General features: G+C 40.3%; 2 protein-coding genes across 2 annotated transcripts; both read right to left on the bottom strand.

Annotated features, from left to right (window-relative positions):
* Nucleotides 1-12883: 12883 nt before the first annotated feature.
* On the bottom strand, nucleotides 12884-16280 carry sf3b5 (splicing factor 3b, subunit 5). The gene is made up of 2 exons (XM_074646197.1): nucleotides 16124-16280; nucleotides 12884-13532 (listed from the first exon to the last, which is right to left on the bottom strand). The coding sequence occupies exon 2, from the start codon at nucleotides 13502-13504 to the stop codon at nucleotides 13244-13246; it is 261 nt and encodes an 86-aa protein (XP_074502298.1). The 5' UTR covers nucleotides 13505-13532; nucleotides 16124-16280; the 3' UTR covers nucleotides 12884-13243.
* A 17040-nt stretch (nucleotides 16281-33320) lies between these two features.
* Nucleotides 33321-69655, bottom strand: oprm1 (opioid receptor, mu 1). Its single transcript, XM_074646196.1, has 6 exons — nucleotides 68437-69655; nucleotides 39934-40283; nucleotides 37946-38118; nucleotides 37073-37251; nucleotides 36578-36761; nucleotides 33321-35027 (listed from the first exon to the last, which is right to left on the bottom strand). The coding sequence occupies exons 1-6, from the start codon at nucleotides 68691-68693 to the stop codon at nucleotides 35022-35024; spliced, it is 1149 nt and encodes a 382-aa protein (XP_074502297.1). The 5' UTR covers nucleotides 68694-69655; the 3' UTR covers nucleotides 33321-35021.
* Nucleotides 69656-72089: the final 2434 nt, after the last annotated feature.

Here is a 72089-nt window from a genome sequence, read left to right as displayed (position 1 = left end):
CTTAAAATTTGATCATATGCAGCCCGGTCACACGAAAAGGCGTGTAAATGACACGATAACGCACAAGGTAAAGCGTGTAATAAGAACGTCGTTCTTGCTTTTGGTGTGTCATTTTCATGCTATGTAGTCTATACTGACTGTAATGTAAATGCATCCACGTCAATATGCTACGCACAGAGACATAGAATAAATAATTAAAAAAGACTGCTTATGGCAGACGGGAGGGGAGGTGGATGGGTCCGACAAACACAGGACTTTCAATCAGGTGACCGATGTTTTGTTTTGCAAGTTACGTTAGTGATGTTTGTGTTTCCGTACGTATTGTACTTAGTTTACGTTCTTATTTTTAGGCCAACCATGACGTTTTTCCTTAACCTAATTAAGTGGTTTTGTTGCCTGAACCTAAGTGAGTGGTAAAACGTGACACTGACACGCTATCCACACTATCCACACTTTGGCGTGAAAGCGGGTTGTAATATGTCACTTCTGTATTCACAGCTTGTTATTGCTTCCCAATAAGTGGCCAAAAAATTATTGCAGGTTTAAGTGTTTAATAATGTATTTGTTAAAGTTAACTCCTTATCCTTAAGCATCCACGACTGTTGAATACACATGAAAATACTTTGTAAAATAGCATATGCATAACTGTATATAATGATGTCTACACAAGTTTTGAACACATTTATAAATGTGTTTTATACCTGTCTGTGAAGGATTTGTACCTGTGTCTGAATAGTTGTTAAATGCTTTGTTGTTAATGCTTCCTGATACAAGAAGAATTAGTAACAACAGTTATGTTATATACTGCGCTATCAATCGTTCATTAGCTGTTTACACACCAATTGTGGATGCTTAACCGGAGAAGTTATAATTGGTGACAAAGTACATTAATAAACATGTCTTTATATTTGCTTACGACATTATAGTATAAAGTGTTTATATACTATATATTGCTTATAAATGCTAAATGGAGAGGTTCAAATTAAGTGTTATCTAATAAGAAGCTTTAGAAATCTTGTTAGTTAAAATCCAGGTTTAAGGTTTGATGTTATCTATTTTAATACTCATGTGACTTTCTTATTCTGTAACTACTCACAGAGGAGTCCTCGTCTGGACTGTCACCACAAGTTTATTCCTGCGACACTGATTCATAAATCCACATTTTAGTGCAGAATGGTATCTAGACAAAGCAGTTGAGAGTGTGGAAGAGGCTTGACAGTTGGTGTTCAGTCCTAACCAGTCAGTATTAATCACATGGAGCAAGTCCTGTAAAAACTTTTATGGCTGCAGTCTGTTTCATCTCACCTTGTGTGGAACTATAAAGTAAAGACCCAAAGAAAAGTTCTAATAACATGCCCAACATGTCTTTGCATCGCTGATAACGTGGATCATGTGAAATCAAAGTATCAAACATCCAATTTCTGCCATTAGATTTAAAAAAAACAACCAAACATTTCTCTAAAACTCCTGTTGAGTTGGTTTAAAACATTCACAGACACTTTGACTCTTGCTTTTCCCGTCTGCTGCTGTGAATTTGCAGTACTGGAGAATGAAAATGTTTACATTAGAGGATGTCTGCTGTTGTAGTGGTGCTAGAGGCTTCCTTTACCCTTTATCACTTCCACAAGTCCCCCCTCCAAATCAAATCAGAGAGCCATAATCGGACTGCTGCTGTTGTTGACCCGAAAGCCTTTAATCTTCAACATCTTTTGTTGATCATGTGAAATTCACAGTATATCATGATTTGCTGGGGATTCAATGCTTTAAATGCATTGACAGTCATTGAAATGCATTTTCTTTTTTTTTATTGATCTTTGAAGTCATAGGATGATGTCATATATCCCCCAAACAGCTACTGTTACGTCCAAACTGTGTATATTGTTTTTGTATATAAAGAATCATGGAAAAACATCTATTTTGTCACCTTGGTTTTTCTTTTCATATGATCAGTATTACTTTAATCACTGCAGTGATAACAGACTTGATCGTATTGTATGAATATAAATGTGTGAGTAATATAGACGGGTCTCTTGTATACTGGGTGGGTGGTGCGCAATCAGGGGGCAAAACCACTTTGGCAGTAATCAATGTAGATTGTGCATTATTTGTACATTCTTGTTGACTATACTAAACCGCTGAAGAGTCCGACCACCAAATACCATTATGATGTAGTATGAGATTTGTTTATAATTATCACCTGTTATGAAATGGGTAGATCAGACATAAGTGTGATTTGACTTCGGGGACCAGATGTCTGATTGATTGACACTCGGGTCGGAGTTCAAGTTACGTGAGTCCCTCTTGATGGCTGCCGCCAGACACTTTTTCCTTAGCGATTCCTAAACAGTTATAACATTAGTAAAAAAAACTTGAGACTTGGATTTTGGTCTTGTTCTTAGTACAACCAGTCACACAGCAGCTCTTTGTATGTCGGGCAGGCAAATATTAACATCCCGACAACTTTCTATTAAATAACACGTTGCAAGATAACATTAGCGGTTAGCCCTCAGTCGTAAACGGAACGCCAAAAGTCGATACACTATTGCAGACATGTCCAATTAAAATTTAAACGAAGGTTAGCTAACGTTAGCGGTTAGTCCTCATTCAGAACGTAACACCAAAAGTCAATACAATATTACGTCCGATTCAAACGAACGTTAGCTAACTTTGGCGGTTAGCTCTCAGTCGGAACGTAACACCAAAAGTCAATATAGTATTACAGATATGTCCGATTCAAATGAACGTTAGCTAACGTTAGTGGTTAGCTCTCCGTCAGAACGCAACACCGAAAGTCAATATGATATTGCTGATATGTCCGATTCAAATTTAAACAATAAACATTAGCTAACGTTAGTTTCACAGCCGCTTGTTGTTGTGACCGCGGTGGAGGAGGATGCCTCGGTAGACTACCAGACGTCTTCCCTCCAAAATGTAACATTACGGCATAATGTTACGTGAGCTTCTCCCGCTGTATTCGCGTAATGTTACACCAATTTAGAGCCGTAATGAAATCTTGCATCACTTTTAGGTTTTAAGACATAGTCACTGAATAATACATATAAATATTTCCTTAGAGTGGGAGTCGATCACTCAGTTGTTGATCAGTTAACTTTCATCGATCTGTGGCGCATGACAGCTCGCCATGACCACCCGCTGCTTTGCTAGCGCTGTGTGACTAGAATGCTTTTACCCATCAGGCCTGGATCCATAATCTCCTTCTGTTTTTAGCAAAAGCATGTGATCCCCTCGGAATATTAAACATATTCAATCAATCTTTTCTGCAGTCGGTGCAGTTTATTGCATAACATCTCCTCGTCATCTCTGCTTTGGAGCTTGGCTCTGCTAGACATGCTGTGCTTTCTGCCCCCTAGCTGCACAAGCATCTCTGTGATGAAGTTGCACAGAAACCTGTCTATGCGTGCAAACCGCTGAAGCAGAAGTGCAACAGGTATAGAGGCATGAGTATTGTAATTTGTTTTTACAGATCCAGATAATACATTTGCACATGCCAAAGAAGCATGTAAAAAAAAGTGAAATTTCATTGATCCCCTTCTCTCTTTTCTATTATCATTGTAATATTACCGGCAGCACTCCTCAGAGCTGGTTTTAGGAGGCACATTTCAGAGTCCTGGAAGGCCCACGTTTCCTTTCACTTAGTCTCAGTAGGGTTTTATTTTTAAATATGTTACATCATTCCTTGCAGATTTCCTGAAATAATTAAAAACCATGCCAATTCTTTTTTAATTTCCTAAGATGTCACAAGGACGGCTATGAGAGAAATTTACAGCCTTCGTAGCAATTAGGGCCAATTAAGCGTTTCTACTATAGGATATTCGATTTTTTTTTCTTTAATGAAGAAAGCCTTTAACTGAGCTTTTCTCATCACCTTCCGTGTGCCCTGAATGTGAATAATTGTCGAGGATGACAGCGTAATTACTTTGAGAAATCTGCATTGAACGTTGCGGTGCCTCAAACGATTCTGCTTAAAGGGAGATAACACATAATGTGTTTTTATTGGCCACATTATAGCAGTGTGGCTCAGAGGAACATGGGTCTGTCAGTCGGCCCATCACTTTGGTCCAGACTGAAATATCTGAACAACCGTTGGATGGATTGCCATGAAATGTTGTATAGGCATTCATTGTGCTCAGAGGATGAATCTTAATGACACAGCTGTTGTTGCCTGTTGGGCTTAAGTTTGCCATGTTATGATTTGAGCATATTTTTTTATGCTAAATGCAGTACCTGTGAGGGTTTATGGACAATATTTGTCATTGTTTTGTGTTAATTGATTTCTAATGATAAACATATACATACATTTGCAGCATATTTCCCCATTCCATGTTGATAAGAGTATTTAATAATTGACAAAGTTCCCTTTAAGGTACATTTTGAACAGATAAACAATGTGTGATTTTGTGATTAATCACAATTAACGATGGCCAAATATGTGATTAATCGCGATTAAATATTTGAATTGATTGACAGCCTTACGTGAAACATTTCCCATTATAACAATATACTAAGTTATCACAGAGCTGGCTGTAGACACTTGTGTTAATGATGTGTAGTCTTTCTCTCTTTTTGGCGAGTCCAAATCAACGTGACAAAAAGTAATGTATCACTGTATACTGAAGTTAAAATAAGAGCATCAACACTGATTCATTTGGTAGTCTGCTCGTTTCTCCTCTCGTCTTTTAACACTTGTGCCTAAGTTTCCTATAAACAAAACCAAGTGCAAGGAATAAAATAAAAATCCTTTGCATGTTGTGATACAATCATTTGACAAATGCAAAATAAGAGGATTCCAGTAACTCGTAGCTGCTTCCCAAACACATCTTCAGCCACCAAATTATGACAAATCGCTCATCTATGCAGTGCCATTAAAACTACATTTTACGAAATAGATTTTGTGGTCTCAGAGTGCATGGCATTTTAATGCATTTGTGTGTTTTGTCTATATGGGAGGATCTCTATGTGAATGACCATTAAAGTATCAAAATACTGGCCCTATCTATATTCAGCCTCATCCAGAACTTCACTTCCAGAGACTGCCCGCTTTTAAAGAGGATGTGGTCGTTATAGAGTTGTTTCTGCAGAAGCTGGACACGGAAATGAAAGCTAGAGATTGAAGGAGACGACGTGGAGATTTGGAAAGAGATTGCAGAGCCAAGAGAGGTGGTAGGAAATGAGAGACAGCCAAAGGCATGAATCACCAGTGGGGCTTCGGCATTAAAGGCCTCCTCTGATAACCTGCTGGCTTTGGGAATGATTTAACAGAACATATGTGCCACAGCTTGACCTCAGTAACACGGAAGGTTAAAGTTTTTGATTTGCTTGCGATGTACACCCACTTGTCGACTTTGCTGCTCCCTCGCAGGATAGATAATCGGTTTTATAGAGCAAAGGAGGACAGTTAGGACAGCTAGATAACTGTAGCAGCTGGTGCTTATAGCTGAAAGATGCCCTCCTGGACCACAGTGATCATAAACCTCCTGCTCTCTCACACACACACACACACATACACACACACTTCCCTACCCTGACCACCCCTTCAATCCTCACCTTTATCTTAAACTTAACTCTAAAATTCACCTTGGCCATATGACCTGAACTTTGAACCCGAACCTTAAATCTAAACGTCTAAATCTAAAGTGTTAAACAACCAATCTTCTCTAAAAAAGTTTCCACTTTTTAGCCCCCAGTGTCACACTAGCTGTAAAACACACACACACACACACACACACACACACACTCCCCACGTTAATGAAGTTTCCCAGGCAGGATGGGAAGGCAGTTTTGTCCCTGGCACACTGCCTGGATGTCTCGGCTGTAATGCAGGTCTTCTACTCAACTGGAAAAGGGTGGATATTAATCATCAATATATCCCCCGCAAGGTTTCAAAAAGTGTGATTATTAAAGGGTTCATTCCACCCAATCTTACTATTCATATTAGAGTCATTCCACTTCTCAAATTACTTGCACTCTTTGCAAGAAAAAAAAAAGGTTATTAAAGATTAACAATGCAGGGAAAGAAAAAAAAAGTCAGCTTTTAATTTTCTCGCCTCAGAAATGCCATGAAAAGGTAATTGTTCTGTGAGAACGGAGGGTGACAACCTATATTTCAAAACCAGATTCGTCATCGCACAAAACTGCCTGCGAAACTGCTCAGCAAGACTCACATTAAAGGGACCCAATGGAAGAATCAGAAATTGCTTGTTAACAGTGACACCTGTGGCCGTTAAGTCAACGACAGTCAGCGTCCTTTTGTGCTCGCACTACGTAGAAGTGTGCGGGCGTCGGTCAAAACAGTGAGGCGACACATGAGACTGAACGTGATTGACAGGCATCATGTTGATTAACAACATTTGCCACCTAAAAGCACAATATCGCTATATTTTACATGCTTGGCAGTAATGTTAGCTTACCAAACCAGCCGATTAAACTGTTGTCTGGCTATTAAACCGCCGTTATCTAAGCCCCATAGATGTGAGTCAATAGGGGCCTACCACACCCACTGGTAGGTTTTATCATCTATTCACACGGTAGATCACCGAAAGAAGGTATAAAAAAAATGACAGTGACCTAGCGACCGTAGTAATTATGACAGGAGAAAAAGCAGAAGTCAGGTGCTGTAGTAAACACAGTATGAAGCTCCATAAGGAGTGGAGGTCAGGGACAATGGATGGGACACAAAACACAGGGTTTTCACCCAAGAGACCAGAGTTTGCATCATGTGTGAAACCAGCAATGTGTCTTTGTGTTCGTAGTTATTTTAACCCAAAACACAATGTTTTTCCCTAAACTTAACCAAGTGTTTTTAAACCTGACGTTTCATTCAGATGTTAGAATGTGTTGCTTTTTGTTTTGGTCTCCTGGGCCGAAGTCGATAACGTTACTGGCTCCGGAGTTAACCCCGGGAAACCTCTGTTGGTCTTGAGGAGCTGCAGCATTTATTTCTGCAAAACTTCAACTTCCTCTGTACATTCACTTGATATTCTCAAAGCTACACTAACTCTCTTCTGCTTTGCTACTCGCTCGTTTTTTTACACACTCGCCGCCGCCGCCGCTCTCTCTCTCTCTTGCTTCACCACTCACTTCCCACATGCACACACACTCCATTCACAAGATATAACTTTGTTTTTTTTGTGATTCCGTGGAGTTTGTGTTGGAGTCTGAGTTGTGGTGGGAGCTGGTTGTGTGTCGGCGTTAGCGGACTCCATTTCTAACCAAACAGTAGCTATGGTTGCACACTGGAGCCGAAAACGATGTCACATCTGTTGGATTTTCCCGGAAAAAAAAGGCCCAGGCTCTTCCCTTTAAAAGGAGTCTACAGGCTGATAGAGGAAATCCAGAAAGTCATGGAAGGTCTATTTTTTTCGGTTAGGTGACAACCTGTTCACACATTGGCAATAAAAAAAATGATTAAATTTTTTTTATATGTGTAAAAAGTTACATACAGTCCCTTTTAAGTATTTTACCATAAAGACCCAGCATTCACCCTCTTTCCTATTCCGAGTGCCATTACCCCATTTCGGTTCGCATTTAGTCAGAGAAAATGATGGCATGCCTGCACTCCTGCATTCGTCACAGAAAATATTCATGTTTTTCTTTTCCTCTGCTGAAGAGTCATTACTTGTGTGTTTTATCTTGGATGTTTCCACTCCACTGGTGAGCCTATCTGAGCAGTGGAGATGGAGAAAGAAAGAGGGAACAGAAAGTGGGAGAAAAGGAGGAAGTGATGAAGGTATGTAGGAGGGTGTGTAAGCAGGAAAGAAGATGACAGAGGAGGATTTAGTGGAGGAGAAAGAAGGAAGGCAGATAGTTGGATAAAACAGGTGGGTGGCAGAGAAGGGCAAAGATAATTGGATTGTTGGAGCATTCATATTTGACGAGGGTGAATGTGCTTCCTGGACCTTTTCGCCGTTTTGGCTGAGGTCCTGTGTAATCAGAGGAAAGCCAAATGAAACGCTCAGCATGAACACAGAAAGGCCAAGCGGTTATTGGAAGACACCATGCACTGTATTAGGTACCATTTGAAAATGCAAACAAGCACCTACGTCAATGATTTCCATTCTAACTACATAGCCGAGGTGATAATGAGCTGCCATGTTAGATTAGATCGATTGAATGGGTGTTCGGCTGTGAGGTGTTCAAGCAGGACTGGTGAGGAAAGTTGAGTAAAACGTTCTGCATATCCAAGATGATTATTAATTGAATGTCTGTACCAAATTTGATGACAATCCATCCAATAGTTGTTGAGACATTTCACGCATAACCACAACTGTCAACCTCATGGTGGCGCTAGAGGAAAAGTCAGGGGGGCGACCATTAGGATTCATCCTCTGGGGACCATGAATGCCTGTACAAGATTTCATGGCAATCCATATAAAAAATATATATATACAAAATAGAAAATATACAAGGACGACAATTTTGTTTTTGTGTGTTGTGCTTTGAGTGTTATTCCTTTTTTTGTTTTTGTGGATTTAGAGCAACACCTTGAAAAACCAGCGTGGTATGAAATTGAAGTATAACATATTTGTAGTATACACTTAGAGAAAATAAAAGACATTTTATTCCACAAATATCAGGGTCCATCCACCAGCTAGAGGGGCAAGTGGGTATTCAGTATCTTCATTCGCCTCACTTTATATGTGATCGTTAAGTTCCAGTTTTTATTGCAAATATAGGATGTGTATGTGTATAGTCCCTGGTCTGTAAAAGTCTTTATAGTGTTTATGTGTACAATGGGAAGGCAGGACATAGTATTTATGGCCACTGTGAAGGTCTCTTGAAGGAATAACCTGAACAAGCTGTTTCACCTACACTGCTCTTTCCCTTTGCTGTAAGAAAACACTTCATACAACATTGTGCCATCAGGCAATAAAAGGTGTTTTGAGAATGTGTGAGTCACTGCAACCACGTGAGGTCCTTGAGCATGCAGCTATAAATGAGCACCCACAATATTAAAGCAGCAGTGGGTAGAATAGGAGCAAATATGATTTTAAAAAAGTTGAAGTAAAAAAAGTCAAAAAAAGTCAAAAGAAAATTATAAAACGGTCACTATATTCTGACAGTAGTGCATGAGACAGGTAATCTGAAAAAAAAATCATGTGCCTCTGTGTCCTCCGGTGCTCCTAATGGCATCTGCAACATTTCACAGACCGGAGGAAAACAACCAATCAGAGCCGAGCTGGAGCCTTGCCGTCTCTGAGCAGCTGTCAATCACTCGCGAGCTCCGAACAAACGGTCAAACTAGGCAGGGCTGATCAAATATGAATCAATATTTGGTTACTATTACCTCAAATGTTTTCAGAAACATCTTGTAGTGTACTGTTTAGCTGTAAAATGAGAACGTTTGTGACCCAGCAGCCATGTTGAGATCAGTTGAGGAAATACCAAGCAGCTAAACAGTACACTGCAAGATGTTTCTGGAAACATTTGAGATGAGAAATAGGCATTACAGTAACAGAATATTGATTCATATTTGATCAGCGCTGCCTAGTTTGACCGTTTGATCGGAGTTTGTGAGTGATTGACAGCTGCCTCTGTTGAATGAACAGCCAATAGGAACGCTCTCTCTCTCTGAAATGACCTGTGATTGGCCAAAGTCTCCCGTCACGGTCTAGCTTTTTTTAAAGCCTGAAAACAGAGCCATGAGGAGGTGCAGAAGTCTAGTTTTCTCTCAGAACACTTGAATTACAATATGCTGAAAGATTATTATGAAATTTTTGTCCAATGATGCCAAAAACATTCTGCCTAACCCTGCTTTAAACGGTTCAGTGCATGCGAGATTAATAGTGGACAGACACAGTGATGCACACATGCACACACACATAACTGATCTCATTATCTCCTGGCTGCAGATAATGCAAAAAGCAGTGCAGAAAAGGTCTCTCGCAGAGTGCTTCACCTACAAAGTGGCTGTATTTGAGAGCCTATAATCAAAGTACACCCACCTGCACACCTTATTCCCATTAAAAAAGGAGAGTCCACTAATGTCCCTGGATACTGAGGGGCAGACGTCTATTTATGTGCTCAGAGAGAACAAGTCAAGCAGTTTATGTGAGTGTTTTCTGTGTGTGTGTGTGTGTGTGACGGCACACCGACAGACCTCACGCCGCCTTCACGCCCGACTTGGCAGCGCCGTCTTCACGACTCTCACAGCGAGGACAGATGGCAAGGACTTACCCCACTAAGTAACCCTCAAACACAGACGTGATGCGCAACACAAGAACTTCCTTGGCACCCACTGACTTGTCTCTCAATCCAACAATGAGTCATGCACAGCATCCTCTCCCAGCTCTGGGCCGTGTATTTGTGTGTGTGAATCTGGCTGGCTGTGTGCTTTGATAAACCACCTGAAGTCAGCTAGTCAAACCTCAGCGCCATGCTGCTCTTTTCTAGTCGCACGTCTCACTTTGTCCGCTGCCCACTTCAGTCTAAACAAGCTTTGCAGCTTCAAATATCCATTCTACTTCAACCACCCTGAGGTGATTTGCATTATAAAATCATTTCTTCATGGCTGGTGGCATATTAAAATGGCACTCCTCATCAAAGGCCCTATTTCAAATTCAACTCTGGAATAATTTTCTTAATGTTTCCACGAGCTGTGTTTCATAGCAGTTTCTAAACCGGTGCCACTGCTTGAGAAGTTAATTTGCACTTTGGAATCTAATTGCTTTTCATGTATGTAAATGAAAGGTACCAGACCAGGCAATTAGTAGCTCTATCTACCGTGAACATCGTATATGAGAATCAGCCGCCTCTTCAAATTACGTTCTTTGAATTTCTTTCCTATACTGTTCCCTATAAATTAAAAAGTGCATGTTAAACATGTAGCAATGTATTCACTTACTTGACAATCAGACATAATGAGACACAGCAGGGTCAGGATGTGTGTTTAAGTCATGCACAGCTGATCTGAGTGCACTCAAATGTGTGGGTGGATGATTGGGTACAAATGTGTGTGTGTGTGTGTGTGTGTGTGTGTGTGTGTGTGTGTGTGTGTGTGTGTGTGTGTGTGTGTGTGTGTGTGTGTGCCTGAATATGGTGCATGGGTGAGAGACTGTGTAGGTGGACAACAGTTTGTTGAATCTGCAAGGCCAAGCATGAAACTCACTGCTGAAAAACACATTACTGTGCACTATAAATACATGCAGCAGATAAACTTTATGCCTGCATTGGAGGTTGTTATTGTTCTAGCCTAGTTTTCATTTTCCAAACTGACATATAAAACATAAATGTCAATGCAAAAATTGAACTTCATATACTCGGATGTATCCTATGACCTTTTATCGAAACAATTTTGCACTGCTCTTAAGCTACAAAACAAGAAATAGTTTCCTACAGTCCAAGACTATGAGACCTTTAAGCTCTATTTTGAATTTACTTTGACTACTCTCCACATAGCGGCTGTCTTTTTTTTTTTCATGTACATTATATATTTAATATATCGTTTATCATATCTCAATTGTTAATGGTGACCAAATGTTTTCTTTCCTAATTTTTTATTCAGTTAATATTTTTTTCTGAGCTTATGCTTGTGTTGAAGCGGGTTCTCATATATATTTATTTATTTCGTTAATTTTTTAAGTCATTTTCTTTCCTTTTTTCTCTTCTGTGAGATAGAATAAATCCAATACAATATATCATATGCATATAATATAATTTTCCTAATTTGTTCTTTTAATGTCACTGGTGAAATTTACAGACAGATGATGAATAATAACTGAAAAAAAAAACAAATTAGGACTGTCAATTAAAATTTGTAATCACAATTTATCACAAATTAAATGCATATTTTGTATCTGTTCAAAATGTACCTTAAAGGGAGATTGGTCAAATATGGGAGTGGACAAATATGCTTGCTTTATGCAAATGTATGTATATATATCTATTTATTACTGGAAATCAATTAACAACACAAAACAAGGACAAGTATTGTCCAGAAACCCTCACAGGTACTGCATTTAGCATAACAATACGCCACTTAATGTGATTATCATAAAGTGGGCATGTCTGTAAAGGGGAGACTCGTGGGTACCCATAGAACCCATTTTCATTCACACATCTTGAGGTCAGAGGTCAAGGGACCCCTTTGAAAATGACCATGCCAGTTTTTCCTCACCAGAATGTTGCTTAAGTTTGGAGCGTTGTTTAGCCTCCTTCGCAACAAGCTAGTATGACATGGTTGATACCAATGGATTGCCTTAAGTTTTCTAGTTTCATATGATGCCAGTATCTTCACTCTAGCTTTAAGAGCCCGCTACAACTGAAAAATTGCAAGTTGCGTTAATGCATTAAAGAAATTAGTGTTGTTAAAACAAATTTGCATTAATGTGTTATCGCGTTACCTTTGACAGCCCTAATATTTATTTGCTTTGTTAAGTTTTTCATTTCATTTTCTGTCTTTTATCTTTTCTTCTCTTCTGTGAAATAGAATAATTCCAATACAATATATCGTATGCATTTGATAGAATTTGTCTAATTTATGCTCTTAATAGCACCGATGAAATTTACAGATGATTATATAATGAATGAATAAAATAATGATTTAATCAGCATGAATATGATGTGAATCGCATGCTATGGCCATCGCAGTGACCATTTCAACCTAACTGAACACCTATGGAAGATTTGAGTGCTACGCCACCATCATAAAAACACCAAATGAAAGAATATCTTTCAGAAGAATAGTGTTTATCCCTTCTATTGCAGCACAGAGACTTGGAGAATCTGAACCATGGAGCTTTGAAGCCGTTTGCTGGTGGTGGTCCAACACTGCACTAAGTAACTGTTTGTGTTATATTGTTTGTATGTTGCCTAGGTACCGACTTTGTGATGAGAAATTACTACATTTTAAATGGTAAAACATGAATTTGAATGAAATCAAAACAGAAATTTTAATCAAGAATACAGAACCATCAGTTAATACAAATACTTGGCAGATGATATTACACCAATTTGCTTTCTATTATCTTCTCTAATAAATGTATAGATCTTGAAGCCCTCTCTACTGTCCTTTCTTTCACCTTTGTAGAAAATTTCCCTGACAGCTACAGAGCAGTACGAGGCAAGAAACATGTTTTTCAGTGGTCCAGATGCAACAATGTAAAGACCTGTGTCCAGGTATCTTCTGTTTTGTAACTGGAAAAATCAATTCAGTGTTGGCAGGGTCAGGGCCAAATCCTACACAAACATCCAGTAAAAAAACATCCACAGTTCAATCCAGTGTAATCTAAGCGTCATCAGGTTTGTCTAACGGTGGTCCACACGGTTGAAGCATCTTCTCCATCAGGTTGAAGCGGACACGCGCTTTGCTCTCGTTCTCAGAGACGGAGAAGTAGTTGAGCAGGTCAAAATGTCCCATGTAGGAGCAGTAAGAGTCTCTGTGCTGGTTGACCAGCCATTCCCACTTGCTGGTGTCGGCGTGTCCTGTACCGATGTACTTGGACTGAAGATGCTCCAGTTGACTGTGGATGTTGTATCTGTCGGTCATTCTCGCTGAGATGAGAGTCCCAGAGGCTCTAGAAAAAGATGTCAGATGTAATATAAGTAAATAAGTTCATGCAGAGGCAAATAGATTGAATGTTGTAGTATTACTAGGGATGTCACGAGAACCGATACATCGGTACCAACTCGGTACCAAAATTCGAAATATGTGACGGTACTCGTTTTCTTCGGTACCGAACGATGCCTGTAATGGTCATTTGGTACCGGAGCAGAGGTACTGGAGATGCGATTCTTCCGGATCTAATGGGGGCAGTATACGCTTACAAGTGTTCTCATCTGCCGTGAAATGAAGGAAGACGAAGAAAGCAGTGACAACATGGAAAAAAACAACAACACAAGACTTGAAAGATGGCAGATGGCAGCTGCCGCAGCGCTACCTCCGCCTCAACTCGTTGAGAAAACAAAAAGCAAGAGTCGGGTATGGAAGTACTTTGCGTTTGAGGCGGATTTACAAGGATAATAGATTCGCAAAAATCAGTATGCGGTGCAGTAACGGTGCCGTCCTACTTTTCTTTCCGGAGGAGGAAATACTTCCAATTTAGCAAAGCACCTCAAAGACAGGCATCCAGACAATATTGTTTGTTTTTAATACTTGAAGGCTACAAGCCACTGTTCTGTTTTGCAATGTTAATAGACGTTTCTTTTTATTTATTACTTAAGGCTACATGCCTGTTTTTTTATAATGTTAAAATGTTTTAATAAAAGGAGTGCGTGTTGAATTACATGGGATTTATTGTTTTTTTTACCGTGGTATTGAGAATCGTGTAAATTCACTGGTATTGGTATCGACTACTAGATTTCTGGTACCGTGACATCCCTAATATAATAATACGACTTTTTCTCTCGTAATGTTACGACTTTTTTCTCGTAATATGACTTATAAGTCTTACTGTATTGTAATTCTATTTAGTTAAAAAACAAACAGCTAACATTACTTATCTGGCTTAGTCATTGTTAATTAACGACTTTCTCTGTGCTTGAGCCAATTATGTGCTCAATATAATCCCAAAATTCAAGTCAATAGCCCCCTCGCTTTAAGGCATATCCGGTAAGCGATTATAAAACTATAAAGCTAATTACTAACGTTACTAAGCGACAACTAATGTCAGTGTATAACTGCTACGTCAGTATAAAAACAAGTAGCCTACTTTCTCTGTGCTTGAGCCAGTTATTTGCTTACGGAGCCCCCCTAGATCCCTAGGAGAACATTTTTATTATCTCGTTCCCTCGAGTTAGTAACTTGTTCCCTCGCGCTAGGCGTCGCGTCCCCTCGAGTTATGGTACGTGTCCACAGGGTTGTTTTCTATCGCGAGGGGACGCGACGCTTCCCAACATTGGACGCTTGGTGTGCTGTCCTGAAACAAGGCACTCGGCTCCTGATTGGACGAACGCTTTCCCGCCGTTGGCTGCTGCTCCCAGCTTTCAAACCGGAACCAGTATGGAGGCTCGTTTGGAAACTTTCTTCTTATTTCGCGTAAATAGTTCACTGAAATGTGTTTCTGAAAACATTTGAGGCGAGAAATAACCCATGCAGTTGCTGAATCTGTCTTTATTTTGGATCGACAACGTTTATTTTAAAAGATTATCGGGAGTTTCGAGAGGCGGCGAGTCGCGTCGGACGCCCGTGATTTGCATAAAGTAGCCAGGACCTCAACTTTATGCAAATAAGGAGCGGGCGTCTTGACGCCTAGTCTCTCGAATTGCGACGCCACGCTGCCAGAATGCATTGCGCGGCTGCTTGCATAGACAATGAATGGGGAGCGTGGAAAGCACGGAGCCTGTGGACACGTACCGTTAGACGTCGCGTTCCCTCGAGTTAGGCGTCGCGTTCCCTCGAGGAAGGCGTCGCGTTACCTCGAGTTATGCGTCGCGTTCCCTCGAGGAAGGCGTCGCGTTCCCTCGAGTTACTTCATAGAGCACTGCTTCCAATCATTCCTGACAGATCACGCATTGCTGATGTACGAAGCCCCCCTAGATGATGTACTTCGATAAGGTGGGAAAGATATTGACAGATTCAAACTTCCTGGATCAACAACTCATCACGTCTCACCGCCGGCTGCGCATAGAGACCAACGTTATGTGTTATGTGTTGATTAAAATGAGGTTGTAGCTCATCGTCTACTGTGTTGCTCTCACTGAACTCCTTACTTTTCCTATTTTACCCATAAAGACTGAATACGTTGCACTAGGCTATACCGTAAACACAAAATAATGGAAACTAATCGAGGCTCACAAGATCCTCTGGGCACTGTCGCTTTTGAAATAAAGACAATATACCATCTCTTGATCAAGGAAGTCTGAATCTGTCAATATCTTTCCAGCTTTACTGAAGTACATCATCCAGGGGGGCTCCGTACTTGCTCCCTATAACCGTGTGATAACAGTAAACAGCTCCCTCACTGTGATCTGGTTCCTGCCGCTCTCACAAAGCAGCAGTTAGCATGCTAACGGTGCTAACGTTGTTTTCAATGGATCCTCTGGCTAACAGGAACGTGAGGTTAGCTTAGCTGGTGTTAGCCCGATACAAGTCTCCTCGAACTGATCTTTAAGATACATATATGGTTGTTAGAGACTATAAGGGTTTAAACATGTGAAGTATACTTACTGGATGAAGTGTGGAGAGCGTTAAGAGTGAAGACAGGAGGAGGTTTAGAGGAGTAGAGACGTTAACGTGTAAGTGTTTCGGTCTCTTCGTACTTCCTCCGTCGAGATGTGATGAAACGATGACTTCCGGTGCGTCCTCCTGTGAAATGAACCGGGGAGCAACAAAAGGCTGTAAAGCTTTTTGTTCCTCTTCTGGCCAATTAATAATGGTGGGAGAACCAAGAAGAAAAAAAGCTAACCTAAAAATAAGAGATTTTGAAGGATCTTTTTTTGTCTGTTTCCCCCCCACACACGCACATATAAGTACAAACGTTTTGTTTTGGTCTTCTACCTTTATACAGGCTGCAAACAGCTTTTATGAGCAGTATCTGTTGCCATTGTTGGTCCACTATCTTAAAGTACTAAGCTATTTTGTTACTGTTTTTGCTATCAGTTTCCCAGCCAACATTTGTATGTGGGGCCCATGTGGGCAGTAAATGGGCTGAAAAATGGGCCCTATATGGGATTGTCCGTGGGATCCATAATGCCAATTGCCCTTGTAGGTTTCATGCAGGAGTACACTGGGTGTTTTATGGGCCCAATCTGGGCAACATAACCCAAACCCATCCCAGCCCCAGGTTTAAGTTCTATGTGGGAACTACATGGGGATTACATGGCCTGAAATATGGGTTGTAGGTGGGTTTGCCCACAGTTTCCATGTTGGCCCTATGCACTAATTTCCCAGTAGTGACCCAACTAGGACCCACACGGGAAGCCCACATGGATAAGATGCCCATTTTGGGCCCATACCCACTTGGTACCCAGGTACCCCCAGCATAACCCATGTGAGGTCCATAACCATGTTGGCTGGGTTAGTGCTGACCAAGCTATTAATAATAGCTGTCAGAGGCTGATGTGTTAAGGTAGCCCCATTTGTGACCTTAACAGTACTTTACTCCATGATTTAGTCATGTAGTAGTGCCTATGCAAAACTTACTCTGTTGGTCTGTTTTAGAGCTGCACGATTCTTTTGTAAGAATTTAGATCACGATTTATTTTTTCTTCTGTAACCAAAATTACATTTCTCATCTATTAAGATTAGATTTTTCAGACCATATTTGACTGTTGTTCTGCCTGGAATACTACTGCCTGAATTTCATTTAATTTTAAAGCATTGTATGACTGCTGCAAACATTACATTTTATTTGAAATTCAATTTTTAAAATAATTTTAAGACAAATTGCTGTGGACAAAATGGACATCTGCAGTTACCAATCAAAATAGTCTATGCTTATCTGTTGACAACCGGGGACATCAGGTTTTACTCACTCATGAAAAAAGTTAATGAGTTTTTATCTCAGTGGTGCTTCACTAAAGCGTTCTGTTTTGTTGTTTAGGGGGATGTGCTTTAACCCTGTGTTTCTATGAGACCTTTTTAGATTTCCCTACTTAACCCTCATCTGACCAACATCCGACCAACCTATTTAACATACAAGGTCTACTGACTGGAAAGAATAATCTACTGTAAGAAACAACCATCATAGCAAAATGTCAACCTATTTCTTCTAAAAACATTATTTGTTTTGTAATAAATGTCATCTGAAGGAAAAAACAACACTACCCCATAGGTAGTGTGTGACACTTTAAATTAGGACCCATTGCAAACATTTTATATATCTATTATATTCTATCTTATTAAACTGCATATGCTGGAAATGGGTTTTGACTGGGGTCACCCTGGATCCCAAAACATTGGTCTTTTTAAAAAGTACTAATTAAAACATAAACAGAAAACAATGATATGATGTCATTGGGAACCAATTGATTGACAAAGTCATGAAAAATTGCAATTATAAAGTATATGTGCCAAACTCAGCTGCCAGGGTTCTCACCCGCACCAAGCCCTGGCAGCACATCACCCCCACCCTCATCCACCTCCACTGGCTCCCGGTCAAGTCCCGCATCACCTACAAAATCCTCCTCCTCACCTACAAATCCCTCAATGCCCTGGCTCCTCAGTATTTATCTGACCTCCTCCAGCCTTACACACAGCCCCTGGAACTCTCTTCCCGTAGAGCTCCGCAACGCACCATCTCTGGACACCTTCAAAAGACTCCTCAAAAACCACCTCTTCACCAAGGCCTATGGCCCCTAGCTACTATTTTTGTTACATTTGTTGTGTTTATTTATGTCTATGTTAAAGCGTCCTTGGGTTTCATGAAAGGCGCTATATAAATCCAAGTTATTATATTATTATTATTATAATATAAAGCACTCTACTCGACCCCGTGGGTTGCTGTTCTCTACCGACTGGGTTCTCTCTCTCTCTCTCTCTCTCTCTCTCTCTCTCTCTCTCTCTCTCTCTCTCTCTCTCTCTCTCTCTCTCTCTCTCTCTCTCTCTGTGTGTGTCTCTCTCCATGAAAAGAAATGTAGGCCACTTCATAAATCAACACCTGGACCTGTACGCTCTGCCATTTCTCCCCACTGAGAGTCACTCAGCGCTGACCGTCAACCTTTTTTCCAAACTTATCCAGACCTGGAAATGACAAATTCCGTACATATTTTTTTCTTTATATACATATATATATATATATATATACATATATACTTTTCTTTCCTAATGAACTTGTACTATATTATAATATTTCTATTTGTGCTTTAGTTTTGGGTAGAGTTGTTTTTGTTGTTCATCTTTCTTACAGAGAACTTCTAGAGTGCGTTCATCCCTAAAGCTCTATAATGAAATTTTTTTATCAAGGTTATCTGATATGCTATATGAGATATATCTAATATATATTTTTTTATAGCCAAAGCTCATTTCCAACTCCAGTCCCTTGATGGGAGCACTTTGGATCATTATCTCACTCTTGCACAGGCTCTTTTCTTTTGCAATTTCAGGTTTTTTATTAGTAGTATGTTGCTTGTTGAGCTGAGTCAACTCCCATTTCTTGTTGTTTCTCATTAGAAACAGCAGCGGGAGGAAGCAGAGTGCAATAGTCATAGCAATAGTTAGTGGTAGTGCTGTCCTCAGCAGATAACATCCACTGGGTCAGACTACCTTAACAACACAGATATGGTACATAAACCCCTCATACATAAAAACATTGTACCTTTTTGCCGCTTTACTCAAGAATGTTACTGCTTTTGTTCCCACTAGAGACACGGTGAAAGATTTACAGCTATCTATCTAAATCTCATTGTTGCAATATGTATGGAAAATTGACTTTGGCTTCTGCTCCCTCAAGACACACGAGGAGGAAATTGCCTGACATTTAGACGTTATGGTACATGTGGGGAAGGAGTAAACTGTCCATAGATGTTTGTACTACTGTTTCTGTTTTTATGTGCTCAGCCTGCGATGAATTTATGAATTTATTTACCATTATTTGCCTTTTTATACTTTACATACTGTTTTACAAACTGTTATACCTCTGTTTAACATATATATATACTGTATATTTTAGTATTTGTCATATTACATACTACATTTCTGTTTACACCTGTGGACATACAGTATATTACTTCTCATCATGCATATACATTTTACATCCTGTTTACATTCAGTTTTCCCATCTGAAATACTGTCTCTACAAATTTACATTTACATTACTATTTTATATTTACTTATAGTTATTTGAACTGCTCTATTTTATGCCTTAGATTATAATTTTGCTTTTACTTTTACTTCTGTGATCCCCCTTTTATATATACTTGTTTTATGAACATTGTTGAAGGAACCTGAGACCAAAGATTACTAGATAGACTAATTTACTGGTATTGACATAATGACAAATAAAGAACCTTGAACTTTGAATGAAGAGAAATAAGTTGAAATCCCGAAAGAATCAACAAAGTTTGGTGTGATAATGAAACTCTATAAAAGCAGAGTAAAGTATTACAATGCCGTCAGAGGTTAATTTCCACTGACATGCTGAAAGCCAGGCATTCAAGACATTTTAGGTATTGAAAAAGCATCCATCATGATATAAGATCACATCATTGAGGTTCATGTGTGATTAGACTAGACAGCATACCCTATTCAACTAGGTCTCATGAGGACTGCTGCTCATGACTATTGATTGTCTGTATAACTCAGCTGCTCTGTGGAGAAATACCTGAGGGGAATAACTTGGTATGAAGGACACCAGTGATTAGAAGTCTATTCAAGATCTAGGGATGAGATTACATTTCTGATAGCACATCCTGGCAGAGACTCCTGGGAGTGAGGTCAAAGACACCTTATTAACTGTGGTAGAGATGGTATATTGTCTTTATTTCATTAAAGAGAAAAAAAGCAACAGTGCCCAGAGGATCTTGTGAGCCTTGATTAGTTTCCATTCTTTTATGTTTACGGTATAGCCTAGTGCAACGCATTCAGTCTTTATGGGTAAAATAGGAAAAGTAAGGAGTTCAGTGAGAGCAACACAGTCTCACAGCAAGTCACGAAATTGAATCTATTTGATTCGTGTACGTAGAAACAAATTTCTCTTTTTTTAATGTGACGCTCAGCACGACTTTCAACAACGTATTTTTCGTGCCTTTTCCTACGAATGTCCATCAACACATGATGCTCGTGTCAATTTCCGCTCCATGTTAAAATAAAACTACTTAGTAAGTTTAGGAATAGATCGACTTAGTTAGGATTAGGCAACAAAATAGTTAGGTTTAGGAAAAGGCCGACTTGGTTAGGCTTAGGCAACAAACTACTTGGTTAGGTTTAGGAAAAGATCGCGGTTTGAGTTTAGATAACACCAGAAGTGCTGTAACTTAAGTACGGAAGTTACGTGACAAATATATCAACTTCGACTTTTGACTTGTTAAAGTCCTGTGTTTTTTGACCCACCCATCCACCTCGACCTCCTCCCTATGTGGCGTTTGCCACTCTTTATACTTCCTGGTTCACAATTACGTGTATTACATACGAACGGATTTCGTGCTGACCATCACAAAAAAAGTGAAATCTATGATAAAGGAATCAATACATTCAGTTTCGTGTCTATTTCACAAACTGCTGTGCGACTGGGCTGTTGAGGGATAACACTATAGTGTGTCTCCAGTTAACTTGGCATAAGAGAAGCTGATTGCAGAAACATAGCAGACAGTTATGGAAAGGTGTGACATTTGCATCAGAATGAGAATAAAGATACAATTATGAATGTCATTAGTCTTCTGAAATCTACCTGAATGACACTTGAGGGGGGAAGAATGAGATGTGCTTTTCATACAGCCTATTACATTATGCTACTCCTTTCCATCATCTCCATGTGTGTGTTTGATCGGTATCATTATTAACAGGCCGTGAGTTTGCATTTCACTTCAGTCTGTAGCAGTCCATCCCTTAATATTCAACAGTTTGCATAACAAGCATTAATTAAAGCTGACACTGAGGAGATATTGCTGAAAAATATGCTGTTAAATCATGTGCTGTTTAAATGGATTTTATTCAAATATTACAGAAACATTTTACGGGTCCCATAGTTTATAATATCCTAGAAATCCCAGAAGTGATATGTAACTCTAAAGTGATAGTGAAGTGATATGTAACTCTAAATTCATAGGACAGTGTCTTGAGAATTTTTTAGAAAATCACTGACATGTGTTACTAGAATACTATAGATTTTCATTATGGAATAATACATATTAAAATAATCCCCCACAAAATGAGTCAATTAAACGGATCTTCAAATAGGTGGAGTTCCCCTTTAAAGGGACTGTATGTAAGTTTCTTACACATATAAACGTTTTTAAAAGTTTTTGTGAACAGGTTGTAACCTAACTTAAAAAATGAGACCTTCTGCGACTTTCTCTTTTCCTCTATCAGCCTGTAGACTACTTTTAATGTGAAGAATTCGGGCCCGTTTTTCTGGGTAAATCCAACAGATGTGACGTCAAGCGTGCGTGAGTGTCTTTACTCCAAGCCCCCAGGAAGAGCGCCGGGCTGTGAAGCAAATTTTCGTAGTGGCCAAACGGTGGAATTACAACTTCCTTGTCACGTGCCATTGGGCCCAAAAATACTTTTTCCCATAGATGTACATTGGGAAAGAGACGTCTGTAACTCAGCGGATAATCTTTTTTTAGGAAATTCAACTTCCCAGTATGAACACTTGAATAGCCCTTATTTAAATCATGATGTCCTAAAAGTTGTAAAATGCACTAATAAACGAATTCAGAGTTTTTTCCCTTCCTCCGTTCACGTGAATGAGACCCAGACCGAGGCTGGACTGAGGGCTGGGAGGCGGAGTTAAAGGAAACGTTACTGCGCCTGCTCTATGGGCCCAATGGATGTGGAAGTTCGCCGGATGATCCAAGTACTTTATCACTCGGCAATCGAGCCATTTTGGCTTCATGCTCCACTGAGCAACTCTCATAGGAATTAACGGGAGCCCACCTCCAACGCCGTATACAGTTCTCTTTATACATCCATGCTTTACTCTCAGTAACAGTGTGCATTGTGCAACCATAGCTAACATTTGGTTAGAAATGGAATCCAACACAAACTCAAAATATAACCAAATTTATATCTAGTGAAGCCCATCTCGCAAAACAGGAATGTGACCAACGTCGGGCGAAAACTAGTGTTGGAGTATAGCAGAGCCAGTGTGAACATTTTCTTTTCACAGCTCTCCTTGATATGGAATTTTAATACTGCAGAAATGATCTTTTTCAGCCTGGTTACTAAAAAGACCATGTGTGTGAATCCGTTCAGCTCCACTTACACTATACAGAACCTTTTAAGCATACGAACTGAAAAACCTTGTCAGTGCAAAGTGGGTTGTTAATGCAAACAAGGGTGTGTGTCTTTGTAGAAGGTGTTACAACTACTCTGTATAATGCACCCTAGAAAGGTACTTGAGTGTGTAACTGCTCTGAAGTCTGAAAGCTTCTCCGGCAGAAAGGGACCTATATATATATAGGCTACTGTATGTTCATGTATACGTGAGTAGGGTTGCAAAGACTTGGTCAATTTCTGGATATTTTCCAAGGAGAGTTGAGCTCATGAATTTTGCACAATTCAATATAAAAAATCATACATTTTAAAAGTGAACAATATTAGGTATTGGCTTGTTTTGCTTAAAATGATGCCCAATTGAATTGTAACCATGCACTGCATTACACGTACAGATGATTTATGCTTTATAATTTAAAAGATTTGCCAGAATCCCATTAAATATGAATTCAGCAGAATTACAACCTTCTGCATTCACAGTGCATTCTCACATCACATGTGCAGCCCACACTACTGCCAGCACTACTGCACTGTCTGAGCCATAGGGCTACATGCTTTTATTATATTATATTTCTGGAGCATGTATCTGTTCAAAATGTACCTTAAAGGGAGATTTGTCAAGTATCTAATACTCTTATCAACATGGGAGTGGGCAAATATGTTTGTTTTATGCAAATGTATGTATATATATGTATTATTGGAAATCAATTAACAACACAAATCAATGACAAATATTGTCCAGAAACCCTCACAGGTACTGCATTTAGCTTAAAAATATGCTCAAATCATAACATGGCAAACTGCAGCCCAACAGGCAACAACAGCTGTCAGTGTGTCAGTGTGCTGACTTGACTATGACTTGTCCCAAACTGCATGTGATTACCCATTTTCATTCACATATCTTGAGGTCAGAGGTCAAGGGACCCCTTTGAAAATGGCCATGACAGTTTTCCTCACCAAAATTTAGTTAAGGTTTGGAGCGTTATTTAGTCTCCTTCGCGACAAGCTAGTATGACAATGTTTTGATGCATTGTTACTAATGGATTGTTTAGGTTTTCTAGTTTCATATGATACCAGTATCTTCACTCTAGCTTTAAAACTGAGCCCTCTTCAACCTCCGAAAAATCAAGCAGCAGCCCGTCAGATTTTTAAGAAGTTAACTAAATTAAATTAAATTAAAATGATCATATGTTAGAGCTTTCAAAGTTAACGCGGTCATTTTAATTTAATTAAATGTATGTATATATATATATGTATATATTATAATTATATTATTTTCAAAGTACCCCTGTCCATTAGTTAACTTGCTAACTCACCACATGGCACATTTCACACTGTATGTATTTGACAAATTTATGGATTTATTTTTCAAATTAATAGATATGTCTGTTTATGATATGGTAATAGGTTTGTTTCTATCTGCATATGACATGGCAAACAACCCCTATATTTCCATTTTATTCCCGTTATTTCCCGTTAATTCCCATGGAAAGTTTCCTCCTTAAATCTTCCCTGCATTTTTCAACCCTATGCGCGAGACATAGGAGTATATTCACTGTAATTCTTTTGCTCTAGTTTTTTGTTTTTGCCTGATAGATGTAGTTTTATCTCACCTTGAGGAGCTACATCTATGGTAAAATAATAGTCACAGGGGTGTAATAATCAAATGTTGATAGCCAACCTTTTAGTGAGCAGACCTGAGAACTGCAGAGCACTAGCAGGAGGAAAAGGGTAATGAAATCAGGTGGATGGATGGGAATATTGCCTGACTTGATGGCTCGCTGTGCCCAACAGCTCTGCTGAGTGATAGCCTAGTAAAAAATGGAGTCAGCGATACTTCCAGTGATTTAAACCAACTGCCTGAGACGGAGCCCGTTCTCAACAGCCAGACGTCAGGGGTATAGAGAGGAGAAGTAAAAACAAACTGCACCCTGTAGGGTTGTTACAGCGATGGCTGGTTAGTCGACGGACAATCCGAGGCGGCTCATTTGTCAGCTGTCTAACTGCCGGCTTCTGCTTGGTGGCTGCCTCACTGGCCGACAAAGTAATGAGGCGGATGGCAGCTTCACAGGACTCCATGGTCATTTTCTCACTGGTACATTAGCTCGACCAACTGACAAGTTTGTTTTTCTGGCTTAAGGCTGGCCCACACTTAAAGATTTTTCAAATTTGAACAGATTTTTTAAATGTGAGAGAACCCCCCACATAACGATATGTTATGATAAATTGAACAGTTTGGTTCCTATAGTGTGTGGAGAGCAACGATTTGGCCAAAACAGCACACCACACACTAACAGATTTATTCATGAACAACAAGACAACACAACACGACCAAAAAAAAATTTAAATCTTGCAAAATCTCTTGCGATCAAACGTAAACAAACATGGCGGACAACGGGAAGGAAGAAAAAGCGATGTTAGTTTTTGCCCTAATTTGTTCTGAAAATTCACAAAGAAAAAAAAAAAAAAATTATGGATGAAGTCATGGGGCCACGTTAAATAAACACTTTTGTTGTTGCCACAAATCAACGAGTTGGTCCTCCATTTCCGAGGTCCATCTTACGACTACTTTATGCTTTGTGTTTTGCATTAGCTCAAACATTAGCCGCCATGACGGCGGTGGTTTTCCTTCCACTTCAGTCAGCTTGGTTCTCAATTAGCTATCGTTCTTTCCCATGTGACTGCGTCATCGGCTGTCCACAACAGGATATCCCATCGTAAATATTCAACATGTTTAATATATTTGGAATCGGTGCGGCCAGGATGGACTTCCGAGCTGATCGTGGGATGTAAAAAAACACTTTTAACATACCTCACACCACGGGAATATCTTCAAAGATAATCTTTAGAACCATCAAAAAATCAGGGCTTTGCTAACGATTGTCGGGAGGGGGGAATCGGGCCCTAAATCGTGTTGATTCTCGTGTACTGTATTCCCGGCATTACTTCCAGTCGGTTTTCACAGTACAACCCATGACTTTAATTCCCCCACCACATCGGAGATTCTCTCCACAGCTTCCCCTTCTCATCTTCCTGATGTGCTGTGAACCACACCAGCAAAAACGCAATGTTCCTCTCGGTCAGATGATGAGAGCCGGTTAGCCATCCATCTAGGTGTGAAATAGCCTGAGGAAACTCTATGACAGTGCTGAGTTGCCGGGGTATTGAAGCCTGGGGGATATAAATCGGATTTGGCACGGTTCTGAACATACAATCTCGCTCCTTCTTGTGCCTGATGTTTGGGTTTCAAAACATTAATTTGATGTCTAGTTGCTGTTAAAAACTCATTATTGCTATGATCACTCAAGAGCCTGTTCACTGGAGGCTTTGGTTACGACCTGAGAAAATCCACAAGCAGCATAACAAGACACTGGCCTTTGACTTTTTCCCTGAAGCCTCCGGAGCAGAACAGCAGCGTAGAAAAATACGCCTAAATAGTCGTGGAATTACATAAATTGGGTATGACTGTAAAGCTCAGACTCTTGTGGATTCAATGAGCCTGATTGTATTCCTGTGTGATGATGTTAGTCCCCTAGTAACCATTTCATTGTAGTAAGACCATTTTTTAAAATTTGACCTCACTGTATAAAATGACCTGTGGTGATCTCTAGGATAATCACAGCCTCATGAAACCTTACAGCCACAAACTAGAGACCTAGAGCATTCAGAGGATGCATGGCTTTCCTAGGTAGATTGACAAAACTGAGCAGTTTCCAGAACAGAAGTGCTCACCATCCAATCTCTAATCAGAAATCAGAAATTAGAAATCTCCAAATGTCAAAAGTCTTTGATACCAAATCACAGCATGGCTTTTCCTACGATGTTCCCTAAGGACTTGGTGTCTTAATTTGGTATTTTGGAGGGATTATTGATCATTTTTATCAATTCCTAAGTGGTAAAACATGGTTACATTTAGCAAATGGTATCAACCCCAAAATTGCTGCAACAACTTATGAGACATAATAGAGCATGGGAATGGTCATCATATACTTCCATCATAATGTTCTAAGCCCTTGTGCACTTTCATAATTTATTTCAAATCATTAATTTATTCATTCATTCCAGTTTATTTCTGATTTATGACTAGACAAACTTAACACAGGGCTGAGCTGGTTCTCAAATTAATCTTCAGGTTCCCAGCCCTAAAAAAGACAAAAACGGGTCTATTGTGGGTCTCAGATGGTTAAAGAGAACATTAACAGAATGTGCACATTTGCATGAGTAAGTTCTCAGCTGTCCCTGTGTGCAAATCGGCATGGTAAGATTCCATACAAGGGAAAGAAAGGAGCCACAGTATGACATTTCTTAATCTTGACATTCTTTAATCTTCTGATACAGATTCCCTTTCTTCTCGAGACAAAGGGCTTTGAATTATGAGGTCATTTAACTTTAGGTTCGGTTGATTAGCTTTTTCCGGGCAGCTTCACAACGTCACATCTGAATGAGAGCACCGTCTCTGCAGGGAGAGGGGACATTCAACGCCACTTGATAATAATCGCTATGACGGGAGCAATCATGCTGCCAACTCCAATAACATAATGCCTGGCTCCCTGACAGCCCCGTACATGACAGGATGGAGTTGCCCTACGTAGACATACATGCAGTGAATGCACCCATGCCCTTTCTGAGACCGCGCTGATGACGTTTTCTCACACAGCGACTCATGCCCGCTACACATGCATGCATAGAATCCACGGTGACCTCACAGATTGTCTGGGTCGATAGTGTTCCCACATTTACCTTTTGAACACATTTGTATTTTAGACGAAATCTGCAGTGAAATTCTGAGACGACAGCTCAAAACTTTCCTCGATGTTTGGAAATCACTTTATTTTGTTTGTGATGAAAGAATCAAGGCTTACTTCACTGCAGTCAAGGCATCCCAGTGGGAAATAATACAAATGGGGGGGAAACAGGTTTCAGTCCATTTCATGCCCTCTTTCACTTCCCCTCGACACTGGGAAATACGTAGCACCATATGTCAAGTGAGCGGCCACTTGCTGAGCGAGGGGGCAGGGTCAGAGAGGAGCAGAGGGCTGGAAATGAAACACAGCTGCTGTTAAGCGGGCTTAATATTTCAGAATAATACTTGATTTAGAATATAGGGAGGAATAAAGGATGATGCTTGCATATATATATAAGTCTTTTAAATATGAAATTGCATAAAGCTTTGTAGGATGAAATACATAATAGGCCCTTTTCACAGCAGCCATTTCGACATGTCATTGCAGGGTAAACACAGGTGTAATTAATATCATTAATTACGGCCCTGTTCCATTTAGGTGGGCCAGGGCCCTGGTATTGTGCATGCTGGCTCACTGGAATGGCTGTGACACACTAATTACAACGGGATACATAATTAATTTTAGGCAGATGCTATTAGCAGGTGTCAGTAGCCAACAATATTATTATTATTATTATATTCCCTCAGCCTGTCAATCTGACAGAAGTCCACTTGAGTTTTCAGCAGTTTTCAAAGGATTTCCCATGAGGGAAAGCGCCAAGGAAAAAAAAAACATTACATTAAAAATCAATACAACTCCCTCACAGACATGGAAGACATTCATCGTGCCAAACGCCGGTGTAGGTACACATTCAGGTGTAGTTCCAGGGCCCTGGTGTTGTGCATGCTGGCTCACTGGTATGCCATACTGAGACAGTTAGATTGGAACAGAGCCCTCGTTAATGTTATTTGTTACACCTGTGGTTTTACTGCAGGGACAAGTCAGAACTTGACAAGTCTGCTGCTGTGACATCTCAATCCACAGCCAAATACACACAAAGAGTAGAGAAGCAAAGAGGCGAAACCCTGGTGTTTTTTTGACAACGGCCGCTAGATGGCGCTGCGGTAGCGCTGCCGCCATTTTGGACTGAAACCGCCAATGAGTCTCTGTGGCTATGGATGTATAAAGAGACATCTGTAAATCAGAGGATAGGTTTTTTCAAGGTAAATCAACTTCCCAGTACGAACAATTAAATAGCCTCCATTTATATCGTTATGTCCAAAAAGATGTAAAATTATCTAATAGCTGAATCCAGAGTTATTTTCGGCACAATGAAGGTGCATCAGACCCTCGGGACTGCACCGCCCTGCACGCTCATATGACATATCCAGTACTGCCAGCTTCCTGCTAGCTGTATGCGGCTATAATAATGGATATATTGACTTTAATTCATCACTTTTATTATCTTGTAATACACCCATGGGCTGTATGCTGTAAGCCTGTACCGTGGTGAATGTGTCGTCTCTGTTCACAAACAACCGGCTATCAGCCAGGAGCTACTAGTGCTAGTAGCACGACAAACAGAATTTAATGTAGTTGTAGGTTATTTACTAACACACAGGGCGAAAGCACAGGACAAAACCTCTTATACATCCATGGTCTGTGGTCTATTGAACATCCATTTTGGAGGTTTTTGACATGGAAAAGTTTGAGATTGCTCTCGAAAATATGTGTGCTGGATTTTTCTAAGTTCCATTTATGGCCATCGCTCATTTAATGCTCCTCTGGGAAACAGCCGGGCAAAAAAGTTTGATAAATAAATAAGTAAATAGTTTTAATATTATGCATATTAATCATATTTTTATTGTTCAACACAGTCCATTTCGGTAGAGAAATTAAATATTAAAATAGAATAGAAATAATTTAGTTTTACTATGAACGGCACTTTGTAGACGGACGTTTTACTGGTGTCAGGTAGTCACTTTCAGTTCAAAATGGCAGAAGCGTAACTCTGCTGCTGGGCGTTGACGTTGCAATGGAACGAACAATTGACTTTCACTTCTTAGCAATATACGTACTTTGCTACTACTACTTCTTCAACTAAATCTTTCCATTCGGCTAGCTAACTATTGTTAAATTAAGTAGCATATGCAATTTGGCCGAGTGTAAATAGCTGAATAGCTGTCGTGTGACTAATCTCACCTGGCTGCAAATAGACACTCCGTTAATTGTATTAATTGCACCTGTGTTTACCCTGTTATCTCAAAATGGCTGCTGTGAAAAGGACCTATTGCAAAAAAAGAAATTATACAATAAATGACTCTATATTATATCACATATTGTGCAGAAGAAATGGTTATAATTATGCCCTCTGAATGTGCATTATTGTTCCCTCAGCCTGTCAGTCCACTTGAGTTTTCAGCAGTTTTCAAAGGATTTCCCATGAGGGAAAGCGCCAAGGAAAAAAAAAAATTACATTAAATATCAATACAACTCCCTCACAGACATGGAAGACATTCATCGTGCCAAACGCCGGTGTAGGTACACATTCAGGTGTAGTTCCAGGGCCCTGGTGTTGTGCATGCTGGCTCACTGGTATGCCATACTGAGACAGTTAGATTGGAACAGAGCCCTCGTTAATGTTATTTGTTACTCCTGTGGTTTAACTGCAGGGACAAGTCAGAGTGTCTGCTGCTGTGACATCTCAATCCACAGCCAAATACACATACACACACCGAGCTGACGCAGCACTTCATGGTTGAAATATGGACAAATGTCACAATAACACGTCTTTACATTACAGCAACCATTTGGTGGTAAATTGTAATTCCAGGAGGTAACAAGTGATTGATGGAGAAAACGCTCCGAGCCTCAAACTGATTAATTATGTCTGCCCTGGCCCTACAAAGTATATTTAGGGATGATATACTCATAATTCCTTTTTATTGCTTGTTATTTGCACTACTCATCTCTTAGTGTACAGAGAAGAAATGCTGTGTTGTGTTACAGGTCGAGAATGGAAGACGCAATGCAGGTAATACTTTATTCAGATGCAAGAAAAAAAGCATTCAGTGAGATTCAGAATTACATTTTATTCCATAGACAATGATTAACAGTAAAATTGTGTATATTGTGTTACAGAGTGTTGTCCATAAAGTAGAAATTGTCTGTACATTAGATTACAAGAAATGCCATTTCAAGACTAGAATACAAGTTAAGTCATGATTTAGTCACAAGTTATATAAACAAGCAAATGATAATAAAGAAAAAGAGTTTAATGGTGCCATGTGTACAGATCATCAAATACATTTTATTTCAATTTACCTTCAATAGTATATTCTGTGTGCTGCTCCAAGTGTTGCGCTCCTGCAAAATGTGTCTCAATGCCAACTGTCACTTTTTGTTCCTGAAAATGTATGTTCATTATCTTCATCTCATGAATAAATATAATTTGTCTATGATATAGCTGCTGTTGCTACGCCTGTCAAGCTCGTGCTTGTGCTCAATTTCAAACAGATGTAGATAAAAGCAGGCGTCTCATATCTCAGATGTTATCAGCTGTTACTGATGACTGACGTTTTAATGTTTCAAGCCGACTCCTTCTAAAACGAGAAGCATGTTTTATGGGCAAAAATAAAAATAGAACATCCTCACCAGTCAGCCCGGTCGCACGAATGAATGGCACGACAATGTGCAAGGCAAAAGCGTGTAATAAGAACGCCCTTCTTGCTTTAGGCGTGTCATTTTCACGCCATTTAGTTTGTACTGACTGCAATATAATGACGTTGAATAAAAGGGGAGAAAGACCGCTAATGATGGACAGGAGGGGAGGTGGATGGGGCCAACACAGGACTTTCAACGAGGAGACCCGGTGTTCGAAGCCAGTGTTTTGTTTGGAGGTTATGTGAGGGACATTTGTCATGTTTTCGGCAAGTCAACACAAATTTAAATTTTTTATTACCGTCTTAAAAGTCTGATGGGCTGCCGATCTTTCAGAGGTTGTAGTGGGCTAGAGTGAAGATACTGGCATCATATGAAACTAGAAAAACCTAAGGAATCCATTGGTACCAACCATGTCATACTAGCTTGTTGCTAAATAACGCTCCAAATTTATGCTAAATTTTTCGTGGAAAAACTGTCATGGCCATTTTCAAAGGGGTCCCTTGACCTCTGACCTCCAGATATGTGAATGAAAATGGGTTCTATGGGTACCCACAAGTCTCCCCTTTACAGACATGCTCACTTTATGATAATCACATGCAGTTTGGGGCAAGTCATAGTCAAGTCAGCACACTGACACACTGACAGCTGTTGTTGCCTGTTGGGCTGCAGTTTGCCATGTTATGATTTGAGCATATTTTTTATGCTAAATGCAGTACCTGTGAGGGTTTCTGGACAATATTTGTCATTGTTTTGTGTTGTTAATTGTTTTCCCTTCATAAATATATACATACATTTGCATAAAGCAAGCATATTTGCCCACTCCCATGTTGATAAGAGTATTAAATGCTTGACAAATCACCCTTTGAAGTACATTTTGAACAGAAAAACAATAACAAATAAAAAAATTGCGATTAACTGCGATAAACTATGGACAATCCTGCAATTAATCGCGATAAAATATCTTAAACTATACTTTTCAGAAGAGGACCAACCGTGTGTTTGGCAAATGTAACGCTATCTCTGGTTGGTTGGAGTAATGATTGGTCGCCACTGTAGTAAACTAGGTAGCCAGACATGCATGCAATGATGCACATTCATACTCACAGCTATGGGCACTTAAGTCACTTAACCTGCATTTCTTTGGACTTTGGGAGGAAACCAGACGTGACCGTGACCGTGACCGTGACTGTGATGTTTTCGGGGTCCTAACGTCACGCCGTCAACACGGCTTGTGCTCCAGCCTCGGTCTGGGTCTCATTCACATGAACGGAGGAAGGGAAATAACTCTGGATTCGGCTATTAGTTCATTTTACAACTTTAAAAAACGTAATTTTTTAAATAAGGGCTATTTAGGTGTTCGTACTGGGAAGTTGATTCACCTCAAAAAAAATTATCCGCTGAGTTACAGACATCTCTTTCCCAATGTAATGTCTATAGGAAAATGTATTTTTGGGCCCAATGCATCACGTGACTGACACGGAAATTGCAGGACCGCCGTTTGGCCACTACGAAAGTTGGGATCGACGACTGGCGCTCTTACTGGGGGCTTGGATGAAACATGTTAGTCTGTCGCACAATAAACACTTTGTGTATGTGACACTCGATGCCCCATATTCGCCAAATTCAGCTGCTTTTTTGTCATATTTCAGTTATACCTCAGTCTTTCTGTTGTGGTAGCTGGCAGGCTGAAAGACTGAAAATAAGAACAGTCTACTGTATATCCTTTCAAAATATACTGAAAGCAGTGATACCAAATATAGACTGCCTGTATGTACAGCGTGACATCCTCATACAGAAGTTTTGAGTCAAAACAAAAAAGCGTATTGAACAGTCTATAAAGTTAAACTCTGCATACATTTTAAAATTCACAATTTAAGGTTTTACACACATTGTTTTCTGATTAATATACATCTGTTCGATTAAAGCTAGGGTTGGTAATCGTGAGAAACTAGCAAGAGTACGCAACATTTTTAATGAACGTAAACAACGAACATAGCTATTGTTAGTACTCACAGAGTAGTCTCTGGTGATGCGCAATGAGTGCACGGGCAGAGTGCGCGCAGGCAGGTAGGCCGTTGTATTGAACAGCCACAGATACCAGATTCTTTTTCTTTTTTCGTCAGAGCATTTGATTTATTGATTGCTGTCGGAATGCAAAGATATTTTTTTAACAAATATAACAAAAAAATTTTTTGAAAAAGATTACCAACCCTAGCTTTAACAAGGCAGATTCAATATGACAAAAGTTATATTTAGAAGCACAATAACTTATCCACCTTCTTGTTTATAAAAAAGCAACAGAATACTTACATTATTTTACACGGGAGATTAATACAATCATGTTCATCTTTACAGATCGTTAAAAAAAATACTGGTACACAGAATATCATATATCAATATCGCATAGAGCTACTGTAAAGGCAACTGGCAAGAGCATACAGCACAACACGTAAGCACAAGCAATTCTAAAGGTTACAACAGATGTACAATCCTGCTTGGCTCACTTGTTAACATCTTCAGAGGAGAAGTGTCTCCATTAAAACCCATACCTGGTGTAATGGCTGTTGAGCTGTTAATCATACACTGGTCGTACCATATGTTCACACTGTATGCCACGATAGCATGCCCTGTGCGCTGTGCAAACAGGCTGATGCGTCATCTTTGCTGGTTTGGAGGATCCACAGTTCAGCACAAGGATCCAGTGTGATGAACACAGCTGGTTTTCCCTCTGTACATTCAGAAGTTTGTCAAATTCAACAGAGAGAACATACAGTGCTCTATTGTATGTCCACTTAATGACAGGTCAAGCAAAGGAGTAGAAGCCTATAAATATAAAGGGTTTGGTGGGGTTGAAAGGAGAAAGCACAGTCAATCTTCCTGTAATGACCAAAGCCAGCATGGTGCTGTGCAGATCAGTCAATGGAGAACGGTGTTAATAGGGTGGAATCCATACAGACGCCGGATGAGAAGCACAGTTGGTGCTGTAAATTACTTTGAATGACACCTCCTGTCCCGTGATGTCTTCATGTGGTGAGGGATTCGCAGAGCCTTTAAGCATTTGGTAGCACAATTAGATCCTTTACCATCCATTGACCCCCATAAATCCACCTTTCCTGACAAGTCACACTGTCCTCTCATGTGTGCAAACAATTCAAAAAGGAGGAAAAGTGACCTATTGGAATGAAGTCATATGAACTCTGCAAACAAGACAATTCATTTTTTACAACCCGGAGAATTAGTGGTTGGATGAGGGTTAAGAGAGGAGGCTTAGATCAATGAGGCAGCTTTGTCTGGAGCATACATCTCGTGTGAGTGGCTTTTATGGATTGTCTATAGCCTACATCTGTCTTTGTTACTGAACTGTAAAGTCTATATTGTCAAATTAATAATATTAATAATGAAAACTAAAAGTTGTAATAGCGTTAATGCACAGTTTAGTGCAACAGCTTCTTTAGTCAAGCGTACTGTAATGATGCTTGTTTTTTTAGTCTATTCCTGACCCGTTCTTGTATGTGTTTCAGAGTAAAAGCCTTGCACAGCCATGCAGTTAGTAACAGTTAGGCTGCTCGGCAGGCGGATGGCCTGAACCGATGCAGCGCTGCGGTGAAGCTTGCAACACATCGTCAAAATGCTCTGTGCTATCGAGTCTCGGTCATGTCCCAGATTGTTTGTATATATATATATACGTGTCATTTGTGTTTGTGTGGTCAGAGCCCTGTCGTGACCTGCGTGACCTCCGAGTTGAGATCGTCGTTGGCAACGCCGCCGCAGCAGCGAGAGTCCACCGACGACCCCTCCAAGGCTAGTCATACCTGCACAGAGGAGGTAAAACAATGTTTAGGTCATGTTGCATGCAGTATATTTATATATACTCTTACATGAATGTCTGTTATCTACCTAAAATGAAGTTCGATACCTCTCATGTGTGGATGGTATATTTGAAGTTACAATTGTAGTTTAGCGTAAAGACTGAAAACAACTAGGTTTGCTTTGTCCGAAGGTAAAAAAAAACTAAAATTCCACCTACCAGCTCATAAAAAACTATTTGTGCAGTCTCTGCTGGTTACCTGGCAACCTCATGGTGACGACAAGTGTTATTGTAAGCTAAGCTAACCGGCTATAGCATCCTTTTCTTGACTCAGATTGATTTAGGTGATACTATTTACAGATTTGCCTCACCGTCCACCTTGTCCAAACTTGACCCCTGTTCACTCTGTCCTGAAGTATGTCACTAATTCTAGCTTCAGGACCCATTACACTTATACAGCAAGGTACGATGATCATCCCTCGCTCTGCGGAGGGTTACAACATTGGTACATTTTAGTCTATGAGATCATCTCTGGCAAATTTCCTACTGACTTAAGTGAGAAGTTTGTATTTCTGCATAACAGGTATAATCGTAGGTCAAATGAATGGCTTCAGTTTAAAGTGCCTTCTATCAGTACAGAAGCTGGCAAAACAAGCCTCTTCCACTACGGCCCTTTTGGTCCTGGAACAATCTGCAGGCCAAGCTTAAACTTGAGACTCTTATCTCTTTAAATGATTTTAAACTTCAAATAAAAGAAATGGTCACTGCTAGCTGCAGTTGCTTCAATTAAATGACAAACATGCTGCCCTGTTAATGCACTGTATGATGTAATGTACTTTGTTGTGTTGCTGCCATGATTCAATGTTGTTGTCTTGTCATGTGTTGGACGCTGCTATATATATATATATATACATATATATATATATATATATATCTCCTCTGGTTGCAAATAGAAGTCCGATTGTATAGAAGTCTATGAGAAAATGAGCCTACTTCTCACTTGATTTATTACCTCAGTAAACATTGTAAACATGAGTTTATGATGTCAATCGCTAGTTTCAAGTCTTCTTCAATACAGCATGATGTTCATTTAGTAAATTATGGTCCCATTTACAATCAAATAGACGATAAAGCAGGGGATGCTTTAGGGCGTGGCTACCTTGTGATTGACAGATCGCTACCTCGGCATTGTCCGGTCTGGGAGTTGTCTGTGTTTTCGTCTTAGAACTTTAATCCTTTCAAAGTGTGTTTTCATTTCATGAAAGTTAATTATAACATTTTGGTCGCCTAAAAATGTCTTATTCAGTGTTCGGTTGTATTTAGCTCCACCCTCTCATGTCACTTCAGGCTTCAAAATGGCAGTCTACAAACCAATGGGTGACAACACGGTGACTACGTCCACTTCTTATATACAGTCTATGGTACAAACACAAGAGTAGTATCGATGTTCTCATTTAATTCTAGAAAGAAAGCAAATTAGCGTATTTCCAAAAATGTTGAACTATTCATTTCCAGATACATCTACTGGTATGTATACACACAGACAATGTGTACCTGTTGATTGGACCTTTCTCCAGTGTTGGCGGTGTTGTGTTCGCGCTCTGGGAGCTTGCGGCTATTGACTCCGGTCCGGGATGAATTCTTCATCTCCACCAACGAAGGACTCGGGGTGCAGAACTCACGGAAACAACGCTTGAAGTTCTCATCCAGGTAGCCATAAAGAACCGGATTTAGACTACTGCAGGGGACCAAAACAAGATCAGAATATCAGTTTCCCCCTAAACTCACCAACATCATTTTCACCTTTAGTGTTGGGTGTGAAAAATACAAGTCAACTTAAATCATTCTATAAAACCATGTACCTACAAAAGTACATTATCAAAAAGTCAATACCATTTGTTCTTATCTGTAAAACACATGTTTTTTATAATGAACATCTGGTTATCTACACTTAACCAGGCTTTAATGATTTATTTTAATACATTTTAGGACTAGTAGTTTTAATATTACAGTGAATATATTTGTCCAAGGCTAATGTTTGGTGCGTACCTGTTGGTGTAGCCCAGGGCAATGCAGAAGTGCCAGGTGATAGTCTGCAGCGTTGAGTTGGGGATATTGATCAGAGCTGTGATGATGACAAAGATGTGGATAGGTGTCCAGCATACGATGAAGACGGCAACCACCACCAGGACCATGCGGGTGATCCGACGCAGGTTCCTGTCCTTCTCCTGAAGGAGGTTGGAGGTTTAGTGTTGGGGGATAAGTGGGAGTATAAGATGAGTGATGGAGAAAAGAGGAAGAAGTACAAAAAAGGAAAGCAGGAGAAAATGCAAAGTATAGGGAAGATGATGATGATGGAGGAAGGACAGAGAAGAGTGATGAGAGAAATGATGGGAGAGAAGATGGTGAAAGGGGGGTAAGAGGAGATGTAAAGGAGAGAGGATATAAAAGGCAGAGTGAAAAGAAAAAGGATGAATGACGGTTTGTTTCTACTGTAAATAAATAAATCTTCATTAGACTATGCAAATGTTTTGCAGCCAGTGTTTGGTAAATTTTTGTCGAGTCATTTCCTCTTCTACTGCAATGAATTAAAGCTGAGCCACAACCTCAGGCTTAAGTTGATTTTCCCTAATTGCTTTCTCTTGAGACCAATGAGTGCACTGTATTTGCATGCAAGCTCTGGGCAGCTTTGTATTTTGCTTCATTACTCTGAAAGATAAAATCAATTAGTTATTGTGTATATTAGCCATGTGGTTGGTAGACCAAAAGTGTCAAGATTTCGCAAAACGCTCACTAACGCTTGCATTCTAAAATTCCCATTCGCATCTTATTAAAAGCCTTTGGCACAAAACATACAAAATAGCTCACAGTATGCGCTCATTTTCGCTCATGTTTATAAAAGAAAAACAGATTTTTCTTAACCTGGGAGCCGGACAGCATGCGCACGCTCTTCAGCCGGAGGATCATGAGGCCATAGCAGACGGTGATGATGAGGACGGGCATGATGAAGGCAAAGATGAACACGCAGATCTTCAGCAGGGTGTCCCAGTACCAGGAGGGGTGGGGGAATATCAGCTTGCAGTCAATGCTGGAGGCTGTGCGGGGTAAATAGAGACACAAACATTCATTACTTCCACACGACTAATTTAACAAGTAGTTATTTGTATCCACTCTATTTTCACCTGTCTGGCTCTTTTAAACATCTGTGCTTCCTTCCTCGGAAATGTGTTTCCTTAATCTGGTTGTACACAATGCAAACACATACGGTGTTGTACAAATGTAATAATTGTAGGCTATTTAGGGTATTTTTAATTTTTGAGTATTCTGTCAATTATTTCTATGATTAATTGATCAATCATTTAGTCTATAAATGAAAACTATAAATAGTGAAAAAACAACAAGGTGACATTTTTAATTTAGTTTTGCCTCACCAATGGTCCAAAACATGAAAATATTATATTAATGGTATAAAACAGGGAGAAGCCGTAAATCCTCCCATTTAAGAAGCTGAAACTAATAATTGTTTGGCATTTATTTGCTTGATAAATGACTTAAAGTACAGTTTTTTAACATTTTGGGGGATCTATTAGCAGAATTGGAATATAATAATCAAAACTATGTTTTCATTGGTGTATAATCACCTAAAACTAAGAATCGTTGTGTTTTCGTTAGCTTAGAATGAACCCTTCATATCTTCATAAGGAGCAGGTCCTCTGGCAAACTTCGCCATGTTTCTAAAGCAGCCCAGAACGGTCAAACCAAACACTGGCTCTAGAGAGAGCCTTTCACGTTCTTACGTTAAATGAAGGCCATTGTAGTTCTCCGACACACTTGTGAAACTGCAGTAACGCAAGCCGTAGAGTGCTAAATCATGGTACCACCATTAATATTGTTTTTGCTACATTTAATGGCATATTTATTTAGTTATCGAGTCATTTATTTTTTTATTTTTTTATTGTGGCAGGTTCCGTCCTCTATACCCGGGCACCCTGGTTGCCTATGAGTTAATACTTCGACCATGAAGCACAACATCCCCGGTTAGAGTCCGACCATTTGTTGCATTTCATTCCCCATCTCTCTCTCCTCATTTTCTTTCATCTCTCCACTGTCCAAATCTCTAATAAAGGCATAAAAATGGCCATAAAAATACCACTGTCACGTCTGAAAACTATGTTTTGTGGCGCTAAAGCAACAACATCTTTGAGCACCATGCAGCGTTACAACCGTCACTGAGTCAGTAAATCTCTCATCACTTTTGTCCCCTCCAAACAGAGCGGGATCACACTTTCAATTTCTGTGGCAGTTTTCTTTCCATTACCTCTGCAATTACACAGAGACACTGTTTAGAGAAGCCTGACTTTGCAGGTAGCCTCTTGACTATGCGGCCCAGTTACATTAGTCACCAGCCAGGCATATAGCATTAAATGTGCAATTACACGGAAAAACCTAAGCAACTCTTCTGGGTAGTCTCTTTTTATAGAGCCTGCTGGAGTACATGATTGGTTTTTAAAGCTGGAACGCAGAGAATGAAATGAATGTGTTTTGTGCTTGTATTTGTTTGCGAGACCTTGTTGAACTCGTCGTATACCCAAGAACTAAGAAAGAACTGAGCGCTGTCATGCAAGGTTGCTACTTGATGGTTGAATGCAACTTTTTTAGCTGATTACTTTCTCTATTCAATTATTTTCTGTTGGATTAACAATACATCTTTTGCCATAAAAAGGTTGATTAAGTCCGTAGATGAAATATCTAATTTCATCTACAGTATTTATTGTGGTTGTCATAAAGGACATACAATATGTCTTAATATGCAGCACATACTCAATGTTTAGAGGTCTTTTATGTAAAGTCAAAACACGATTCCTCCTGCAGTGGCAGGTATAACAGTGCTCTTGTGTGCATTTGCTTACGAGTGATAGCGGTGGAGGCCATGAACATGACAGGCAGCCCGATGGCTGAGGAGAGAATCCAGTTGCAGACGTTGACAATCTTGGCGTTGCGCGGCGTCCTGAAGTCCAGCGCTTTGACTGGGTGGCACACGGCGACGTAGCGGTCAATGCTCATGGTGGTGAGCGTGAAGATAGAGGTGAACATGTTGTAGTAGTCGATGGACATCACCATCTTGCACAGTATGTCTCCGAACGGCCAGGTCCCCATCAGGTAGTTGACGCTCTGGAACGGTAGCGTGCTGGTGACCAAGGCATCTGCCAGAGCGAGGTTGAAGATGTAGATGTTGGTGGCGGTCTTCATTTTAGTGTATCTGCACAGAAACCATGGATTTATTATAAAACAATGGGCTCCTGGGCACAGACATGTAAAACATGTAAAATGTCTCTGAACCACTGAAACGGCACTTACAACAATCTGGAAATTATTCAGAAAGTAGCAATAAAGACGTACATAAAGAAGACGGAACTACAAGGACACAAGTAGAGTGCCAATAAATTATTGAAATGTGTTGAGTGTTTCTTCACAGGAAGAGCCTCAATCATTGAACTCCTGCCTTTTGAGCAACATTCGCAGAATTTGAATGCACATTAGAAAGTCTTCCCCCGTTATTCCAGGTACATTGCAATCATAGGTGAAGGTTCCTCATGAGCTTGGCAGAGTATCCAGGATGTTTTGTGAATAATTCAGGACCCTTGCGTTAGCTCCAGCACATTTTGTAATAGCAAATGTCTGGTTTAATCAGTTCTAATGACTCAGTTTAAAAAGAAGCTGTCCACAGGAGTAGAGACTCCTTGAGGCTTTAAAAGATATCACAAAGACATGACTTTCCGTCAGTTTACAGAGCATATTGTGCAAAAAAAAAAACATTTTTACAAATATTTGCTGAAATATAAAACATTTTCCAAATTATTCTAAAAATGTAGAGTTTAGATAAACAGATAACAAGTTTTAGTCCATTTTTCACCATTTTGACTGAAAGGACAAACAACAAATAGTTACTATCTGAAGAAAGGGTGATCAAAGGATTTCAAGGACGGCTCCTTTTATATAGTATATCACAACTATAATTACCGCCTCGCGGTTGTTTGCCTCCACCAACCAGTCAAGTTGCAGTTTGTCTGTCCAAAGTGTCATCATTTCGTCATTTTATCCTACTAGACATTTCTGTAAAATTGTCAAAATAAGCATATGAATTCTTGAGTTACAGCCAAAAAGGAACTTTGTGAGGTCACAGTGACTTTTGACCACCACAATCTAATCAGTTCAAGTGGATGTTAGCGCCAAATTTAATGAAATTCCCTCCAGGTGTTCCTGAAAGACGGACGTACATACGTCCAGACAACTCAAAAACATAATGCCTTCAGCCACGTCGCCGACGCGTAGCATAGACTGTATAAAAGAGGAGGACATAGTCAGCCTGACATCACCCACTGATTTGTGGACTGCTGTTTAGAAGCCTTCAGTTTGGCATTTAGGCTGTCGCCATCTTGGTTTTTTGCAACCAGAAGTGACACGAGAGGATGGAGCTAAATACAACCGAACGCTGAATAAACATTTTTAGGAGACCAAAATGTTATAATTAACTTTCATAAACTGAAAAACACACTATGAAAGGGTTAAAGTTGTAAGACAAAAACACGGACAACGCCATGGTAGCAAACTGTCAATCACGAGGTAGCCCTAAAGCATACCCTGCTTTATGGTCTATTTGACTTTAAATGGGACCATAATTTACTAAATGAACATCATGCTGTATTGAAGAAGACTTGAAACTAGCGATTGAGACCATAAACTCATGTTTACAATGTTTACTGAGGTAATAAATGTTGAACTATTCCTTTAATTTAATTTCCAAGGCACAACAGTGATCATATTGTTGCTGCCCTATTCCATATAAAGACTACTTACACACATCCCTGCCGTAATGTTATTAAATGAATCTGGGTACACAAGTGACAATGACACATACCCACTTTCTAGTCTTTACTTCATTAAACCCCGACTGCCATTCTTCCTGCGAGGTAATTTGCTTCTGCTTTGTTGCAGCACTCTCCTCAATAATCCCAAATCCTCTTAACAACCAGAGATGACAGAGAGTTCATTAAATTCTGATTAACTTTAACACTGACAGCTTAGTGCGTTTGTTATTTCAGGCTTTATTTGAACAGGGACCGACGAGACACCTCGAGATGTGAAAGCTTTCACCCTACATTGAGTAGTGTGCTGGAGCTGCTGGTAATTTCCAACATCCCATTGACTTTGAGACTGTCGTCAACATGGCTGCAGATGATAGCTTGTGTTTCTCCTGTGTGTTGTATGTCTGAGGCTTACGCGTGTCGACATTTAATGGCCTCATCTCATCTAAAGTAATTGAATGAGTTTTCAGCTTTAATTTGTTCTTCGCCCTTGAGGTTCTGTCAAATTGATCACCCATTTATTGTCAGAATGCTTTGATCACCTAACATAGCAATATTTCTTAGTAGTCTTTATCATCTAGATGTCTGAAACCTGATGTATTTCTAATTATACAACAGGAATAATATACAGATTATTGTTGACATATTATGTTAACCTTAAAGCTTAAACTTAAAGCGCTTGCCATCCAATCAGGCGTTTTAAGTCTTGGTGTCTTAATGTGGAGGGATTATTGATCATTTTTGTCAATTCTCGAGTGGTAAAAAATGGTTAAATTTAGCACCAAATCTGTGTAACAACCCAAAAATTGCTGCAACAACTTATGAGACATAATAGAGCATGGGAATGGCTATCACAAACATATATCATGATGTTCTAAGCCCTTATACACTTTTAAAATGAGTTTATGGTCTCAATCGCTAGTTTTAAATCTTCTTCAATACAGCTTGATGTTCATTTAGTGAATTATGGTCCCATTTAGAGTCAAATAGACCATAAAGAACAATATGCTTTAGGGCGTGGCTACCTTGTGATCGACAGGTTGGTACCATGGCGTTGTCCGTTGTTTTATTCACAGAACTTTAATCCTATAACAGTGTGTTTTCTGTTCATAAAGATTAATTGTAACATTTTGCTTGCCTGAAAATGTCTTATTCAGTGTTCAGTTGTACTTAGCTCCACCCTCTCGTGTCACTCCTGGTTGCAAAAAAACAAGATGGCAACGGCCAAAATGACGATCTCGAGGCTTCTAAATGGCAGACCACACACCAATGGGCGACGTCACGGTCACTACGACCACTTCTTATATACAGTTTATGCCGCCCACGTAAAATCTATGTGTGGCAAACACTCATAACCGTATCATGCTCTAGTTGAAATGAACGGATATTGAAGGAAAATAATTTAAAGATACGTTGTTGTTGAATGTTTTGCAATATGTTCTGTCGGTAGATACGTTTATTCAAAATCTGTTCTCATTATGTGGATGAAAAGTTTAATTCAGGTGGCATTACATTTCAGTTAAAACATATTTGCTGTTGCAAATTAGCAGTATATAAAGGTAATTTATAGGAAGCAGGTGATGGAAATGAACCACCCGCCAGCTATTTCATCAATTCAAAACACTTTTATGAGCTGTGCTTAGCTTGAATGACTATTATGTGATATTAACTGGCAACATAGAGTGACGTTATTGACACAATATTACTTATTAATTTTGATGCCAGCAGCAATCATTTGATAAGTATCATTCATAAAGAGGATACATGTCTCCCAAGGATGATTTCTCATTTTGGAAGACAACTGACGAGAAAATTGAAGTTCGTTTTTATCTTCCTTCTCAAACAGAAGATAAGAACACTGTCTCCTTATATTTCAGTAAACAGACCAAAAATAAAAAACAAATGTTCAGCCTATTATTGACAGGAAGAGAAAGTGACAGTGAAGCCACAGAGAGAACAGACAAGTAGCCATCTGCACAGAGTAAATCTTCATTACGCTGCTTCTGCCAGTAAACAACACTTGACAACAGAAATTGCTCAATCTGCCTCTAAATTACCTTGATTTGGTGTTTTTTCCTGGACCACTTGAAGCACAGAGGCAACAGATAGGTGTACCGTAATGGACCTTAAAATCATCCAGAACAGTCCTTTCAGTGAAATCATGTATAATTCATAGCCTTCCATCAACCCATTAGCTGTGGTTCCCACCTTGGGGAGTGAAACGCCTCATCATTTCTCATCCATCTTTATTTCTTCTTAAATGAGAGGAAAAAAACACAAATTGGATAATGACGGTAAATTATCCCTGAGGCGATTTCTGATTAGACTGATAAACTGATTTTCTCATCTCAAGTGCTCAAAGGAGAGAGAAACTTCAGCTTAATCTCATAGGCTGTTCTCTAGGATAAATTACTCAAACATCCAAATTATTTGACACATACGCAGAAACACAACTGTGTCAGTAAAACGGTGTTAATTTCCTAATTTGAATACATTAACATCAAAGTTGGCCAGTGCGCAGTACCGGCGCTTCTTGATTTTACTCCTTGGCTTACCGTGACTTTTTCTTGAGCACCAGCACTTCAACACTTATTTACATAAAAAAGTTGAGAATTGGTTGTTTTAATGTGCACAAATTCGACAGAGTTTAATGTGGCCATTTTGGCAACATTGTAATTATGAAATACTTTGCTTTTACCCTACTCTGACTGAAGACCCCAAATAATCTTCTATGTACGCTGAATGACAAATTATTGAAAAGGAAATTACAATAACCTCTAGCCTGGCTCCCTAATGTGCCTCATCTGTTGCTGAAACTTTAATGGGGAAACACAGAAACAACTATTTAGTTGGTCATTCTTCTTTTGAATGAGAATTTATTTCCTGTTTTGGGCCCTGCAGTGATGTTGATCTGAATGGAAATTTCCATGGCAATACATTTGGAGAATTAGCACGTTTCTGATGATGGTATATTAACGTCGGCTGCAAGTAAATATATAATTTATCATCCACCCATTTATTTACATTTTTTCAAGCCTGTCCAAACCATGTAACACACCAGAGAATGAACTCTGAGATGTTCTTTGTGTTGGCGCTGTTAAAAGCAGAGGTTTTCATTTGTTGAGGTCTTGCTGTGTGTAACAACCCTTTTGGACCTGTGTAATTAATATAATATTGTTCTGTTTTCACTTTGATGTTCCATTTTCACCTCAGATGTGTTTACTCGGCACAAGAAAGGCAGACCCTGAGGATAAGTTCAAAAGGAAATATTGATCTCGCACTATTAGCTGCAAGAACATGTGTAACACTTAAAGGGTAACACCACCTAAATTAAGAATTCCAATATGTTATTTCCGTGGCCGAGTAAAGTTCAATCAATATTTGTTAACATGAGCTGCTCTCTCTCACAGCCAGAAACCAGAGAAGTAAGTCTCAAACTGGTGATGTCATCGGGTATAAAGTCTGAAGCTGCTCCATAGACAATGAATGGGAGATTGATTTTGTGGACAAACAGAATGATTGTTTCTTCAGCTCCCCACATTATACCTTATGACATCACAAGTTTGTACTACTATTTTTTTGACTGTCTTAGCCATAGAAATAACATGTATTATTATTTTTTTTTTTTTTTTTAATGGGCGTGGTTCCCCTTTAATTAGAAATCTGAATACCCACCCACAGTACCTTAATGGTTGTTGTTTTGCCTGGGATGTTGGGGTAGACCAGCCGCTCACCTGTTTTGGTGTGTATGTGTGCCCAAACTACTAATGCCAATATTTTACAATCATTTATTTCCTAATCATCCGAATTGTGTGCTTTTATGCAAATAACCACTACAGAATAAGAATTTAAGTAAAAGGATAACATTTCAAATTTTTGACGGCATGGTGGCCGTACACATGCCGCGTTATTCGCAAGCTCAAATCCATTGTTCTCAATGAAGGCGCGCTCAAATGCGAGAGCGACGCCGTCATGGCGTGCAAGCGTTCCCAAGCGCCTGTTTTTCAACTTTTAGAACGCTGCAACACACACCTCATGTCATGTGACGAAGAATAACCGATCACATCCGTTCTTTCTTCTGTATATATTAGTGTACGGTAAATATATGGAGGAAAGGTTAATCCTTATAGAGCAGGGCTACCCAGAGCTTTACTATCTGTCCCACGGGCTATTTTAATTGCTTCACCTGTTTCTGTCCGAGGACGTCACAACATCCAGCAGAAAGGTCAGCTAGACTGACAGAGAAATTGAGTGTAAATCTTCTATGAGGGATTTACGGTGCTTGGAAATCCATTTATCTTTGTTTTAACTGTGTTTAGTTTAGACAGAGGCTTGCTGACAAAATACAGCAACTTCATCATCGTCGTCATCGCAACACGCAGGTTTTGGTTGCTTAGTAACGGCAGGTGAGACAGGAGCGCAACCTCCCAAGCACATTAGAAAGAAAAAAAAGGGGCACGGCTGATATTCTTGAATATGGTATATACTCCGCATGGAGCCATTCAAATGTGCTTGAATGTTAATAAGTTGATTTTCACATGTGAGAATTGTGCTCCACCACGGCAACAATTGTGACCAGGCAGAAGTGTTCGTGATTATAATAATAATATAGCATAGTAAGAACATAGTGAACGCTGGAAATGAATATCTGCTGTAACATTGACTTTAATGTTTATTTATGGATAAAAAGCTCAGATTTAAATAGGCAGCAACAAGAGAAACCTTTTATGTCTTCATGGCCAAACAACATACACATGGCGCATTTGTTGTTTTGAGGGTTTGCTCGAACATTTGGATGTTTTTCTGAGTTCATATGTTCTTCCTCTCCCACTAGCTGATGCTGTCTAATGGGTTCAACATCAGCCAGTGAATATTTTCTCCACTCTTGTATAATTCAGGGGCCACAGCCCCTAAAGGAGGATGTGAAATCTTTATAGAAACCTAATTCGGTTTTAGTTTGATTTAGTTAACAGCGCAGTAATAAAACATAAAAGCAAAGTGATTAGGTAAAAAAGGGCTTGGGCCATTAATTTGTGTGATGTGAGACAGGCAACAAAACTAAATTAAAAAAAATAATTAAATTAAAAAAAAATTATAAATAAAGAAATCGAAATAATTAAATGAAATTAAAAATAAAAGATTAAAATAAAAAATAAAAACTAGAATGGGATTTATTATAGTTTACAGCTAATGACCTGCTCATTGTTAATTTGTTTTAAATAAACATTTCATCTGGGTTTTTGTTGCCTGGCGTGGCGTTTAATGTGCCAAATTGAGGATTTTGGAATGCTAACAGATAATAAGAGACTAATAATGTGTCTGGACAGTTAAACTTACGCTGTAAACACCAGTGTGAGCTTTGTGTGTATCTATATTCGTAACAAGCCTGTAGTGAATCAACAGTCTTGTCACCAAATTTCAACAAATGTCAAGATGAAACCCACACACTTGTGGCAAACAGTTTGGAACAGAAGCTGATTAATTTTCATGGCACTTGTTACACAGCAAGATAAACATAATTCATCACGAGTCTGCGATGCTGGACGGTGTGTGTGTGTGTGTGCGTGTAGCCCTGTGTATGATTCATGGGCTGCTGCTGGGTGCAGATAAACCATTAATGTCTGGGTGCAGCAGAAACAGAGGCATGTGAACAGACATCTGTATGCCTCTGGCTCCGAACAATTACACTGTCCATGCACACTGTGGGGAGCGTGATGGATTAGGCTGCACAGCATGACTGTGTGCATGTCTCACTGCTGGGCATGTTTTTCTGAGATTTGTGCTTTCACTGCACGTATGAGTGTATGATCTGGATACAATTCTCTACATGTAGAAAATCAGTTTACAAATTGTATCGACATAATGTTTGTTTTTGACTGATTCCGTTAATTATACATGTGACAAATCAAGATACTCCATCACAATGATGAACATGTATAATCCAATTTTGCCATGAACGAGTCCTGCTCATTGAATTGTAACATTGCACAACAATGAACTCATTGACCTAGAGATATTAAAGGGATAGTCACCATGGTATAAACAGTATGGTAAAATCTCAAGGCGGTTGGCAAGTTTATATTATCTTAATGTATTGTATATATTGTCGTATCGTTCACCCGTATACTTAAATGTAATTTATAGCTTTCTCCCGGTTTCCTACCGGGGTCACAATTCTCCCATATTTCTCCTGCTTTATGACAAATTATCACTCATTTGTTTCCTTTTTATCACAACCTGTTTCTGGCCATGTAGGCCTACAGCGTGTTTAAGCCCTACTGTTTCCACCCGGACAACAGTACAGCTACAACAAATGTTGTTTCCTGGCGGAAGAGGGCTGTTCGGTTCAGTGCACATCACAGCACGCAGCGCCCAAAGTTGGGCTTTGCTTGACGCAGAAAGAGTAATGGAGAGTACTAAAAAAAAAAAATATTCAAGCAGGGGCAAAAAGATATATTTTTAACAAGACTTGAGGGTCTACAGCCACGCAAATGACTCTGTGTGAGTGGCTGTAATACTCATGAGACAGAAAACCTGTCAAAAAACTGTCAAATAGTTAAAAAGATGTGTGTGTGTATATACATATAGATAGATAGATAGATAGATAGATAGATAGATAGATAGATAGATAGATAGATAGATAGATAGATAGATAGATAGATAGATAGATAGATAGATAGATAGATGGAGCTGCAGCCCAGGCAACAGTCCGTCACCCACACTGGATTGGGTGAGCGGAGTACAGAAGTACGTAGGGCCACTGCACACCACTTGTCTCGGCTGCGTCAGCAGAACAGACCTCTCCATTCTCATCCCAGCAGCGTCCTGCTGCTGCCGCGCCCCCAATGAACCAATACAATGTCAATATTGTATTCTGGTTGTTGATTGGTAACCGGCAGTCATTTTACGTGCTTTGGCCAATAACAGATTAGTATGAAAAAAAAGAAATACATTAAATTCACACAAGACGTCCCGCCCTAAGCGAGGACAGCAGAAGCACGTCCTCCTCTATCTCGACACATCCACTTTCTTGTCTGCCTTGAAGGTCAGGGCAATGGAAGCATTTTAATCTGAATTTCAATCACGTTTTTTATTTATTATTTATTTATGTTTTTTGGTTACAAAATATTGTACAAATGATACTGAGATTTAGTAATAGTTTATTTCAACCACTTTGTTTTTACATTTTGATATACAGTATAAACTGTTTGTCCCAGCCTTGGGCCACCAAAGACTGAAATGAATACCAGGAGGCATTAGCCATTAGAGACAAAGAATAAATGACTTCTCTCTTCTGTCGACATGAAAGTGGATACTTATTGCTTTATTAGTGTTAATTTGTTTGCAAACCATATTTCCCTTATGGTACAAGCTGAACTGAAGTAAGCCGCAATTATTGTGTTTTTACTCTCTTGAAAATCATCCCAGTAAATGGAAGTCATTAGACAGGCACCGCTGGGATTTCGCTGCAGGGGAAACAGATCCCAAAGCAGCCTTAAATGTCGGTAAACTGCCCCACACACTCACATTGTCAGTGGCCATGACAGAGTGATCGAGATATAACACTTTTATCCTGACACTGATATAAAGGCTGTAAGAGATGTTTCTAAATGTATTAAGATGACACAGTAACTGCTCGAGGAAAGCTTCAAAAGGCTAATACTTAAATAGTAATGAGCTCAAAAGAGAAAAAGCGGGTAATATCAAAAAGCAATAATTTTTTAATTAACCGTAAATCAAATGATACACGTGTTGTGAAAGGCTTGCCAGAATAAACACCCCTCTTTGCAGCTTTCCGTTTTTGGGTTATTGGAAAACCAAAAAACAACAAAACCAAAACAAAACTGGTTTGTATAATAATACTACTACATGCAGAGAAATTCCCTCTCCTCGCTCTCTTTCAAAGAAACAGTCTCCAGCCAAGGTAGAGTATGCAGCTCTATGTGGCTAAACATTAAAATGTGTTAGACCTAAGGAAAGCCTTTTACAGAATTATCTTTCAGGCTATAGGATCATAGACTGTATATAAAAAGTGGACGAAGTCACCGTGACATCATCTAATAGGTATTTTGCGACCTTGCCTAAACCTGAGGATTCGCGATACCTTAATAAATTAATGTTAATCACGTCATGTCCCTTCAGTCTTCCCTCGTCCAACACAGTGGCCGGATATTGCTTATCCAGACTTCTATACATATTTGATTGAATCACGTTAGGCTAAGTGTCTGTAAGTAAGCAGCCTGTTAATAGCCAACTGTTTGATCTGTAGGCTGAGATTTAGTTTGAGACGACAGTCTGATGCTGCTATAACGTTAATATACGACTGTATTACTGCAGCAGCCTCCCACTCAAGCTAACGTTATCTAGCCATGCTAGACACTGTCACCAGCATCCTTTAGTAATTTTCCACTCTAACAGTGAATATTCACGTATTGTATGTGCCTCAAATCTCGATGTGAAAGCCTCGGTTAACGTGTTACACAACAGCTTTTCGTCATTTTCCATTTTCTCTCCTGTGACAGCGAGCTTATTTCCCCCAAAAGGGAGCGCAGCCTCGGCGATGACGCCATGCTGGTCTGGTCTATAGCTCTATTATAGCTTTCTTAGGACATGGAAGAGGAACAAATCGGAGATCGGCGTTTTTGGACTTATTGTTGGTTCAACCAACCACACAGTAACTTCTTGGCATAGCATTATTACTACTATCGGTTTGTTTAAAGTAGAAGTTTGGAGACATGTTTCAACTTCTTCTCTTTACGATGTTGCCGTCTATGAGGGACACGGGATTGTTTTCCCCTAAAAAGGTCATGACAGCCTACTCTGGATGACGTATTGCCAGTCTAATGTACTGTATGTGTGTGGAGTCTTTCCGCCCACTGTGGTCAAATAGTGCTCTTTGCAGCTTTATGTGGGGAAAAATAAGACGCCAAACTATGACTCAATATGTTACTTCCAGTAGAGGTTCAGGTACATTGATGTTGGGATGACATTGATTGTTCTTATTAAAGGCTATGCTAATAAAATTGATTTGACATGAAAAGAGAGGAAAAAAAGAAAGCAAGGAATAAAAGCACATAATGACGTATTTGGGTAGAATAGAAGTGGGACATCTGAGGCAACATGTTGAGTGACTGGTAATGGGTTCTCATCACAGTCTGAAATCCAGTTTTAGAGAAATGATTCATCACTAACATGCAGAGATTCATGGCTTATCACTCATCAAACAGCACTTCCACGCCTGAGCAGGCCACTTCATTAAACACTTTTTCACCAAAAACTGTGTTGTCATAGAAACTCTCAATGAGTGATGAAATTATGCATTACCCTGAATCCTTGAAATTACGTTTTTGTGTGTCAGAAAGAGAAAAAGATACCATTTAATGATTGATAACAAACTCCACAAGCGTAGCAAGCATGGCTGCTATTTTCATTCATATAAGTACCAGCGATATGGGAAAAGGGGTTGGCTGAAGTGGAACAAAAATAGGAGGGTGTGGTGAGTGTTATCCTCTCAGCCAAAAATACTCAAGCAACAGGCAAAGTGTATTTCTGGATGGAGAAAGTGGCAACATGTTGCACTAGTTGCACTAGTCTTTGCATTAGTAAGAAAAGCGAGCTCTGCATGAGCTCCTCTCTATTACATCCTGCCCTTCTGTTTTTAGGTCTGCCTTATCCTCAGTTTAACCTTCCCTATCTCCACCACTCTAATTCCACCTTAATCTTAAGAGAGAGAGCAGACGGACAAACATACGTCAGACTGATAAACAAACAATGGAGTGTCTGTTAGGAACTTCAAGCATCCATGCGTGTGACAGTTGTGTGTGTGTGTGTGTGTGTGTGTGTGTGTGTGTGTGTGTGTGTGTGTGTGTGTGTGTGTGGATCAGTATACCAGTATGCATGCCACTGTGAGTCATCTCTGAATTTGACTGAAGCTGTCCACACAATGCACATTTCCTGAGCTGTTACTTGCATACACACCGAGAAACAAATGTGTAAACACACAGATAAGCTACAAGCCAAAAAGTCAGAGAGACAAACCTGACTGAGCGTGTTTCATTCAGGCTGTCAGACAGAGACACTGTTGTGACAGATGTGCAGATGTGAGTTCTGTCCACTGGAGAGGTCGCAGGCTTAGCAGGGAATTACTCCTCTCCCCAGCAATGTTTTCCAGCTGTTGGACCAGTTGGACAGTTGGAAGGCAAAGCTCTTGATTTACCAGTCCATCTACGTTCCAATCCTCACCTATGGTCATGAGCTTTGGGTAGTGACCGAAAGAATAAGATCGTGGATACGATCCAACAAAAATAACAGAAGGAAAGAATTTCATTTAGTCCAAGGCACCAGGCTAAAAACCTCGGTGTCATCATATTTTGAAGATTGTAATCTAACTTTCGATGCCCACATCCAAAACGTGACCAAAACTGCCTTTCATCACACACAACAGGAATCCGATCGTAAATATCGAACATGTTTAATATTCATGATTTGAAATCGGTGCGGCCAGGATGGACTTCCGAGCCGATCGTGGGATGTAAAAAACACAATTAACATATGTCACACCACCGGAATATCTGGCAAGATAATCTTTAGAACCATCAAAAAATCTGGTCTTTAGTAACGATTGACGGGACGGGGGAACCGGGCCCAAAATCGGCTTGATTCTCATGTAGCAGCATAGGCTAACTAGTTTTCCTGGACCTTGCCTATTTGGAATGATTTCCCGGTAGTGACCTTTGCCTGCCCTATTAAGTAAAAGCTTAACTTTACTGTTAAACTGCCTCCTTTTTGTGCTTTTGGGTTCTATTCTGACAGTTTTGTCAGAAGCTTTACACCATGTGCCCACTGAGGTAAGCATTTCATGGAAACAACCATCAACATATCGATCGCCCGTGATTGGCGTGACTGAAATTGATGTAAGGAGATCAATACCCATGGACACACAAAGACACACTCCAATCGGGTGGAAACTCAGCAGATGTACAATTGATCCACAGTCACTGTTAAAGGTGTAACACATCCTCTCCTACCACGTGCACACATGCTAATGAAGGAGGTGGTAGAAAATGCCTGGTAATTGATTCAAATCATCCGCAGACATGTCCCGACACACACTAACCCATTTCTCTCCTTCTGTTTTTGTAGCCGCTTCATGGCCTCCTTTACAGTAAAGGAAGAATAATTTTTTTTTTACTTGTGTTCTGTAACATATTCTCCTATTAACTGCAGCCTTTAATCTGTGTGTTGTTGTGTGATGTTTTCGAATTTGCAGTTTTCGTATCACACAATATTTTCCGGCAACCTTAACGGCAGCAGCAGTGTGATGGATCACCTTTCCATGCTAGTTCCATGCCCCTGAAAGTTGCTAGCCATGTTGTAGTGAAATGAATGATGAACCAAAGACTAAATCGATCAAATAAATGTAGAAAATTTTATGTGAAAATGTGTACAATTTGTATTTAACTTCCAAAACAACCGGTTAAAATGAAATTGTTGGTGTTTGCTAATTATTTTTTGGCACTAGAACACAATAAAACTCCAAAAAAGACCTGTAAATTCATGTTTTAGGACACAGCTGTTCATCTCACAATGAAAACCCAAACAACCCAAACTTGGCCTCGTTAAGAGATGCTTGAATTTAGCAAAACACTTCAAACAGCCTCTAAATGGGAAAATCTAGATAACAATGGCATAAATTGCACACATCACATGTATTCAACAGCCACTGTATTGTGTTTTGCTCATGGGTTTGACAATCGCTGCCCACTTCGTCCGTGATTCACTCCCATAATGGTTTTCCATCACTGCAAATATGACAAAAAGAAATAATTTAGGACAAACCCAGATCCTAATGGAAACAGGGAGCTCGAGAAGAGTTTATAGCTTGTTGCTTAGGAACACTATGTTAATGTACTGAAGATCTTCTACTAAGGGTCTCTCTGTGCCCTTGGCCCCAGTCTTATATCCATCCATCCAATCCATCCATTTTCTTCTGCTGGGGCTGGGTCGCGGCGGCAGCAGGCTCAGCAGGGTATTTCAGACACCCCTCTCCCCAGCAACGTTTTCCAGCTTTTCCTGGTGGACCCCGAGGCGTTCCTAGGCCAAGCGAGAAATATAATCTCTCCAGTGTGTTCTGGGTCTACCCCAGAGCCTCTTACCAGGTGGATGTGCCCAGAAAACGTCTAAAGGGAGACGTCCAGGAGACATGCTGATCATATGCCCGAACCACCTCAGCTGGCCCCTTTTGATGCAAAGAAGCAGCGGCTCTACCTCTAGCTCCCTCCGGATGTCTGACCTCCTCACCCTATCTCTAAGGCTTGGCCCAGCCACCCTACAAAGGAAGCTCATTTTGGCCACTCATATCCACGATCTTATTCTTTCGGTCACTACCAAAAGCTCATGACCATAGGTGAGGGTTGGAACTATCTCTAAAGCCGACGGTTGGTCGTCGGACAGTTTGGGGCCGTCAGTAAGCCGTCTGACTTAGTTTTTGCGGTGTGTCCCACACCATTAGCTGTAGTCTGCCCATTTCAGAGTTTTTACGGCCGACTCAGCATGTTGAATCGGCGGCGGAGGTCGTCAGTGAGAGAAATCACTCTGATCGCCTGTTCAGCTTCACAAATCAGTGCATGAGAAGAGAAACGGAAGTGAGGAAAGCAAGCAAACGAGTAAAGTCAGGAGGGCACACACAGAAGGCTCTTCTCATTTTTCATCTTCATCTCATCTTATCATTCCAATACACGGATATTTTCACAGCGATATCTGGAATGAAGCTAAGTGGTGAGTGAGAGTGGTGTGAAAATGGTCGGCAAACACCGCTTTGTTTCATGTACGTAGCATAAAAACTTATGATGGCTTGTATATCTGCAGTCCTCAGTCTTCCGGTTTCTCTTTTTGAATGACGAATACAGACTAACGCCACCTGCTGGCATGGAGCGTTATTTCATCTCACGCAGGCTCAGAATGTACGTGGTAGTTGGCCCTCAGTTGTAGTTTTTGCGGGGTGTTCAAGTGCAACACCAAGACAAAGGCAACGTGAGGCGAAGAACTGATACTGGGTTGGTGTGTCTGGGCCTAGCCACCCTACGAAGGAAGCTCATTTCGGCTGCTTGTATCCGCGATCTCATTCTTTTGGTCACTACCCAAAGCTCATGACCATGACCAAGTAAGGGTCAGAATGTAGATGGACGGGTAAATCAAGAGCTTTGACTTCCGGCTCGGCTCCCCTTTTCCCCACAATGATCCGGTATGACGCCCGCATAACTGCTGATGCTGCACCGAACCACCTGTCCATCTCCCGCTCCATTTTACCCTCACTCGTGAACAAGACCCCAAGATACTTAAACTCAACAACATTCAATAAGTGCAACCGTTGTACAGTACACAGCAGTGCAAAGGTTTGGAAGCTCTCAAACTGTAACGACTTTTACTGCGGTTGATGTCATCAGTTGACGTTCTTTGCTTTGTTTTGTTTGCTCATCCATTGCACTTTGCAACAGTAAGCCATTCTTGTTGAAATCTGCATTTTTGAAAAGATAAAAAGATGTACAGAAGGTTTCAGACAGTTACAAGTAGGGGGGCTTTAACAACATCGTCAAATTGATTTGGAGAACAAATCTGCGATACCCTCTGGTGCTTTGAAATGCCAGCCTTGATGAAGAAGGACATGTTTAACCGCACCTGTCATAGAGTATAAAGAGCAGAATCGGGATAAGTGAGTGAGTCACTTTGTAATTGACAGATGGACAAAAGAGCCGAGAGCACCCATCAGTCATCGAGTAGAGAAAGAGAAAAGATCTGTCTTTTGTTCCCTTGTCTTAAGTTAGTCATCGTCTCTCTGTTCTGGCTCTAACTTTCTCAGTGCTCGCTACATTCCTCGAATAAATAGCTTTGTTTTATTTTTGCGGTTTTCCCGCTCGTCATTCTCCATGATCTAGGTCTGTCACATTTTGAAGATTTTACAACCTCACTGGCCATGAATGAGTGATCTTCTCTGTCTTTGTCTTTCTGTCTTTCGTTCCTTTTCCTGAGTTGAACAGAACAACTCCTGTTGAATCCAGACTTCCAGGGCTCTAATTCTCCAGCGGTGTCCAGTGGTGCTCATTACTCATACACATACACACAGGAAGGACAGACTAATTAGCTCTCTGCAATGTCTACTCAATTGTCTCCAAACAAGAAATTAGACTCTGTACCACCCCGTTGTGCGCAGACACACAAATTTAGAAAAGCAGCATGCAGAATTCTCCTCTCACTGAGTCTCACAATGAGCTGTCAACCTCTTTCTTTCTGGTAAACGCACAAGTCAAGCAATTAATATTCATTCTCTGATCCTTTTATTGTTCCCGGGGGCGGGGGTTAGGCCCTGAATAAATTTTTCTTGATTCACTTTGTGCCAGGTGAGTTTGTCAGTGCTCTAAAGCAAACAAAGTAATTGCAATCGCAATGTTCTTGAATGTTTCTCGCAATGTTCTTGAATGTTTCTGTAAAGCACTTTGAATTGCCCTGTTGTTGAAATGTGCTATACAAATAAAGCTGCCTTGCCTTGCCTTGCCTTGCAGCATAAACTCCACAGCCGTACGGCAATAATCAAGCTGTCCACTTGTCATTGGTTAAAAGGCAATCAAGGCCATAGTTCACAATGGCCGGGTGTTCATTCAGCGCTGTACAGCTGAAAACTGAGGTCAGGGCGCCTGGCCTCAAGTGTTTACAGCTTGTGAAGAGGTGAGAGAAGGATGTGCCGAGTACTGTGCACTACGCACAAACACACAAAGGAATGCAACAATGCAAAAGACAGATGTTACTCTGAGGTTCGGGACTGCTGGAGGCACGAACATCTGCTGCCTGTTCAGTCGGTTTACACATCTTCTTCTGTGTATACCTGAAAGAAATCCATAGGCTGGATGCTCCTATGTTGTGTCAGCCAGTATGCGTTCACAGTCACATGAGCAGAACTCACATTCATCATGCATGAGGGTGTTCATGAATACACATGAAAGGTATCCTCACTTTTCAAGTAACCAGGATCTATTCACAAGCCTGTCATCAAAGAGAAGCTTTAAAATGAAGTCAGTGATCTAGAGGGTTGATTTGTATGCGTTTTTTCTTGGTAAAAATCCAGTGACGAATTTGTGTTAATAAGGGGGAAACCATTCTCTTTTATCCCACACACCTCCTATTGATTGTAGTTGATAACTATAGTGTGTAAAATGCTATTCTAAGAATTTAAATGCAGTACCTCTAAAAAAAAAAAAAGAAGAAAAAACATATTTCGTTTTGCATAAAGTGTGGCTGTTTTAAAGAATAGGTTTGCAAGTCTATCTTAAAGCAGCAGTAGGTGAGATTGGAGCAAATATTTTAAAAAGTTATTTTAATAAAATGGTCACTATATCCTGACAGTAGTGCATGAGACAGGTAATCTGAAAAAAATCATGAGCCTCTGTGTCCTCCGGTGCTCCTAATGGCATCTGCAAGATTTCACAGACCGGAGGAAAACAACCAATCAGAGCTGAGCTGGAGCCTTGCCGTCTCTGAGCAGCTGTCAATCACTCGCAAACTCTGATCAAATGGTCAAACTAGGCAGCGCTGATCAAATATGAATCAATATTCTGTTATTGTAGCCATGTTGAGATCAGTTGAGGAAATACCAAGCACAGCCCACCAGCCAGAGCAAACTTTAGACAGTGATAGACAGCTGCCTCCATTGAATAAACAGCCAATGGCAACGCTCTCTCTCTGAAATGACCTGTGATTGGTCAAAGTCTCCCGTCACAAGCTAGATTTTTTAAAACCTGAAAACAGAGCCATGAGGAGGTGCAGAAGTCTAGTTTTCTCTCAGAACACTTGAATTACGATATGATGAAAGATTATTATTGAATTTTTGCCAAATGATGCCAAAAATATTCTGCCTACTGAAGCTTTAAAGGATGCGTTTGCAAGTCAATCTTAAAACATTACTAACATTCTTGTATGTACTAAGAAAAGATTAGCCTTTTGTTTGCTATAATCATTCCTCCTGTCCATAGTGGCCTTAAAGAAATCCCTTCCTAAAGCATGTTGATGTAAGTGATGGGGGACAAAATCCGCAGTCCTTGTTCTCTGTAAAAATGTATTGTGAAGTTCTTCTTAATAGGAGGCCTCTGCAGTCTGAGTTAGACAAATCAAGTGGTTATCTTCCAGAGTTACAGTCTTTTTAGTATGCATTTCCCTCTTTGTGCTTCCCTGGACAGTATTTTCTTGCTGAGCAGCAGCTGAAAGGAAGTTGTTACTGAAAAGAAAGACAGAGTCAGACTGTTAACTTCAGCTGAACTTTAGAAGTCATTTATACAGAAAACGATTTTGTCTCCCCATTACTTACATTTAAATTGCCTTAGGAAGCGGCCAGTATGGACTGGAGAAACAATTACAGCGACCAAAACCCTTTTAATGTATATATGGGTATGTCACTATTGCTTTAAAATAGAATTAGGACTTGCAAAGTTAACGCATTAACGCAACTTCGGTTTTTAGGTTGTAGCGGGCTCAGTTTTAAAGCGAGTGATGGTACTGGCATCATATGAAACTAAAACACCTAAGGAATCCATTGGTACCAACCATGTCATACTGGCTTGTTCCAAAAGAGGCTAAATAACGCTCCAAACTTGTGCGAAAAATTGGCAAAAAAAACTAGCATGGCCATTTTCAAAGGGGTCCCTTGACCTCTGACCTCAAGATATGTGAATGAAAATGGGTTCTATGGGTACCCACGAGTCTCCCCTTTACAGACATAAGAATGTAAATTCGCAAAGATGCTCTGCTTTTTTGTTTGCTTACAATCGCTACAAGCACTAGAAATTATTATGAGAAAAGGTTTTAAGATGCCTGGATTATTGCCGAGCATCAACCTGGCTGCCGTCAGCACATCAAAAGACTGCAGGTTAGTTGTTTGAAACTCAGCCTGAGGTTGTTTGTCATGTCGGGCAGCGGGAGCCACGAGAAACCCATTAGAGAGAAACATTAGTGGGAATCTATGACATTAGTCTTGTGAAGCAGTTTGTGTTGACGCTCATCATAACATCATATTTCATTTGACTGGGTTCAGACACAAATGTTTAGAAGTTACATCAGAGAGAAGGGTCATGGAAAATTTGCGAGGAGATACCAGAATAATACATGGTCGCAGTTGTTGTGCTGCTACATATGGCGCAAACAGCGTCCAGGTCGGCGGGTGCAGATGTTCAAAAGCCTCTTTAACATCCAAAGTTTTCGAAATGCTTCGGCTGCTGATGTGAACCAAATCAGGTGAAGCTGCTCATCTAGCTGGATGGTGGATGGATGCAGGGGTTTGAGGAGGTGGTGGAGTCATTTTGCACTCACCATGCTCAAAACGCCTCCCAGTGTTTCCATGGTAACAGGAAGCACTCTGCACTGGCAGCATATTCCTTGTGGAAAACAGCGGTTTGCTGTTCAACCGCGATTGATTTTTCCGATTGAGCATGCAGATATCTGGTTGTGTTTGTTTGCTCACAAGAAGTTTGCGGATGTAAGTGAACAGACGAGGGAGAGAGGGACACGAGAGGACGGGGAGATAAAGAGTGAGGGAGAAATGTTTTATGGCTTTAAGGTTATCAGTACTCAGATAGTGAGGGGAAAAAACATCTCCCATCCACCGCTGTCTCTATTTAATCTCACAAAAAAGGCCATGATTGTAAAGTGGGGACGGAGAGGTCAAGACTATTTTTCCATTTAACAGTAAATATCCACTGTGTGTCATTAGCTAAATGGCTGTTCAATCTCGATGTGCCCACAGAGAGAAAAAAGACGGGCAGAGAAAAGAGAGACAGACAAAGAGCTTGATGAATGTTAATGACCCTGATGGATTGTGGTTCTCAGAGGAATGAGACACATCCTTTACCTTCCTCCCAATTCCCTTTACCTCTAATTCAGTCAGAATACACAAAACTTTCCTCGGTCACAAACACCCTCAGCTCGCATTCACACACACACACTGCTTGTTAAGTCGTTACCATTTCATTACCGTGGAGAGAAAGCAGGGGACGGGTTTGTCGTCCTAAATCTGTTCCCACAGAACAGCCGAGGATGAGAGAGCTAAAGCTCAAGTAACGTCCCTCCCATCTATTATCTACTTCGTAGACAAACTACTTTGGAATATATAATGCGAGCTTGTATACCAACTCATACATCATAAACACTCTTGTAGCCTTGCCAGACAGCTGCAGACATAGATCTCGTCGTTAAAATGATGCTGGTGCATAACTTACACTTCAAAAGGTGATTTCACTTCAGTTTGCCATGTGCTCTCCCTTCGTTTTCCACTTCAATGTGTTGCTATGGAAGAGCCAGTGGCAGAGGTGGAAGTAACAAATTACATTTACTTTTGGACCAAGCTGTGAAACTAGGCGATCTAGTTGTAAAAGGAAACAAGATTCAGCAGTGGCATAGCTTATTTCTCATTTAAAATGTTTTCAGGAGGAGATTTTTTGGTGGATTGTTTAGACGGAATAACAGACAGTTTACGAGCAGGCCGCCATGTTGTTTCCTGTTTGAAACGGCGAGCAGAAAACCAATCAGGTGAATTCCACATTAGGGTACCTCACCGCTTGAACGGCCAGTTGAGTGGAGCAGCGTGTCCCCTAGTGTCCTCGCCAGACCTGGTGGACATGTACTGCTGGATTTAACATTATAGACATGACCACTGACTATTTGTGTAACAATTTAGCCAAAAAATCACAGACTGACCGTACAGTGTCCAGACATATACTCGGTTTTGACCGAGTCTTGTTCATAAGTATTTTCTTATCTTTAAGTATTGTACTACGCTACATTTCAAGTCTCATGCACTACAGATTAAGTACAAAATCACATGAAAAATAATAATTAAAGTAAGCATGTGACAATGAAACCAAAAGAAAGGAGCCTAATCAGCTGCAGCAGAAAATAATTAGCTATCGGTTTGTCTTTAGGAGGGTAGTGCTGCAGATAGCTCCGGGTCCAGAGAGTTGACATTGCACACAGTTGAAGGTGACGTCATAATTATTATAGTTAAGATTAGCTTCACCTCAGCATAAGTTAAAAAGGCGGCTGCATCTACCTTAATCAAGATTGAATGCGCCGCTCGGCAAGCACGCTAAGTGACCAACAGCCACATGCTGGTGTCTGGTTAACATCCATCCATCCATCCATCCATCTGCAACCGCTTATCCCGTTAGGAGTCGCGGGGGGGCTGGAGCCGATCCCAGCCGACATTGGGCGAAGGCAGGTACTGGTTAACATGTTAAATGCTAACATGCTCATGGTGGATCCTCCAGCAGTGACTTCTACATTCGCTTAGGAACTGTTACCGTTACTGTTAAGTGTGTGAGGCTGTAGTCACCGTGACGTCCCCCATTGGTTTGTAGACTGCTGTTTTTCAGCCTGGAGTTCGGCATTTTGCCAGCTTGACTTTTGGCTGACACCATCTTGGTTATTTGCAACCAGAAGTGACATGAAAAGGGTGGAGCTAAGTACAACCAAATGCTGAATAAGACATTTATAAGCGACCGAAAAGGTTTCAATAACTTTCATGAACTGAAAACACACTGTGAAAGGGACAACTCCAAGACCAGACAACGCCGTGGTAGCCACCTGCCAATCACAAGGTAGCCACCCCCTAAAGCATCCCCTGCTTTAGTAAAGACTTAAATTGTCTATTTGACTCTAAATGGGACCATAATTTACTCAATGAACATCATGCTGTATTGAAAATACTTGAAACTAGTGATTGAGACTATAAACTCATGTTTACAATGTTTACTGTGGTAGTAAATCAAATGAGAAGTAGGGTCATTATCTCATAGACTTCTATACAAACAGACTTCTTTTTGCAACAAGAGGAGTCGTCCCCTGCTGGCTATTAGAAAGAATGCAAGTTTAAGGCACATTGGCTTCACTTTTAAGACCCCGGAGTTGCCCATTGTGAGGCCTTTCCGCTGTTTTGACAATAATCCCTGTTATAGTTGTGATTGTTGAGCACTCATTCAGCCTAAACATGTTTGAAACCCTTTAGGAGCGCAGTGGCAAAGAGGGGCTGAGTGGACTGGTTATAGTGGGACAGAGAGGCTGGGTGGACTGATTATAGTGGGACAGAGAGGCTGGGTGGACTGGTTATATTATGCTTTGAGAATGAAGGAGCAGAGAATTTGAACATAGAGCATACTCACAGAAGGGCATCGAGACAGGTGAGTACAACAACAACAAACTCACTGATTGTTGTAACTCACTGTACAGATGAGAATGTGTGTTGCCTAGCAATGTAGCATTGTGTGTGCATGCTACGCAATGTGCAAAAACTAAGCAGGCTCTCTTTTTGCTTTAGTGTGCATGTTTGTGGGCTGTGGAGTTTATATTATCTACACATCTCTGTGTTGGTTGCCTTGGTGATGCTTTATTTTGCTGTTAAAGTGGTAGGTTATTTAATTTATGTAGATTTTAATAATGCTTGTTGCACCTGCTGCGGTGTCAATATCTGTTTTTCTTATTAATTGTGGCTCATTTTTGGTTCTAGTCAGGCTACACGGGGGCAGGTGGTTGTATATTTATGACTGATAATCAGTTGTATGCACAGGCTGCAAATGTCTGTCTACAGATAAGGAATGTGTTGTTGATTTGGACATTAAGGCTCTGTGTTGCTGTTCAAACTTGGGAATGGCATGATGTTTTCTCATTACTCTGCGTACTTTGACATGTTAATGCTTTTTATTTAATAGTTCAATCATATAACATCATTATCATATACCCTCCCTTTAAAAATGCAATGCAGTAAAGTTTACTCTGAATGGGCAGATCTGCCTTAAAGGGATAGTTTGGGTGTTTCGAAGTGGAGTTGTATGAAGTACTTATCCATAGTCGGTGTATTACCTACACCGCAGTGTTTGGAAAAACAAGGAGGAGTACCAGCACGGAAGCAAAGCAATGTACCTCTGTGGACGGGGCCAGCAGCAAAACATGTTTTAGCCACTTAAACTATATTTAGAATATCTTCAACGGGGGACTGAACTGAAAGTGAAACTTCTCTATACTGTTTTTGTCAATGGAGTCTGTGTGAGAATTTTTCCTTAAGGGCTTTCTTTCTGCCAGAATTCTCCTTTGGTTTAGGTGTAGCAGTTGTGTACTCTCTCTTTGCGTTGTGTTATTAATGATGTCCACACACCGTCACTTTTGGCTCCAACTCGCCATTTATTCTGATAATACAGAGATGATGTTAGATCTCCCACAGTCAGTCTCACAGCGACAAAGCTTCTCAAAGATGCACGGAGACGGCACATGCAGACTGTTTACAAGTTATTTACATATAAGCTAACATTAATACAAATATAAAAATATACAACATGTACCTGATAATACAGAGATGATGTTAGATCTCCCACAGTCAGTCTCACAGCGGCAAAGCTTCTCAAAGATGCACGGAGACGGCACATGCAGACTGTTTACAAGTTATTTACATATAAGCTAACATTAATACAAATATAAAAATATACAACATGTACCTGATAATACAGAGATGATGTTAGATCTCCCACAGTCAGTCTCACAGCGGCAAAGCTTCTCAAAGATGCTAAAACAAAATGATATCAGTTGAAGTTGCTGTTGATTAGCCAGCTAGCTTTAACTAAGCTAGCAAAGTCACCGACAACGTGGCGTGTTCAACAAAGTACAATCAAAGAGGCAACTAATATCAACATTCAGCATTTTCTCTAGTACTTTGTAAGCTTAGCTCGACATACAATTTACAGAAACACAATTTTACCCATAAAAACAAGGCTTATGCTCTTTATATTTACGGAGATAATTCAAAGTCAACCTACCACGGAGACGGCACATGCAGACTGTTGACGAGATGCGGGGTGCACCTGTCAAGTCTGCAGGGGCGCAGTAGAGGGCGCTAATGCTACGTACACACAACGGTCTCCATGGCAACCTCCATTATAATCAGATATCAGAGTAAATAATATATAAAATGAATAATAATAATTAAATAATAAAGTAAATAATATATAAAATGAATAATAATTAAATAATAAAGTAAATAATAAAGTAAATAACACGATATTGAAACAGATGACATATAATACATTCATTCAGTGTACATACATATAAACATATTAAGACAGAGTTAGTAATGGCAAGTGTAATCATTAACTCCGCTACATTGGCAACAAACCTACTTGGTTAGGTTTAGGAAAGGAGGTGGTGGTTTGGGTTAAAATAAACCCTTTCTGGCAGAAAGTCCTGAAGGCAAACTTCTCCCATGTGTGGTGGCTTTGAAGAGAGCATAGATAAGTTTCACTTTCAGTTCAGTTCTCCGTCGGAAACGGCAGCCTGATGGCAAGGTAAAGCGGTGAAAATATTCTAAATATGGTGTACACATCTAGCAGTGTGTTCCAAGCGTGCTGGAGAACTATGGTGGCCAACGTGAAAACGCAAATGGTCCTATTTAGAGCTAGTTTTTTGTAAGAGTAGGGTAGGTCATTTGGAAAATAGCAGAGCCAGTGCGTAGAGTGTGTGTGAACGTGGGAAGTGAGTGGTGAAGCAAGAAAGAGAGAGAGAGAGAGCAGTGGCGAATGTGTGTGATGGTGTGAGCAAACAAATGAGCTAGCGGAGTTGAAGAGAGAGTTAGTTTAGCTCTGAGAATATCAGGTGAATGTATAGTGGAAATAGTAGTTTGTGCAGAAACAAATGCTGCAGCTTCTCAAGACCAACAGAGGTTACCCATTTCTTGTTTCCCGGCAGGTGAGTGGAGTGGCGGGGGTTAACTCCAGTGGTTTGTCAATTCTGGGTTACTGAAGAAACCAGTGGAAAGACCAACCACAACAAGTTTTATGTTGTTTCTGTCAGGTTTAAATGAAGTGGGTTCCACTTCAAAACACCCGGACTATCCCTTTAAGTAGTTTGGGATAGAAAAAAATCCGACATAGAAGCAGAAAACATCCTGCATCGATGTGTGCATTCATTCTTTAACAAAACAGAGAGGGGAAGCACTTAGACTGAAATATGTGCAGTCTGGCAAATGAGCATTCGCTTAATGCTGCTGCATCTGCCCGGGAAACAGTGAGGAGAATAATAGGTGTAACAAAGTAATGATAATATATTATAGCCGTAATAGAGACATAAATCAAAATAGAGAAGTCTTTTCTTCTTTTAACACTGTAATTTATCTAATTAAGTGGCGTTGTTTTCAATTTAAAAGCCATTTAAGCACCTCTCTGACAAGTGCAGCACAGCAAATCCTCCACTCGGCCACCCTTCACTGATTCTATCAGACCTGCAAAGTGGGTAATCACAAGGTGGAAAAACGAAGGTGGACCACTCCCACCTTTATCTCCGTCCTCCTGAGCTTTCTCATTGCTCATCAATCTCTCTCTCCCACTCAAGCCTCCACTCTATCCAGCTTTTTTCATCTCTCACCTGTTTTGTCCTCATTCTCCAACTGCTTCATCTAACTAGTGACTTTTATTACCCGAGAGAGGCTCAAGTGGAATAATGTAGTATCAGCTGGGGAGCATTTAACCAACATAAATGTCAGACTTCCATGTGTAATTAAAGGCGCCACCTGTGAAATCCACCTCAGTGGGCTGATGCACAACAGGTGACTTTCAATATGTCTTAAAGCTAGACTGCGTTGATGCCAAAGAGTGTAGAAGCATGCACCGCATTGCACGTTTATATGACATACCCAGTTCTGCCAGCTTCCTGCTAGCTGTGTGCGGCTGTAATAATAGATATATTGATTATATAGATATATATTCATCACTTTTATCATCCTATAATGCACCCATGGGCTGTATGCTGTAAACCTGTACCGTGGTGAATGTATTAACGTCTCTGTTCCTAAACAACCGGCTATCGGCCAGTAGCTAGCAGTGCTAGTAGCACGACATGAGCAGAATTTAATGTAGTTGTAGGCTATTTACTAACCAGAAAGGCAAAAGCACAGGGCGCATCCTCTTATACATCCATGGTCTGTGGTCTATTGGACGTCGATTTTGAAGGTCCTTGACATGAAAAAGTTTGAGATTGTTCTCAAAATCTTTGTGCTGGATTTTCCTTAATTCCATTTATGTCCATCGCTCATTTTATGCTCCTCTGGGAAACAGCCGGGCAAAAAAAGTTTAATTAAGGGATAAGTATGTAAGTAAACAGTTAAAATAGTATGCATATATATAATATTTTGATTGTTCAACACAGGCCATTTTGGTAGAGACATTAAAATTGTGACAATAGAATAGAAATAATTTTATTTTACTTTTGTACGGCACTTTGCAGGCTGACGTTTTACTGGCGTCCAGTAGTCGCTTTCAGTCCAAAATGGCGGAAGCGTAGCTTTGCTGCTGGTCGCTGATGTTGCAATTGAACGAACAATTGACTTTCACTTCTTATCAATATACGTTCTTCGATTCTCCTGCGACAGCCACAGATACCGTATTTTTTTACTTTTTATTATTATTATTGATTATTGATTATTACACTGCGTTGTTAAATACTCGATTCTGGATGGTTAAACCGACCACTCAAAGCGCTTTACACTACATGTCAGCATCTCAGCAATTTCAGCAAATATAACAAAGAATTATTTGAAGAACACTACCAACACTAGCTTTGAGTTAACACAAAAGTGTATTCATATTCATTACATTGTTAATATCAATGTATGAAAATGGGAGATATCCAGCTTGTGTGAGACATTTAAACTAATAGACTTTCCTAATACTGAGTTGTTTGTGCCTGCCATTGTTAAGAAGTTAATTCACTGTGTGAAATGAATGTGAGATCAGAAGAAAGAAAAGAGCAAGTGGCCAGTGAAATGTTTCATTTGTGCACCACTCATCATGTATTATTATCTCCTACTCCTTGTGACAGGTTATTAAAGAGATTAAAAGCTCCTTCTGTGATGAGATCTTGATAGTACAACATTTGTTTGAAAGAAAGTTTTAAATATCAATTAATGAGATGTCGCTAGTTGAGCGAACAGATTCAGCATGATAGTGGCCTAGATTTAAGAAGGGGAAGCAATGGAAGACATATTGGAACATGTTTTTTATGTCTTTTAAGTTATGATAAGTTTAAAGACCAAATAAATAGGGCTGTCAAAGTTAACGCGATAAAAACATGTAACACAAATTTGTTTTAATGCCACTAAATTCTTTAACGCAACATGTGATTATTAGGTTGTAGCAGGCTCAATCTTAAAGCGTGAACGTACTGGTATCATATGAAATTAGAAAAAACCTATGGGAATCCATTGGTACCAACCATGTCATACTAACTTGTCGCAAAGGAGGTTAAACAACGCTTCAAACTTCCGCTAAATTTTGGTGAAGGAAAACTGGCAAGGCCTTTTTCAAAGGGGTCACTTGACCTCTGACCTCAGGATATGTGAATGAATATGGGTTCTATGGGTACCCCAGACATGCCCACATTATGATAATCACATGCAGTTTGAGGCAAGTCACAGTCAAGTCAGCACACTGACACACTGACAGCTGTTGTTGCCTGTTGGGCTTGAGTTTGCCATTGTATGATTTGAGCATATGTTTTTATGCTAATTGCAGTACCTGTGAGGGTTTATGGACAATATTTGTCATTGTTTTGTGTTGTTACTTGATTTCCAATAATAAATATATACATATATTTGAATAAATCAAGCATATTTGCCCACTCCCATGTTGATAAGAGACAAATCTCCCTTTAAGGTACATTTTGAACAGATAAAAAAAAAAGTCTGATTAATTTGCGATTAATCGCGATGAACTATGGACAATCATGCGATTAATCGCAATTAAATATTTTAATCGATCGGCAGCCCTACAAATAATACTCACCAATATACTCATCTTTCATATAAATGAAGTACATTTGTAGTCTAAAGCAACGCATTTTGCTAACTTTCAGCACATCAACTGCTTGTTTTAAAAGCAAAACTATTTAAGGCCTCTCATCATCTAATTCACATGAAAGTAGAATAAACACAGCAATAAACATGGGAACACACCACTGAAGCCACAGTGCATAAGATGATATGAAGACATCTGACTGGATTCATAATGTCTTTGGTTTAGCACTCACATGGGAGTGATGTGCAGTATCCTGTCACATCAATGTGATTTTCCACTTCAGTACTGGTATTGTGGATGAAAGAGACACAGCAAGAGAGAGAGAGCAAGTGTGTGTTGTGTCTTTACACCCTCTGTTGTTATGGATATTGCCTGTTGTTGTTGTGTAAAAAAAAAAAAACCTTCCCTTCTTGGCTTGGCTCGCTTTTTGCGCGCTGGAGGAGCTGCGAGGTTGGAGGCATTTTTACGCACGAACAGCAGCAGCTGAGCTGGCAGCAGTTGTCAACATCACCGCACATTCACATGGTCTCACTCATCCTCACAAACACACACACACCTTTATGTACAATATGGTTAACACAGCAACAGGTTTACACTTAGTCATGTTAGAGAATAAGGATCTGTTTATAAAAGTGTAAGTGAGAAAAAACACATCCAACACACATGTATTGTGTTTCTTTACCTGACGATGATGTACATGACCAGCACGTTTCCAACCAGCCCCACCACGCACACTATGGAGTAGAGAGCGGTGATAACGATGGCGATGATAACCGGGTTGGTGTCGTCCTCCAGGCGTCCAGGCGGATCCACGTCGCACCGAGACACCGGGTTGCTCACGTTACCGTCGGTGAAGTTCCCACAGAAGCTGCTGCTGCTGCTGTTGTTGTTGTAAAGCTTGTAATTCGCGTCCGAGAAGTTGTTACCTGCGCTCTCCATGGTGCTCGGTTCGGTGTGTGTGTGCAGGTATAGAGGCTCTCTGTGCGCGTCTTTACTCCTCTCCTTTGGGTGCCTGTTTGGGTGGACTCGGTGTCTGTGTGATGGTGATGCCCTGCTGGGTGCTTGTGTCTGTCTGTTGTTTGCTGCGTTTCGTCTCGTTAAAATCTCACCGTGCTGCTGGAGAAGAATGTGGTCCGCGTGCGATGAGGGTGAATACCTTGCCTGCGCGAGACTCGGTTTTTACTAAACGACCCTCGCGCGGCACAGCGAGCCCTGCACGAGGAACAAGAAGAAGCAACGACGTGAAGATGAGTTAGTTCGCTCCCTTTCATCCTTTCCTACCCTCGGTTCCTTCCTCCCTTCTTTCCTCCCTTCTGTCCTATTCCGTTCCTTTCCTTTTTGCTCACATTTTGTTTATTCCTTCATTTTTTTCTCATTCTCCCTTTCTTGCCTCTTTTCTTCTTTCCCCATCTTTTCCATTCCTCCTCATTTCCTTCCCTTTCTCTGCATGCTTGCTCCCTACCTTCCATCCTTTTTACCTTTCTTGCCTCTTTCCTTCCTCACTCCCTTCTTTCCTCTCCTTCCAACCACCTTTCTCTCATCAATGTTCATCCCTTTTCTCTTCTTTTACCATTCCTTCATCCTTCCTTCCTTCCTTCCTTCCTTCCTCTTTCCCAACCCTTTAATTCATCTTGTTCATTCCTCCTCCTTTCCTTCCTTTTCCCTTCCCTTTCTTGCTCACTACCTTCCATCCTTTTTACCTTTCCTTCCTTCTTTCCTTTCTCACTCCCTTCTTTCCTCTGTCCTATTCCGTTCCTTATTTTCGCTCACATTTGTTTATTCCTTCATTTTTATTCCTCTATCATTCTCCCCTTTATTGCCTCTTCTTTCCTTCCTTCCTCTTCCCCACCTTTAATTCATCTTGTTCATCCATCCTTCTTTCCTTCTTTTTCTCTTCCCTTGCTTGCTCCCTACCTTCCATCCTTTTTTACCTTTCTTGCCTCTTTCCTTCCTAATTCCCTTCTTTCTTCTCCTTCCACCCCCTTTCTCTCATAAATGTTCACCCCTTCCTCCTCTCCTCGTCTTATTTTCTTCCTTCATCCATCCTTCCTTCCTCCCCCCTTTAATTCATCTTGTTTATTCTTCCTCCTTTCCTTCATTTTCTCTTCCCTTGCTTGCTCCCTACCTTCCATCCTTTCTACCTTTCTTGCCTCTTTCCTTCCTCACTCCCTTCTCTCCTCTCGTTCCACCCATCTTTCTCTCATAAATGTTCACCCCTTCCTCCTCTCCTCGTCTGTTTTCTTCCTTCATCCATCCTTCCTTCTTCCTTTCTCCCTCCTTTCCTATACTTCCACCCTCCATTCACTTATCTTTATTCACTCCTTCCTTCCTTCTTTCCTTCCTCCCATCGTTAATTCCTTCCTCACATCCTTCTTTCCTGTCCTTCCACCCCCTTTCTCTCAACAATGTTCCTCTCCTTCCTTCGTTCCTCCTTTCGTTCCTTTTTTCTTCCCTTGCTTGCTCCCTACCTTCCATCCTTTTTCTTGCCTCTTTCCTTCCTCACTCCCTTCTTTCCTCTCCTTCCACCCACCTTTATCTCATAAATGTTCACCCCTTCCTCCTCTCCTTGTCTGTTTTCTTCTTTCATCCATCCTTCCTTCCTCTTTTCTTCCTTTTTCCCTCCTTTCCGATACTTCCACCCTCCATTCACTTATCTTTGTTCACTCCTTCCTCCCTTCTTTCCTTCCTCCCATCATTAACTCATTTCTTGTTACTTTCCTTCTTTCCTTCCTTTTCTCTTACCCTTTCTTGCTCCCATCCTTCCTTCCATCTTCCCTTCCTTCCATCTTCCCTTCCATAAATCCTTTGTTCCTTCCTTCCTCCTTTCCTTCCATTTCTCTTCCCTTGCTTGCTCCCTACCTTCAATCATTTCTACCTTTCTTGCCTCTTTTCCTTCCTCACTCCCTTTTTTCCTGTCCTTCCAACCCCCCTTTCTTTGAAAATGACAATAAATATACATTTGAACATCAGATAAACTGTACCATACTCTTCTCCATTAAGTGACAATGTGCTGGAAGGCTACTGTAGTTATCACCACATTTTCTATTCAGCGAAATAACCAAACAATACAGAAAAATGAGTACAAGAGAATCTAAATCATGTTGGATAATAAAACACCACGACATCAGCATGCATCCTGAATAAGGACAGTAATTGACAGTTGGGAGGAGTCCAGGGATTATCTGGCATGCTATCCGTGCGTGTACGTGTAGTGCTTTGATGAGTCTCCTCACTCCTGATTTCGGTTTTCGGTGCTGTATTGTAATCAGTGAAGCCGAGCGAGGGAATGTAGCAGAGTGTAATCCAATAGGGATTGATTTTAATCAAGATAATGTCCCTGCTTGTCTCATTACAGTTTCAGAGAGGCACAAAATGGGCAAAGATCATTTACTAAACGTGCTGGAGGCCTGTTTGCAGTAAAACAGCTCAACATGAGCATAACTAGTACTCAAAGTCATTAATATAAGTTTGTTTTTACAGTTGCTTTAATCAACAAAATCCACACTATAAAAAAACCCTGTTAGCTAATTGCATTAGTGAGTTAACTGATGATAAGGAGCTGCAAGGATGGAGGGAGCTTTCTTGTTGCTGATAAGGAGAGAGAATCTTATCTTTTGAAGTGCACAGAGATGTTTTCAAATACCCAACACCAGGGTGTCTGATAGGTACGTGATTCATCGATGTGAGACCAAGAGGTGCTACAATCCCTATTAACACGAAAAGGGCACAGATGGTTGTTACATTTCAAGCATATGTTCACATTTTTCAAGTCTATCTTAAAACAAGAGGGGATTTTATACCAAGAGGACCCACTTCATTTGTTTGCCTCTGACTGCTGAGGGCTCAAATTAGGACTATGGATTTTGTCCAGCTTTGCTTTATTAGTCACTTGAGGAAGGCGATCACTTAACAGAAGGGCTGCAGTTACTGTTAAGGAAACATGACGTCATGGCTTCTGTAATTTTTCTGTGAAGTCGGAGGTTTTAGCAACCTGGGGGAAATTGACGTCCTACAACTGGTCAACTCGGGGGCACAACCACCCCCCCCCCTTGGAGCCCCCATGTTCGAAAGAAACGCAGCAAAAGTGCCCTCTTGGATGCCTGAAACATGGTGAAGTGCCCTCTAGGGTGCCCTTCCAGTAGAGAAAACAAGATAAATTGCCATCTACGGTGCCCTTCCAGTGGCGAAAATTAGATGAAATGCCCTCTAGGGTGCCCTTCCAGTAGAGAATATTAGATAAGTGCCAAGGGTGCCCTTACATTAGAGAAAACAAGATAAAGCACCCTCTAGGGTGCCCTTCCAGAAGAGAAAACAAGATAAAGCACCCTCTAGGGT

This window comes from Sebastes fasciatus, chromosome 9 (assembly GCF_043250625.1).
Source record: "Sebastes fasciatus isolate fSebFas1 chromosome 9, fSebFas1.pri, whole genome shotgun sequence".
Classification (NCBI taxonomy): domain Eukaryota; kingdom Metazoa; phylum Chordata; class Actinopteri; order Perciformes; family Sebastidae; genus Sebastes; species Sebastes fasciatus.
The sequence above is the reverse complement of the archived record's forward strand: the minus strand, read 5'-3'. Positions and strand labels throughout refer to the sequence as shown.

Excerpts from the sequence above, each read along its gene's own strand:
- oprm1 (XM_074646196.1), bottom strand. The coding sequence starts at position 68,693 with ATGGAGAGCGCAGGTAACAACTTCTCGGACGCGAATTACAAGCTTTAC. Across the intron at positions 40,284-68,436 it reads GTCATGTACATCATCGTCAG|ATACACTAAAATGAAGACCG; the intron begins GTAAAGAAACAC and ends GTTTCTGTGCAG. Across the intron at positions 36,762-37,072 it reads GCCCTGGGCTACACCAACAG|TAGTCTAAATCCGGTTCTTT; the intron begins GTACGCACCAAA and ends GGTCCCCTGCAG.
- sf3b5 (XM_074646197.1), bottom strand. The coding sequence starts at position 13,504 with ATGACCGACAGATACAACATCCACAGTCAACTGGAGCATCTTCAGTCC.